We start from the raw sequence: 52,784 nt of genomic DNA on the forward strand, positions 1-52,784 counted from the left end.
TCTCAGGAGTTCTTGATAAGAGAACAATCCAACTGAACAGATGCTTATGGCAGGCTTTTGGGAAGCACAAGCAATGAATGCTTTGTTGAGTAAGGCAGACAAAGCCGGGAATTCTGGGAGAAGAGTGAGAGACAAGCCAATCAATAAACATGAGATAAACAAACAGTGTCTTGCAATGGATGCTGTGAAAACAATAGCCAGGCAGGGCGTAGAGGACAAGGTACTGCGGCTCTAAGATTAGCTGGGACAGGAGGGTTGGGAGTTGGAGGGCATCCTGGGCTACATGTTGACAGCCTGTCTCAAGAACTCAACCCCAAACGTTAGTAGAGCTGAGATCGGAGGAGAAGGGGGGCAGAACAGCTTGTGCGTGGCCTTGAGCTCAGTGGCACGATGCCGATGGGCTGGTGGAGGACTGGGCAGGGAAGAGGGCTGTTTGAACTGAACCTGAAGCCTGGGGCCCGGTTGTGTGGGGGCACTGATGGCCAAGAGAGGGAAGCTGGGTTCCAGTCTACTGACTAGAATCATCAGCCTGCCTCTTGGCTAAACCCTGGCCTGTTCTGGCAGCTTTCTATATACACACAGGCACACACACACACACACACACACACACACACACATACACACACGCGTGCGCGCGCACATGCTGAACTGCCTTAGACCCTCTGCCTCCCTGGTCTCAGGCATGGGAACACGGGTTCCAGAGGGAGATTAGAGGATCGGTTCCTCCTGTGCATGTCTCTGTCTGCCTGGTAGCTTCCTTCCTGCCTCCCACATGAACTGGCAGCATCTTCCAGTGCCAGGGCCAGATTTAGTGAGTGTCAGACGCTCAGATGTAACAGCCCTGTCCCTGCCCTCAAAGCCACCTTCCTCTACTGCAGGAGACTAAACAGGACAATTAGACAATGTCCCAGCTTGCTTCTCCTTTCTACCAGTGGCTACACAGACAAGACCAGCCTGGGCTACATGAGACCCTGCCCCTCCCCGCCAAAAAAATAAAAAAAAACCCAAACATTTTAAACTTCTACTTCATACACACACAGACAAGTTAATGAGTCTGGTTCAAAAGAGAACTCAAAGGGAGATTGTGTGCAGATCGTGAAGGAACAAGGGAAATGTTGTTATGTCGTATAAGATACTGGTTAATGTCCTGTAAGGAAACTACAATGTAATCCCTGGTGGTCCTTTGTGTCACTGGACAGAAATGGATGGGTTAACATGTAACTCCAGAAGCAGATCTCTAATCAATAGTAAACAGCTGAGCTCAGCATAGACAATCCCCTGGGAAAGATTGACCCAGGATGAGCTCGGGGACTGAGCTCCAGTCCAACGTTGAACGCACACTCCGTGGACCTTTGACTAGTGGGTCTTTGTGTTGCCAGTTCTCTCTCTCTCTCTCTCTCTCTCTCTCTCTCTCTCTCTCTCTCTCTCCCATGATGCATCTTTGTATCTGTCTCTTCTCTGTCAGATTCTGGGTCTCTCGTCTCCCCTAGCTCTGTCTCTTTCTCCGCCTTATCTAACACGTTTCTCTAGTTGCCTCTCCAAGGGTCTGCAACAGGAGCTCTGGGAAAGTAACAGCTGCAGCCCACTCATCCTGGCCTCTGTCCATGTTTCTTCACAGAGTCGGAAGGCATCCCAAGGAAATTCTTAGGGCCTGGAGGAGAGGAGCTGAGGGTGTGGAGATGTGGCAGGGCAGGGGAGGGCCAGAGCAGCTGCAGTGGGCTGGGGCAAGCTCCAGGCTTCAGCTGCTGGGGCGGAGGTGATTTCACACCGCAAAAATGTCTGAATCAGGAGAATAACTCAACTTGGGATGGGTCTGGGGAGGTGGCAGTTCAGTCGGCGAGGGGAACAATTGGAGCCCGCGGCCCTGGACCAGATGAGTGTCTGGCTGGGACCTGGCCTGGCCTTTGGGTCTCATTGCTCTGGTATCTCAGCCCATGCTGCAATGGACGGCAGAGTCTGGCTCCTTGGGAGATCATGGGGAGCTGATGAGAGGCCTGGGGTGGCGGAGTGGAGAATCCCACAGGCTCTGCCAGCACAACTGAGCATCCAGCACTGAGTGAGGAATTCAGGAGACAGAAGAGGAGGAAGGTTGAAAGGAGCTGAGAGTACAGCTCGGTTGTGGATCACTTGCCTAGCACAAGGCTCTGGATTCCCTAGTCCTTTTTTTCTTTTTTTAAAAAGGAATTTCTGGGCTGAGTGTGGTGGTACATGTGTTTAATCCCAGCACTGGAGAGGCAGAGGCGGGAGGATCTCTGTGAGTTTGAGACCAACCTGGTGTATATAGCAAATTCAAGGCCAGCCAGGGCTGCATAGTGAGACCCAGTTTCAAAAACAAAACTACAGCAAAAAACTCTCCCAAAACAAAACAAAAACCAAAAAAGAAAGAAAAAGAAAGGAATTTCTACAGGTCTGATCATTTTCAAACATCTGATTAGCTGTAGGACTCTTCTTTCCGATTAAAATAGCAAAGCGACAGCTACCAATGGGGAGCACAGAGGAAAGAGGGCCATTGCCTGGGCCCTCGGCTGCTGTTGTTGTGAAGTCTGAGCAAACGGGCACCTCATCTCACACACAAGCGAGCTAAAGCCCAGTGGCAGCAGTGCCCCCGTTGAGGAGCCAGGGTCTTTCAGCTTTTCTTGTAGAACTCTTTTCAAAAAGGTGGGCAGCAAGATGGCTCACCCTTTCAAGTACGGGCACCCAAAGGTGACCCCAGGCGGGGCTTTCTCCTTCAGGTGGGTTTCAGCTGAAGAGAAACCTTTCAGGAGGGGAGAAAGCACCAGACCGTATCTGAGTCAGGGTACTTGGTCTCCGGGTTGCAAAGTGAACTTCAGGTGTACTGCGGCAGAAGGGCTGCTCACCTGTCACCTGGTGCTGAAGGTGTTGAGTCTGCCTGCTGGGTCCCTGATCTCCTCCAACCCCCTTCTCCTGCTCCAGGGGTGAGAGGAGGAGGCTGTGGGGAGGAGAGGGACTATGGGTTCTGAATCTGGACATGCTGAACTGCAGGCTTCCCCGGATGGAGAGTCAGTGGACCCAGCATAAATTAGTACATCAGAAGTTTTTAAATTTTTGTTGTTTGTCGAGATGGAGTCTTACTCTGAAACCCAGACTGACTTGAAATTCACTATATAGACCAGGTTGGCCATAAACATGCAATCTTCCTGCCTCGGCCTCCCAAATGCTGGGGCTACAGGCCTATGACGCCATGATCAACCTCAATTTTTTAAACAATACTATTTATTTTTATTTGTGTGTGTGTGTCTATGTGCACACACATGTGCCACATACGTGCAGTGCCCAAGGAGGCCAGAAGAGGACATTGGATCCACAGGAGTTGGAGTCACAGGGGATTGTGAGCCTCCTGATGTGGGTGCTGGAAACTGAACTTGGGTCCTTTGGAAGAGCAGCAAGCACTCTTAACTGCCAAGCCATCTCTGGACCCCCAAATTTTGCTTTCAATACAAGATCTTAGGTTGAAGCAGAGCTGGGCTAGAGACCTGCAGAACAGCCTCCTTTCCCCTTTGTCCCCCTGAAACTTAGGCATGCAACTGTGAGGACTCCAGGATGTGAGCAAGCCACTTGAGAACCCATGAGGGGGTCCAGCAGCCAGGAGGGGGAGTATACCACAATGGCAGTGTCAGGAGAAAGCAGCTACCGGTGGGGTTGGCTTTCTCTCGGGATCCATGGCAGAGATGGGTAACGCCTGGGATGCTTAATCTAGACCCTTCTTCGCCGGCCTGTGAGATCCCTAGGAGGTTCTTGGAGCTCCAGGCTGCTCTGGGACCGGGTGGCTGAGTCACGGGCTGGGCTGCCACGTCCATGCCTGGCTGGTCTTCATTATTTCTGGCTTCCCACACATCTGCTGAAAGTAACAGAGGTTTGGTTTGGCTTGGCTTGCAGGCCACGTCAGGGGACATGCAGTCTGCCACGCTGTCAGGGCTGGGCTGCTCTGCTTTCCTCCTTTAGAAAAGAGTTCCAGGCTTGTGGGGTTTCGGAGGAAAATTGGTGCCTGCCTATGAATGTTCCTGGCCAGGGACCAGCAGCTACGATATTACAGACCAGGGACTGGGAAAGGCAGAGCCAATCTACTGCAAAGCTTCTCTACCCTTGCTGAAGGCAGCAGGAGAGAGCACAGGCCAGAAGGGACCTTGTACCCCAAAGGCAGGGGTGCAGGTGCTGGAGGAGTGTCCTAGTTTGTTTCTTCATTGCTGTGACAAAACACTCTGACCAATACCAACTTAGGGAGGAAAGGGTTTGTCTTCCATCTCCCAGGTCGCAGTTCATCAGGGAGCCCAAGGTAGGAACTCAGGGCAGGAACCTGGAGGCAGAAGCTGGAGCACAGGTCATGGAGGATCACTGCTTACTGGCTTGCTCCCCTGGCCCCTGCTCAGCCTGCAGCCTTATGCAACACAGGCCCACCTGCCCAGGGGTGGCACCACCCACAGTGGGCTGGGCCCTCCCACATCACTCATCAAGAAGATGCCCCATGGACATGGCTACAGGCCAGTCCAATGAAGGCAATTCCACAATTGAGGCTCCCTCAACCCAGGTGTGTCAAGTTGACACTAAAGCTATCCAGCACAAGGAGCCTGAAGTCACAGAACCCTAACACGAATCTCCAACGTTTATACCTCTGCCTTCACTCTCAGGTGATGGGATAACAGGTTTGGACCATGCCTAGTTTATGTGGTGCTGGAGACTGAACCAGGGCCTTGTGATGTCTGACTCTCTAGTGACTCTCGAGTGCTTAAGAGTGCTTGCCCATGGCAACGGTAGGAGGCATTTTCTTAGTGTGGCTTTGTAGAGGCAGCGATGGTCAAGGAATTCCTTAGCCTGAGTCAAGTCTCAGCCCTGCTGTTCACTGACTGGGTAACACAGCATGTCACGTCACCTGCCTGAGCCTCACTAAGGCAGAGGATCAAATGAACATGGCTCAAAGAGTTTGTCCTGGAACACACTTCTGGACATGTTCAGAAGTTCATGAACCAGGAGCTCTGTGACAGGTTAAACAGAGCTGGAAAGAGTTCCTTCCCTGCCGACCTTCTCAGAGCCTTTGGTGGTTTGCTGAGTCTCAGGAACAGCTGTGGGAATACCTCACTTCCCCAACTCCTTTGAGCCGAGGTTCCCCTTTTCTTCTGAACTAACGTTTTATAGAACACATTTTGGGAAATGTTGAATTAGATGTTCTAATCATAAGACTGTTAACACCGGGCTGGCCAGGATGGCTTAGAGGGTTAAGGCACTGGCCGCCAAAACTGATGACCTGAGTTCAATCCCCTGGACTCACAAGGTGGAAGGAGAGAACTGACTCCTACAGGTTGTCCCCTGACCTCCACATGTGCACTGTGACACATGAAAACACACTAAACATTAAGAAAAAGATTGTTGAGGGACTGGAAAGATGGCTCAGTGGTTAGGAGCATGCATTGCTCCTACAGAGAACCTGAATTGTTTTCCCAGCAGCTTCATCCGGTGGCTCAGAATTGCCTGTGACTCCAGCTCCTGGGTATTAAACACCGTCTTCCGGCCACCTCAGGCACCCGCACTACATGCCCACACACAAACACATAATTAAAAAATAAAATAGATATTTAAAAAAGTTTATTATTTATGGAGTGCTTGGGACATTCAACATTGACCCAAAAGCATTTCATATGTTACCAGATTTAATATGCACAATTTAAAAATAAATATTGAAAAAGATTGTTACCATTTACGAAGTGCTTGGGGCATTCAATATTAATTCAAAAACATTTCATATTTTACCAGATTTCATATGCACAGGAACCTCCTAACATGAGCGCTTTACATTTGAGGAAACTGAGGCTGCAGAATTAAATAACCCACTCCAGGCCCAAGCCCAGAGCTCTGACTGCAAAGCCAAGTCCTCACATCATTCTCCTGTATTGCCCTCTGTCTGCCTCAGCCAAGACGCGCTCAGAAAATCCCGACTTCTCTACTGTGCAGACTAAATAAATGCACCACTCAACAAGATCAGCAGATAAAATCCTCTGTGAACTGCACAGCACCAAGGGAGAATTTCCAGCTGCTTGGGGCAACGTTTCCAGAAGAGAGAAGAGCTGAAGTGAAATTTCATTCTCCTCTGTGTTTGGCCTTTGTGCCCAGGGGACCAAGGACCCAACGACAATGGGATCTTTGTGCCCTCAGCCAATAGGAGGGTCTGCCTGGGGAAAAATATAGTCAGGAGGGAGCAGGCAGAGTCTGTCTCTGGTGTGCCTGGCTTCTGAGCTGAGCAGCCATGACTCTGAGCCAGGCACGCAAAGCACACAGCTGTGACGGCTGAGATACGTGATCCTTCACCCTGAGTCCAGAGGAGTTGGCACCAGGCAAGCTGGGCTAGGATACCAGGGCCCCAGGCCTAGCCACCCACACTGTCCCCCATGAGCCTCCATTCCCTCGCCATCCAGGGAGAGTGGGGCTGGGTGGAATTTTGAAGATTAAGGAATTTTGAGGTGGGAGTAATATCGTCATGGGGCCTTATAAGATGGGGGCAAGAAGATCAAAATCAGATAAAGAAGTGAAGATGGGATGGAGAGATGGCTCAGCGGTTAAGATCACTGGCTGTTCTTGTAGGAGACCCAGGTTCAATTCCCAGCACCCACATGGCAGCTAACAACTGTCCATAACTCCAGTTCCAGGGGAATCCGACACTCGCTTCTGACCTCCATGAGCACTGCACAACATAGGTGCACTTACATATATGCAGGCAATACACTAATGCACATAAAATGCAAATAATAAATAAAAGGAGCAAAGACAGAAGCAAAGGCCAGAATGAAGCACTTAAAGGTAGAGGAAGGCTGGAGACGTGGCTCAGTGGATGCTTGCCTAGCATGCACGAAGTCCCAGGTTCACTTCCCAACACTGCATAAAACAGGCATGGTGGCACAAGCCTGTAATCTCAGCACACAAGATGTAGAGGCAGGAAGATCAGAAGTTCGGGGTCATTTGTGGCTCATGAGTTCAAGGGTAGCCTGGCCTACATGAAACTGTCTCAAAATAACAACAATCAAAAAACAAAAACAGCCGGGCGTGGTGGCACACGCCTTTAATCCCAGCACTTGGGAGGCAGAGGCAGGAGGATCTCTGTGAGTTCAAGGCCAGCCTGGTCTACATAGTGAGTTCCAGGACAGCTGGGGCTACAGGGAGACCCTGTCTCAAAAAGACAATTAAAAAAAAGGGACACACAACCCCTTCTGGTGTCTGCTCAGTAATACTGAGTATTATCTCCTCAGTTCAGCCATTGTTGCCTCAGAGGGACCCGGTCCCCTGCAAGGCCTCAAATTTTCACGAGTAAAACTGGCTGCATTTGGCTTGTGTTTGAGATAGGGTCTCATGTAGCCAAGAATGACCTTGAATTTCTGAGCCTCCTGCCTCCACCTCCTAAGTACTAAGATCACAGACGTGCATCACCAGTCTGATCTGATTTATGCAGTTCTGGGGATGGAGCCTAGGGCTTCACACTGCTAGGCAAGCACTCTACCCACTGAGCCACACCCCCAGCCCCGACTGTGTTTTTACCTAAAAGGCTCCAGAGAGTCAAACCACCGCCATTTTGATGTACAGATCTGGGGGGCACTCAGTGGCCTGGCTTATGTTTCATTCCTGCCTGTTTGTTTACCCCCTGGGCTTATTTCCAGAGTTCAAGTCTCCCTCCAGGTACCCTGTCCTGATAAGGGACACTCAGCTGCCCACCTGGCCCCAGTCCAGCTCCCAGAGATGGCTCCTCAGGTGGTAGAGGTTCAGGGGTCACCATAAGAAAGCAAGTGGGTCCTTGGTGGATTTGAGAATCTGGTTCTGAGATGGGGCAGGAGACTTGGTTTTGAGGCCCAGGCCTACTGGCTGATGGAGGTCTGTACTGTAGGTTCTAATCCTATCCTGACCCTCCACAAGACTGCTCCGTCGATCACTGAAATAATAGAGGAGGAAGAATCTGGAAGGCCTAAAAGGGAAGCAGAACAGGGAGTCTCTCCAATGGATGATTCTAGTTATACTCAGACACGCATGGTCTCATGTAGCCCAGGCTGGTCTCAAAGTTGATATGTAGTCAAGAATTATCTTGAATTTCTGATTCTCCTGTTTCTACCTCCTGAATGCTGGGATTGCAGGCATGTGCTTCCATGCCTGGCTCTTACCATCTTGGGGTCTTAGTTTTTTTTTTTTTTTTTTGGTCTTTTTGAGACAGGGTCTCCCTGTAGCCCCAGCTGTCCTGGAATTCACTATGTAGACCAGGCTGGCCTTGAACGCACATTGATCGGCCTGCCTCTGCCTCCTGAGTGCTGGGATTAAAGGCGTGCACCACCACGCCCGGCCTAGGGTCTTAGCACTTTTAAAAAATATTTTATTGGGACTGGAGAGATGGCTCAGTGGTTAAAAGCACTGGCTGCTCTTGCAGAGGATCTGGGTTTGATTCCCAGCACCCACATGGCAGCTCACAACTGTTTGTAACTTCAGTTCCAGGGGAATCTGACGTCCTCTTCTCACCTCCATGGGCACTGCACCACACGGCGTACTTGTATACATGCAAGCAATACACTCATACACATAAAATTAAGAAAAAGATTTTATTTTATGTATTTGTGCGTATGTGGGCGTGTATGTGCACTTGTATGTGGGTGCTTGTAGAGGCCAGAAGAGGGGTTAGACCCCTGAAGCTGGAGCAGCAGCAGTTGTGAGCTGCCCAACACCGGTGCTGAGAACTCACATCCCCTCCAAGAACAGCAAGGTGCCCCTAACTGCTGAGCCATCTCTCCAGGCCCAGTGCCACTGGGACCTGTGATTGATACTCCCGCCTACCCCTGCTGGGCTCTCAGTCCCAGAGCCTCACCCTAGCTCCAAGCAGGCTTCCACTCCTGAACCCAGGGCCGCCTGGGACCCCAGTCAGCACTGGGCAGTTCCTTCTGCTTAGGCCCATCAGACTCATCAAAGCTTAACAAACGGAAAGACAAACTGTTGTTAATTTTAGTTCCCACGAAGCCTGGGAACTATAGCAACCAATCCCACAAAAATAGACATCTGTCCTAATAGCAAATCTGCTGTCTGGGTAGTCCACCAGCACCCTCAACTCAGCGGTCCAAAGCTCTTAGCAGTGGGGTCAGGGAGAGGCCTCAGGGGCCTCATGGAGCAAAAGGTCCTTCTAGAATTCCTCACTGGTCCTTCAGAGAACCTCAAGGAAGCCATGACTATTCTCTGCAGAAAAGTACTTGTTTATAGGAGGTCTGAGGGTCTCTGTCTCGGGCTAGAGCCCCTTCAACCGAGAGATGTATGATGTCTCTGTTTTCCTGGGCTTGTCAAGGGAGTGAGGGCCTCTCTGAGGAGGTGACATTAGATAGAACAGATACCTGAAGGATAAGCAAGGTCCAGGCCCAGGAAAATCAGGTGGAAAACGTCTTGGGCAGAGGTAAGAACAGGTGCAAAGAGCCTGGAGTGAGGATGGCTTCGGAGTAGCTGATGAGCTGAGAGAGGAAGTTGGTCTGACTGGGGCAGAGTGGGTGAGGAAGAAGGCGTGTAAAGACAGTAAAGGGCATGGTAAGAGAGGCAAGGGCCCTGGTGCATAGTTTATCTGGAGATTTTTCTCTGCCTTCTCCCTCATGTTATCCAAACCCAACTGGAGCTTCACCACGCACTCCTTCCAGGAAGCCTCCGCCAGCCTGTCCCCCTGGGAAAAGCCCAGGGTCTGCATCTCTGAGGATGCGGGTGTGTGTGTGAGGAATAGCCTCCTGTCAGCAAGACCCAGAGTTTATGCTGTATTGATTCTTCCACCGGCCCCCAAAGCAGGCAGGTACACATTTTCAGTCTAGCCCCGCTGCACAGAGCAGTCCACGTACTCTAAGGAAGAACCAAGCGACACGGAGACTTGACGTCCTTGGCTCACTTTCAGCTAAGTGATGTTAGGCAAACTATTTATCCTTCAGAACCCATGTCCTTATTATCCAAATGGGCTCCTAACAGAAACCGAGTCAGGCTGGGGACGTAGCTCAGTTGGTGGAGTTTTCCTTAGCTTGCATAAAGCCTTGGATTCCCAAGCACTGCATAAACCAGGTGTGGTGGCTTACCCCTGCAATCCCAGTCCCTGAGGAGGCAAAGGCAGGAGGTACACAGGTTCAAGGTCATCCTCAACTACATAGCAAGTTCAAGGCTACTCCAGACCCTGTCCCAAAGCTAATAAAAGAAAACAATACCTAAGTCAAAGGCCTGTTGTGTGGATGATAGCGCCCAGTGGCTACTGTCAGTACTCTGGTTATCAGTATAATCACTCTGAATTTGTTCAGTACTGATGACATGGTCTCCCAGCTGGAGGTCTAATTCCTCCTGTATCTGGGTGGCGCCACTAGAGAAGAAGGGTCTTTTTAGACTTCACTTCAAGGTCAAGGACACTGTCTCTAATACCACCAGTGCTGCAAGTGGCCGCTTGTTTTGGCTGGACAGAGAAAGCTCTGGTCCTTTCTTTGTTCACTCTGAATTTGTTCAGTACTGATGACATGGTCTCCCAGCTGGAGGTCTAATTCCTCCTGTATCTGGGTGGCGCCACTAGAGAAGAAGGGTCTTTTTAGACTTCACTTCAAGGTCAAGGACACTGTCTCTAATACCACCAGTGCTGCAAGTGGCCGCTTGTTTTGGCTGGACAGAGAAAGCTCTGGTCCTTTCTTTGTTCACCCCACTTGGTCAAGCTCCACTGACTGGCTGTAAAGTCAGGACTCCAGGCCTAGCTGTGTCCCCGGGGCCCTCGGTAAGCCCTTGAACTCTCCAGGCTGCAGCCCCTATCTCTGAACAAGACCAGGGCTGTTCTAGGTGATTCCTGCGGCTATTCTAGCCCTGGCACTCCTGTCTGTTTAAAGTATCAGCCCCAGGCCAACTGAGGCAGGTTGGGCGGGGTGGGGGGTGTCTGGACAGCACAGCCCATCGAAAGGGATGGAAAGAAGAAAGAAAAGAGGGTTAGCTTTGGCTCAGGGGAGAAGGGGGCGGTAGGCCGGGAAGGAGGAGACAGGAGAGGAGGAGGGCCTTGGGGTGGAGGCGGAGGGGAGGCAGACCCAGCCCAGAGCTCCGAGTGCCTTCCGCTGGCTGTCTCTAAACCCCTCCACACTCCTGCAGCCCTTCAGACCTCCTCCGCCTGCTGCCCGCCCGCCTGCGCCCGCCGAGGTATGCACCTCCCTGCCTAACCCCCTGCCCTTCTGTGGGGCGTCTCAACCCAACTGGGCCAGCCCCATCTTCTGCCTGTGGGGAGGCGAGCTGGGGCTGTTTCTTCATCTGCTGCCCTTAACCGGCGCCGACCAGCCGCCTGTTGCTCTTCTCCAGGCACTCAGTGCAACCTGGTGTCCCCGGAGCAGGAATAATCTGCCCGTTTTGTAGGGTGGGCTTGCTCTCTGTTTCTCTCTGGAGGCAGACTCTGGCTGTCCCCCCACCCCCACCCCATCCCACCCCCGGTGGCAGCTGCCTCCTTTCCTGGGAATCTGATCCCCCATTTGCCCACCACAGCCAGCCTAAGAGGCTCTGACTGGCAGCTGGCTAGGCAGAGCTGGCTGGGTCAGCTGGCTGGGTCAGGCTCCCTATTCCAGGAGAACAAACTAGGTTCTGGGTCAGGCAGGGTGCTGTTTTCCAAATGGGGCTTTGCAGGAAGGATAAACTGATCTCTGAGCCATGAAGGAGAGACAGTCCCTTTAATCAGCCCCTCTGAGAAGGTCTGGATCCCTTGAGTCCTGGTGGCGCCAGTCAGCCTGAAATGCCAGTGTCCCTCTCAAACTGGGACTGCCATTGTTCCCATCCTAGTTCCGCAGGATGGTCCGTCACCACAGTAACTCACCAGCAGTTGTCTGTACCATATCTAGAGATCTGAGAAACCCTACAGCCAGAACAATCCAGATGGGGCTTAGAGTGCAGTGGGAGCAGGGTGCAGTGGGTGGGTGGGGGGAAAGAAGGCAGGTCTGCCCAGCTCCTGGGCACACTATGCATCTCACTGCTGAGCCACACCCAGGGTCCAGCCTGTCGGATACTAGATCTGCTCAGAGTTCTGTGTTCCAGTGAACTTGGTGTGCAATCAGGGAGGGGTACACTGGGATGAGTCTCCCCAAAAGGGAACAGGTAGGTAGTATGCATTTTCCTCAGGGAGAGCTAGCGTTCCCACAGAGAAGTGTCTCCACTGGGGATTCCCTAGGTGAAGCATCTTGTGCCACCCCAGTCCAGGTGGTATGGTGGGGGGCAGACGCTTCGTGAGACAGTAAGCCTCAAGGCACACTTATGGGCTATCTCTCAGGAGCTTCTCCCTGTCCTAAGTAAAAGGATTAGACCTTAGGGTGCCTGGATCTCCTGAAATTTTCCAAAGAAGGCCATTTGAGTCTACAGACTGACCTTTAAATGGGTGTCAAGGTGACTACAAGTCCCTTAAAATTGTGTGCATAGTGTAGTGGTGTGTGTGTGTGTGTGTGTGTGTGTGTGTGTGTTTAAGAGAAGATGGATGTCCATAGCTTTCAGGCTTAAGCTCTTCCCAAATAGGTACCAGATCCTCAGTATGCCACAAGGGCTTGATGCAGAGAATAGAAACAAATGCACATTTGCGGAGGATGCACCAGGGAAAGGGAGCGGATGGGCACAGAGAGAGTTAATTCAAACATCAGCTGCCACATCGACAGGGTCTGGCTCACAGGGAGAGGGAGGGGAAAGGGTAGTCAGAAAAGGAATCAACTTTTGAAACTTTCTCCAAGCCCCACCCACCAAGAGGCTCTTCTCCCGGTGACTCACTCTGGGAGGAATGCGAGTTGCCAGGGTAACCTCTTTTCCTTCCCAGGGTCTCTGCCGGCTCTCTGGGAGGGGACTCAGGAATGCTCAGAGAACGTCAGGCACCAGGCGAGGTCTGAAAGGCCCCTCCACCCCCCAATACAGGGATGACAGCAAACACTGGGCTCCGTCCCTATTTCCCACATCCCAGAGCAGCCAGGGCAGTGGACAAGCACCAGAACAAACCCAGGAAGGCCTCAGAATGCAGTTTGACCTTGAGCTAATCTATCTTCTTGAGCTCAGGGTTCTTCCTCCTTTAGAGCAATAACATCAGCCCCGGGAGGAGCTGGAGGAGGGGGATAAAGCCCTGGGAAGCACCTCACACACATGCTCCCTTCTTAATAGTGGGTTTTTAGCTCCGATGGACTTTTTCAAACACCATTGCTTTTTTCTCCAGCAGCTGTAGAGACTGTCTACTTAGTAAAAGTGCTGACAGGTCTATTTAAAAGATCATCTTGTTTAAATTCATTTGATTCTGGGCCTTCTTGTCTCTTTCCCAAGAGCACTGTGCCTTGCCCTGTAGAAGGACCAGTGGTCTGGGACAATGACTCAGTCAGCGAAGGAAGGCTGTACAAACATGAAGACCTGAGCGTGGACCCTCAGCACCCAAAGAGAAAGGCAGGGTGGTGACACGCGTCTACAGTCCCAGGGCTGGGGAGGTGGGACAGGCAAATCCCTGACCTCGCGGCCAGCCAGCTCGGCCCAGTCGGTGAGATCCAGATCCTGGGTCAAAAAAGGGGGACAGCTGGGGAAACACCAGCATTGCATTCTTGCCTAAATACACACACACACACACACACACACACACACACACACACACGGAGGCACACAATACATTTATACACACACGCACACTGTACACGTACCCATGCACACAGTACATGCGTACATGTGTGTGCACACATTGCATGCATGTACATCACACACACATATACTATATACACATACCACACACATACACCACATACACACATCACACACATACATACCACACACATGGAAAGAAGCAAGGAAGGAAGAAAGGAGGGGCATTGGTCAAAGGCATGGGCTATAACTCACTGGGTAACCTTTGGAAAGACACTAATCTTAGCCTCAGGTTCAGATGGGGGTCTGGGCTGAATGGCCTGCACACTTCTAGCCCCCAAATCCTGTGAACCTGATCCCAGGCACTGATGTCCTGTGTTTTTATTTTTTAAAATATTTTATTATTTTTAATTTTATGTATATGACTGCTTTGCCTGCATGTATGTAAGTGTACCCATGTTGTGCAATGCCTGTGGAGGTCAGAAGAGGGCGTCAGATCCCCTGGAACTGGAGTTACAGAGGATTGTTAGCTGCCATATGGTGCTGGGCAAACATGGGTCCTCTGCAAGAGCAGACAGTGCTCTTAACTGCTGAGCCATCCTCCAGCCCCTGTCCTGCATTTTCAATAGCTGCCTCCTTTCTTCCCTTAGGAAAGGAAGCAGGAAAGAAGGCTTAGGCGGCACCAGGGCTCTGAGCAGGTCTTACCCAGCTGGGGACTCCTCAGCTGCACAGCTGGGTTCACTATTTCCAGCTGCAGCTTTCCTTGATGAAAAGAGGTTTTAAGTAGCAAAGGATATGAAGTAAACAGTTGACTATTTGTCTGCAGAGCTGTTTTAGGCAGATAAATGAGGGGAGAGATGCGGGGCAAGCACAAATCCATGTGTGTGGAGTGTAGACCTGTGGATGTGGATTTTACCAACAGGAACCCACCGGCACAGCTAAAATAAGTGCAGGACTCAGTCACATCGTCACATCTTCCCAGGTGAGTTCTACACACACACACACACACACACACACACACACACACACTGTCACATCTTCCCAGGTGAGTTCTACACACACACACACACACACACACACATACACACACACAGACATACACAGACACACACCCTCACTTGCGTGCATACATCCATGCACAAATTCTCCAAGTACATCTTTTTTAAAAAATTTATTTTTATTATGTGTAGGTGTGTGTATGCATGTGTGTGTGCACATGGGTGTATTGCACATGGATGTGTGCTCATGGGTGTGCATGTGCCTGAGGAGGCCAGAAGGCATCTGATCCCCTGGAGCGTGTGAGCCACCTGACGTGGGTGCTGGGAACCGAACTTGGGTTGTCTGAGAGCAGTAGGTGCTCTTCACCACTGAGCCATTATCTCCAGCCCTCTCCCAAGTTCATCCTGATGGGTATGAATGCCCTGATTCTCACCTATTACAGACCAACAGACACGTTCCAAGTCAAGCCATATGTTCCCTATACAGGCACACCCATCAAATATGCAAACACATAGTCTAATAGAATACCAGTCCTGAAATGTGAGGATGCCCCTCTCTCTCTCTCTTACACACATACATGTACACACACATCACATGTCCACACAGGTGTACACACATGCACACACAAACTTACAAGTGTGCACACACGCACATGCACACACACACACATGTGCGCACGCTTACCTGACTGCCCCTATATTTTCAAGACACAAAAGTTGAATGTCAAGGGGAATGTCCCTCAGCTGAGGTCACGCAGCAGGTTGGTGTCCGAGTCCAGCTTCCAAGTCTTTGGAACCTTCTTCTGGTCAGTTTGGAGTTGACCTTGCTCTGTAGGGCCCAAGCCCTATGCTTAGTAAGGAATCAGCAGCACTTCCTCCCTCCCTCTGCTGGCCTGTGGTGGCCCAGTCCAGCCAGACTGACTTTGTCATTAGGCCCAAGGCCCAACAAAGGTGGCTGGTAAGTCTTTGCTTACTTGCTCCTGGCTGGCTCCCTCTGTCTTAACTGGGGAGAAGGGAAGGCTGGCGCTGAGCTTCCAGCAGCCCGTATTGAAGCTGCCTTTCCTCCACTGCTCCCTCCCAGCCTCCAGGGACAGCTGGGCTGTGCTGGGCCAGTGATGACTTGACAGCTGCCTTTAGGGAAACAGCCTCCTCCTTAGCCAGGGGTTATCTCGGGCAGCAGATCAGCTCTGCCCTCACCAGCCCAACCAAAGATATCTGTAGGGAACCGATGGGCAGAGAGAGCAACTCAGTCCTTCCAGAGACTTGGTATGCATCACCCTGTGCTAGTCCTGGTATTTGAATCTCGGGGGGAGGGAGAAACAAGTAAGGTAAACATCTAGACATTTCTGAATATCTGAAAACTTGGCTCAGATACCACCTTGCCTAGGACCTTGAGTGAGTTATTTTCTCTAAGCCCCAAATCGCTGTCTAAAATAAGAGCTGGTAAAGAACCTCCAGGCGTGCCACAATGGCAAACCACTAGGAATGGCTGTTAGAAGAATTCAAAATCCCGAGGCCACTCCAGACTTTGGAGGGAAAGATCATATGATTGATTAGAAACGTCTGCCACATTCACAGGAGGGGAGAGGGAACTGAATGTACTATGTATCTGCTCGTTGGAATCTCTTAGTCGTTTCCAGATGTTACATCCTGGATGTTTTGATGCTTTTTAACCACTCAATTTGTGGATATACAAATACACAGTCTAATAGAATACCAGTCATGAAATGTGAGAATGCTGGTCATCTCTGATGCAGCACTGGCCCCCTAGAGGGTGCAGAGGAAGCAGGAACTCCCCCCCCACCCCGCCTGGTCTAGCCACAGTAAAACGTGGCACTTTAGGGCATGTTATGGAAGCTCAGCAGGGCTGCATCTGGCTCAGACTCTGGAGCTGCCTGCGCTGCCCCAGAACCTTGCCAAGCCTCGCTTTTAGCATCTGTAACACCCTAATGACTCCCATGGCTTCTGCCCTTTCAGTAAAACAATGTAAGACATTTGAACAAGGAAATGGGTGGGAGGGGAGAGGTGGCCCTCAGAAACCTGCCCGATCTGACTTAGGAGCTCAGGGTGGACAGGGACCTAGGGACTTCCTTGCCCAAGGGTTTCTAAGGGACCTAGAGCTATTTCAAGGTGGCTCAGTCGGGGGTATTGGAGTACGCAGGGCCCCCAGGTCCCAACTTCACTCTTATTTGCACTGCTGTGTATGTGCATGCATGTGCTTGGATGTGTGCATGAGTGTGTGTGGGGTGCACATATGTGCATGTGCATGTGCTGTTCCTGTTGTTCTTAGGCACTATTCACTTTTTTTTTCACTTGGCCTATATCTCAAGGTTGGCTGGTTGGCAAACTCCAGGGAACCTCGTCTCCACCTTCCCACAGTGCTGGAGTTACAGGCATATGCACAGTGCCCGGGTTCTACAGGGTGCTAGGGATCCGAACTCAAGTCTTCATGCTTGCAAAGCAAGACCTTTGTGGAGTGTCCCACTTCCACCCCTGTTTTTTTTTTTTAATTTATTTTGAGTGTATTGAATAGCACATTCACATGTTCCAACACGTGCAAAAGCCACAGGCTTTGGAGACTCTGCCGTTCTGCAGTGGGCTTTACTGCCAAGGCACTTTCGCTGGCAGAATTTCCAGGGTTAGTAACCCCCTGGGGTGGGGGCCTGGTGGCACATGGCTGTAATCCTATCCCTCAGGAGGCAGAGGTAGGAAGATCACAAATTTGAGGCCAGCTTGGGCTACATAATGAGACCCTGTCTCAAAAAAAACCAAAACAACAAAAAAAGAGCTGGGTATGGTGACTCAGGCTTGGAATCCCAACATTTGGGAGGTGGAGGCAGGAGGGTCAGGAGTACAAGGGTACCTCTGGCTATAGCTCAAAGCCAGTCTGGGCTCCCTCCACAAGACCCTTACAAGTTCTCCTAGGTTGCGTAACTCGCACACTTTCACCCAAGCTAGATCGGATGATTGAAACTCAGAGTGGGCTTCCTGTCTAAGAGTTCTGTGCTTCTGAGCTATACTGTCTTCAAGCCCATGATGCGGATGTTCTCCTCGCCCCCCTCCCTGCCCCCGTTGTGATACTCACTGATTTCTCTGTGCCCAGACGGAGCTCTGGGGAGCCCCTCTAGGTCTGGAGGGAGATGTGGGGGCTGGCTGTACTTTTCCATCCCAAGTCTTGCCAAAGAGTTAGACAAATGACCTCCTCTTTGGGTCCTGCTGGCAGCCCGGGCTGTGCTTTCTGTCGACTCCAGAGCAAATAAATGCTGAAGGAAGGGACTCAAGTTCGAAGCTGGTTGGAGGTGGAGTCAGGGTGAGGACGACAGTGTCTGCATTTGGTAACTACTAAGCCAAGGGCAATATACCTCCACTTCCTCTCCTGCCCAGGGCATTTTTCCTGTCTGCATCTTGGGCCAATTTGGCCCAAATGGGCCCTATCCTGTTGACCATCCAGGAGCAGGTGACCGCCAAGGGAATCAGCACACAGGGGTGGGAGACCATGTGGACACCTGTCAATCATGCCCTGGGCTGCTGGCTAGGGACAGGGATCTTCCTCTCCAGGCCTCAGTCTTTTCATCTGTACTAAGAACAGAAAGACCTATCTCAGGCCCTCCTTGGAAACCTGGCTTGTGATAACTACGGAGGGAGCTGGTATGTCCCTGGGCATCCTGGACCTAGGTTTGAGTGCAGGGGATCATAGCTCACTGATCCTGCTTGCTGAGGCTTCACCCTGTGCTCTGACCTGGCGGGTGACTGTTGTACTTGAACAAGTTTTAAAGGGCAGTGGACTTCAGCCTCTTTGGCCAGGGGTGTTAGAGAACCTCAGAGAAGTGTCTCACAGGCAAGCAGGGAGCACAGCTGTACACCCAGAACAGTTTAGGGGTCCCACACCTACATATTCCATCATCTGGAGGAAGGGATTCTGGGATTGGTGGGACAGCACTAGAAAGCACTAAGATGTGGGAGCGACTCCCCACCACCCCCAGTCACACACGCCATCCTCTTTCCACCCTCACTCCAGCCTCAGGCCCTGCACCCTTTTGGGCTCCAGCCTATAAAGCCCTTTGGGACTTAGGTCCTGAAACAGGGTAGCAGGGCCAGGGCTGTGCAGGTGGGAAGGGCACAGGACAATGGAGACGGGACAGCCACAGAGCAGCCATCATGGCCCTTTCCGGCTCCCTCTGCCCAGATGAGGTCCCCAGACTTGGGCATTGGTCTCTTTGGCTCTCAGACATGAGGCTTATGACAGGCCCAGCCTCGCTACTTCTCCGTGACTTGACTTCTCTGTACCGGGTGACATCTGGCTATAGCTGACAGCCTCAGACCCTTTCATTTCACAGTCTCAGACAAGTCCTCCTTGATTCTCTTGTTCCATCTGCCCAAAGCTACACGCAGGGGATGCCGAACCTGTGTTTTCCAAAAGGGAAACAAGTGAACAACTGTGAGGGGGGAAGAACATTCCAGAAATTGCCTGGAAAGGAAAGACTGGACTCCTTCTTGAGGTGGAGCTGTCATGAAGCAACGCCAGGCTCCTATGCCAACTCCTTAAACTGCCTTAGAGTTTGACTTCACGCCCACACCATGAAACAGGGGGTGAGGTTCTTTCCTGTTTAGGCGAGTACAGGACTGTTAGGAGGGCTCCTCCTCTGCCTGTTCCAGCTGCTCAGACAGTCTGGATGATTTTGTGTGGCTGGGGATGGAATGCAGGGATTTGTATACTAGCAAGGCTCTCCACTCTGCTACACACTCAAAGGTCTTTGGGGGTTCTGGATACTTTTCTTCCAAATACTGTTATCCAAGGGCGGTAGATGGAAACCGTGGGAGGGGTCGCCAGCTTGTGCTTGTTTGCTTGTTTGGGTGCCAGGAATTGAACTCAGGACCCCGGGCATGCTAAACGTGTGCCCTACTCCTCAGCTAAACTTCCAGCCTTCCCATGTTGTAAGCATTTTACATTTATTTACTTATTTATTTATTTATTTATCTTTTTGAGACAGGGTCTCCCTGTAGCCAGCTGTCCTGGAACTCACTATGTAGACCAGGCTGGCCTTGAACTCACAAAGATCCGCCTGCCTCTGCCTCCCAAGTGCTGGGATTAAAGGTGTGCGCCACCACACTCGCCAGTTGTTGTAAGCACTTTAAAGATGGCTCCCACCATCTCAAAGTTTTCCTGAGTCTAACGCTCTCAGTTGACCGATGAGGGAGCCAGACTTTAGAGAGGATGAAGAATTTAACTCATACATAAAGACAAAATTAAAGTAAGAACAAAGGTCATTGAATCCCAGCCCAGTGCCTTTGCTCACAAGGCCAGGGTACCCTCTAGCGTGGTGCTTGGTCGGTCAAGAAGTCTTGGAAGAAGCTAGGGATTGTGAGCCTGCCGGGGAAGTCTTGAGGGAACAAACAGGGAAGACATTGCTGCTGCTTTGACTGAAAGCTGTTGAGGGCAGAGAGAGTAGGCTTGTGCCATGTGGCTGCAGAGAGACAGACTGGACCAGAAGCTTGAGGGAGGCAGATTTGGATGAGATTCAGGAAGATCTTTCTAAAGCCATTTGGAAACAGAAGCCTATTTGGTCAGCATGAAGAGTCAGATGTCCCCATCGCACATCACGGATAGGGGTGGCACTGAATCACCAGATATCTGCTCCAAGGTCCCTTCCACTCACAAGTGTGACTGTTCTGTTCAGAGCTTTGTGCCTGTAGAGCCATGTCTGACGGTGCCTAGGGGGACTTTCTAGATCTTCTAACAACCCCTTTGTTTTCGGGATGCGTTTGGATGGCTTCCTTGGAGGATCCAAAGAAGTGCAGTCTTCCAAGTAGACTGGAGAAAAATGTGTCCATCAACTTTCCCAGGGCATTCTAGACTATTCTTTGTTTTAAATGTGCATCTCATTGTCTGGGATTGGCGAGAGGTGGAGTGGAGGGGGAGGAGAGGGAAGTGGAGGAGGGAGGAGGGGAAGGGGGATGAGGATGGAAAGGAGCTGGGAGGGGGATCAGGGAAGAGGAGGGAGAAGGTGAACTTGAGGAATAGGAAACAGATCTTAGAACAAAAGCAATGAAGGATGTTTGCTAGCCCTAGACCCAAGCTTGACTTATTAGTCTACTGTCTCCTTTGAATCCCTTTCCAAAAACTGAAATAAATGTATGGAGAATGGAGACTTCATGGCATGACCGTAAATGGAAAACGTTGTGTACTTCTGTCCTCAGTGGAAGGAAACTACAAAAAAATGAACATAAAACAAACAAAGCAACTTCGTTCTCTCATGGCTGCTCAGTTTCCCTTGAGGGCTCCCAGCCAAGCCAGCTCCTTTGATAGAGAATTCGGGGTGGGGCCGGGCTGCAAAGCTCGTTCAGCAGTTAAGAGTACTGGCTGCTCTTGCAGAGGACTTGGGTTTTCGGTTCCCAGCACCCACATGGCGGCTAACAACTGTGCATAACTCCAGTTCCAGGGTATCTGATGCCTCTGGCCTCTGAAGGCATTGCGTGCAGGTGGTGCACTTGCATACATGTAGGCAAAACACTCATACACATAAACTACAATAAGCAAATCAAAAATACATATTTTTAAAAAGAAGTAGGATGATGGTGTTAGAGTAGGACGGATGGGTGTTAGGGGTGTTAAAGGCATCTTAGCCCTGGACTGAGGCTTTCTCCTCACAGCCAGGACTGATGGAGTGTGGAAGGGAACCACCCTCCTGCCCCATCTGCCCCCCACTCCTTAACTTGCTGGCTAACAGGTCACCTTGCACATCTCAGGAATTCAGAGGACGCCTCTCCTGATGACTTTTTTTCTTCTCTCTGCAGGGTTCCCAGCACCATGAGGACTTGGGTCTTCTTTCTCCTGTGCCTGGCCGGGAGGGCCTTGGCAGCCCCTGTAAGTACCCAAAGATGCCACCTGAGTCTGACTGGGTCTGCTTGCTTCAGCTTCTGAACCTGTCCTGGATATTCAAGAAAACACCAGGGCTGGGGATGTGTCTCAGTTGGTAGAGTGTTTGCCTAGCATGTAATAAGTCCCAAGTTTGATCCCCAGCACTCCCTAAACCAGGCATGGTGGTATTCTAGCATCCAGGAGGAAGAGGCAAGAGAGGAGTTCAAGGTCATCTTCAGCTACATACTGGGTTTGAAGCCAGCCTGGAATATATGAGATCCTGTCTTTAAAAAGTAAAAATAAGGAAATGTATTTTTCATGAACTTAGGAGAAATATTGGGATGAGGACACTGGGTGAAGGTTCCAGAGAAGAGAGCTCTCTGTAATCCGGAGATGAGCTTTTGGCCGTCAGCTTCCCCAGGGACCTCGGCCACACCAGGCCGCGAACAGTTTCTTTCAACCCAGCATCTCTCTTCATTTGGAAGTAGATGGCAGCTTCTGGCCAGACTCAGCAGGCTGTTGGGTTTTGACCAAAGATTTGGCAAGGCTGGCTTTAATTTTGGAAGCAGCTGCAACCAACCTCAAAGTTGCACATCAATGGACCTGCTCCTATGTGTGCTGAAGTGACAGGGAGGCATTTCAGATGGCAGTATTGATCAGGCCACATGTGAGGGGGAAGGTTCAATGGCTCAGAAGTCACAGAGGGTACTTGACCTTCTGAATCTCAGTTTCTTCATCTGTGAATTGAAAGGAGTTGATCTGGCTCAGGGGTTTTCAGGCTGTGTCAAACTCAAGCAGGAATAAATGCTCTTGTAAGCAAAAGTCATAGATGCCTTAGAATAGAGTATATAAAAGTTGGGTGTGGTGGTTCAAGCCTATAATTCCAGTACTTGGGATAGGATGATTAGTGCATTCTGGGCTAGCCTGGGTTACATAGCAAGATCCTGTTGAAATGAAATAATGAAATGAGTACCTGTCACATACTGAAACTGGAACAATTCAGAGATGATTAGCACAGCCTCATAGGAGGATGGCATGTAAACTCATGAGGCATCCTGTATTTTAAAAGGAGAAAGAGAGGGTGGTGAGGTGGCTCAGCAGGTAAAGGCACTTGCTGCCAAGCTTGACAGTTAGATCCCTAGGACCCATGTGGTGGAAGGACAGAACCGACTCCTGCAAGCTGTCCTCTGACCTCCACACATGCATTGTGGCATGAGTGCATGGGACACACACACACACACACACACACACACACACACACGTAATGTTCCCTGAGCCCTCAAGCCCTCAAGCCCTCAAGCCCTGCTGCCGCTTGTGTTCCAGGCATGAGACACTTCGGAGGGAAAGCCGGCTTTTGCCCTGGGCAACTCTAAACCTTCTTTCTTCTCTAGCAGCAAACAGAAATCACCGAGGAGACAGTGGTGGAGGAAACCATGGTCGAGGAGGCTGAGGTATATGGCATAGGGATGGGGACCCCAGACCTGGCCCCCTCTTTGCCTGGTCCCTTCCCTGAGCTGTTCAGATGGGGCAGTGGGCTTCACATTGGAATGGGATGTGCATTGTCAGTTCTGGCTGTCCACCAGACACTGCTGACTGCACCTTAAACCTTCAGTGGAGCCTGGGCCCCGACCAGGATCTCAGAACGCTTTACTTCCCACTTCTTTCCCTGGTCATCAGTCTGCCCCGGTGTGAACAGACAAAAGGGACCCATTCGGTTGGGCCTGGCAGTTGTCGAGGGCTTGATATAGCTTCTTGCCCTAACACTTTGGTGGCCTCTAGGCATCTTAAAGGAATTTCAGGGCTTTGGACACATTTAATATATAATTAATCAGTAGTCAGGTGTGGTGGTCACACCTTTAATCCCAGTGCTCTGGAGGCAGAGGCAGGCTGATCTCTGAGAGTTCCAAGTCAGCTCAGGTTACAGCTGTCTCAAAAAGACCTATATATATAATTAATCATAAATTTAATAAACTAACAGTAAGTACGAGAGTCTCTCTATGTTCTCCACCATTTGTGCTGTGACCCACTTGTCCTTCACGTTGTCCCTTTGGGGCTTTCTGAAGCTTCACACAGGTCCCCTCTTTCTATACCCCACTCTTCCAGGTCTGGGGACCCTTGGACTCATGATTCCCTTCCATCCCCATTCCAGGTACCCGTGGGCGCCAACCCTGTCCAGGTAGAAGTGGGAGAGTTTGAGGACGGTGCGGAAGAAGCTGTCGAGGAGGTGGTGGCTGACAGTAGGTCCCTCTCTATGACTTGGCACATCTGGCCTGCCCTTGGCAGCCTGGGTCTAGGCCCAAGTACAGCCCACAGGAGGTTTCTAACCAAGGAGATGCAGTGTGGGGCCTCAGGGGCTACAAGGGATGGCTGGGAATCCTCAGTCCTGGGGAGGCTGGGAAAGATCTATTTATAGACAGACCATCCAGGTTGTAAGGGACAGGAAGGGAAGCTCCTTAGCCAGAAGTGAACCTCATACCTCTTTGCCCTGACCCTACAGGTCAGTGCCACATTTCCACCCACATCACAGTCACATCTGGTCACTGAGATCCCCAGGGGCCTCAGCCTCAGTTCAAGTTCAACCCAGGAGCCGATCTGAGTTAGCTAACTGGCTTACTTGATTTCTACTCAGCCCAAGGCCAGGAGGAAATGCAGTCTGACATGACCCTTAATGCCACCTATAGAGAGAGAGAAAGGGCAGGGACCACAGGTTTCCATCCTTAGACCAAGGCGTCTGTGTCCCAGGGTTCAAGGGCAGGGACTTTGGAAGCAGAGATTCAAACAAGATTTGAATTGTTTGAACCAGGGTTTCCCTATATTAGCCAAGCAGTGGTGAAGATGGCAGCCCTGGAGAGACGGCTCAGTGGATAAGAGAGCTTGCTGCATAGGCCCAAGGACCTGAGTTCGAATCCCTAGGACCCAGTAGGCCACGAGCACCTGTAACTCCAGCACTGTGGGGGGTGGAGACAGGAGGATCACTGGGGCTTGCTGCCTGCCAGCCTAGCTCTAAGTTTAGTGAGGGACCCTGTGTCAAGGGACTGAGGTGGAAAGCGATACAGCAGGACACCTGGTGTCCTCCTCTAGTCTCCACACACGCACATGGGTACACACACACACACACACACACACACACACGCACACACACACACAATGGCAGCCCTTCACCCAGGGTGCTGGAAGGTTGTGGCAGAGTAGGTGAGGACTTGGCACGGTGCCTTCAGAATAAGATTCAAAAGGATGATGGAAACATGAGGATATCCCAAAGCAAGCCTCGGGAGGAAACGGCCAGATCCACACCCCTCCCCAGGGGTAACTAAGGGGGTCTGGTGACGGGCTGTGTTTGCTGGAGCAAGGGGGGGATGTGGGGGTCTCCTGAGTCATGTCCCTTTCCTCCTCCAGTTCATCCGCTGTTTTCCCCACAGGCTGCATCCCATTGTCTGCTGTGGGCCTCAAGGTTCTTCCTCTTCCTTTATAGACTCTTCTGGTTACCCTCCATTGCTGCGATAAAACACTGACCAAACCCAGCTTGGGGAGGGACGGGTTTATTTGGCTTACAGCACAGTCCATCATCAAGTGAAGCCAAGGCAGGAACTCAGGGCAGGAACGTATAGCACAGACCACTGTGGAGGAACCCTGCTTACTGGCCTTGCCCCCCTGGCCTGTGCTCAGCCGGCTTTCTTTCACAGTATAGGACAACCTGCCCAGAGGTGGCACTGCCTACCTCCCACATCACACAACAAACAAAAAAATACCCCACAGACAAGGGCACAGGCCAATCCAATGGAAGCAATTAATCGAGGCTCCCTCTAACCAGGTGTGTCAAGTTGATAACTGAAGCTCTCCTGCACAGACTCTTAAGTCTGTTTTGTTGGGGGTCACAGCTTCTTGGCTCCATGACAATGGCTTGCTCTTCCGAACCATTCTAGAAAGTGCTTTGAATCCAGAAATGCCTCACTGGTTTCTCAGGAGAAGCTGAGAACTTAGCCACTGCTTTAGTCCCTGGGGAAGCCATATGCACCCCATGTTGCTGAGTCCAAGACTAAGGCTCCAGTCCCCTGAAAAGGGCTGGGGTCTGACTTTTAGCTGAACCTCTAATCCCCAGCCTAGACCAGCTGCTGCCTTGTGCATTTCCAAGTTCAGTGGATGAGTGTGCAGGGTTGGGAGACGCCCAGAGCTCCAGGGCTGGGGGAGGGGTACAGCCAAGCACTGTCAGCCCCAAGCTCCAGGCTGGTGAGCTGACACTGTTCTCTGTGCCGCCAGACCCCTGCCAGAATCACCACTGCAAACACGGCAAAGTGTGCGAACTGGATGAAAGCAACACCCCCATGTGCGTGTGCCAGGACCCCACCAGCTGCTCCGCCCCCATTGGCGAGTTTGAGAAGGTAAGGTGGGGGACCAGCTCTGCAGAAAACTGTGGGTGTAGGGGTCCTATGGGGGGGGGAGCTCCAGGCTCAAAAGTCTCCTTGCTAGGACCAGTCACAACAGGAAAGTGGAGCTGAGTCAGAGGCAAGGGTCTGCCTGACCTAGATACCTCTAGTCACTGATGAGAATTTAGTCAGCACAGCCAGGTTCCAGGCTCTATGCTGAACATAATTTAAGTTTTATATAATCTTGCCCAGTGTGGTGACGTATGCCTTTAGTCCCAGCACTTGGGAGGCAGAGGCAGGTGGGTCTCTGAGTCTGAGGCTAGCCTGATCTACATAGCGAGTTCCAGGCCAGCTGGGGCTATAGGGAGACCTGTCTCAAAAAGACAAAAAAAAAAAAAAAATTACATAATCTTAGATGGAACGTGTTCTCTTTCATAATTTTATAATTTATTTATTTTACATTTTATTATTGTGTGCATACGTGTCTGTGTGCACACATGTGTGTGCACATGTGTGAAGATCAAAGGACACCTTGCTAGAATCAGCTCTTTTCTTTCACCATGTGGGGTCTGGAATTCAAACTCAGGTTCTCAGGCTTGGTGGCAAGTGCCTTTACCCACTGAGCCCTCTCAATGGTCCTGGAATGCATTCTCTGTGGCTTAACAGAGCATGGTGTCCACAAATGGAGGGCTGGGGTCAGCTTGAAGGTTGACTGCAAATCTCATCTCCAGCATTTGTTGGCTGTAAGATCTTAGTTAAGGTACTGAGCCTTTCCAAGGCTGAGTTCCCTCATGTCTGAAGATGGATAAAAATTTCTGAACTCTGCTAGGCGTGCAGAGGCAGGTGGATCCCTGTGAGTTCAAGGCCAGCTTGGTCTATACAGTGATGAGTTCTAGGCCAGCTGGGGCTATAGGGAGACCCTGTCTCAAAACAAAACAAACTAGGAGTTGTGGGAATTGTAGAAGCATCCAGGTACATAACAAGGACTCAATATTGTTATTTCTCAAAGCCATCCATTCTATCTCCAATGTGTATCCACCCAACCATGCATACCCACCCATACATCCATATACCCATCCATCTACACAGCCACCCATCCATCCATCCACCCATCTCTTCACCCATCCATCCAACCATGTATCTGTTGACCCACCTATCAATTCATCTATCTGGCAACACACACACACACACACACACACACACACACACACACACAGAGGTCTATCCACCTATGCATCTCACCTTCCCGCTCACCCATCTATCGACCTATTCATCCACCTACCTACTCACTCACCCATTCATCCCATTCCTTCATCTATCCATTCGCTCACCTGTCCACCCACCCATCAATTCATCTACACATTTACTCATTCTACTCATCCATCGTCTGTCCACCCACCCATCCATCCACCTACATATCCATTCACCCATCCTAGTAATATTTTTTGAACACTCACTTATGCCAACCATCGTGCCGGTGACCATCTAGCTCAGGGCAGCAAACCTGGCACCAGTGCTCTTTCCACAACCTCCAATCCAGCTTCTCATTCTTTACTATCTCCCCGAGACAAAGCTTGCCTCTCTGGGCTTCAAATATTAGCCCAGATTATCATTTTAAATCTTCACTCACCCTCCCCCTCGCACTGCTCTGCAGTGTGGGCAGCCCCTCTGCAGTGATGTGCATTACCGACTCCACACAGTAGGACGTTCCGTTAATGGAGGGTACTTCTGCCTGTGCCCCTGCTCAGTCCTCGGCATCTCTGCTTGGCTCCTCTGTGACCAGGGGTTCACTAACAGGACTCAAATGAGTGAGCTGGCCCAGCTAAGGTGGGCGATGTGTTCTGGATAGTCAACTGGATCACATGGAAGAGGAGGTGGAGGCCAAAGCATTCATGGAGAGCCTCCTTCCATGAGGGTCACACAGAGCTCCCTCTTACCCCAGTGATGCCCCTGCCCAGAAAAGCCCACTGGAAACCCAGAACTCTGTTTTTGTTGTTGTTTTAACATTTTAAAGTTCCATGTTTCTATCTATTTATTGTATATGTATGTGTGCATACATGCCACCACATGCATGGAGGTCGGAGGACAACCTGCAGGAGTCAGTTCTCTCCTTCCACCATGTGAAGCCCAGGGATCAAACTGAGGTCATCAGGCTTTGCAGCAGGTGCCTGTACACACTGAGCCATCTTGCCGGCCCTCCTGTGTCCCTTCTAAGGATAAGGACTGCCCCCTTTGTGTACTCTTTTCCAAAGCCCCATGTTCCATTGTCCTTGAGGTATCTTCCTGTGTCTTGGTCCTACTCAGGTGTTGCCTCTGTTCAGAAATCACCCATGGCCCTCATATGGGTAGGACAGTGGAGTCCACAGAGTGGACTCCTATACCCCGGTTATTAACCCATCGTGTGTGTTATTTGCTGGGCTCTTCCCACTCCTTGTTTGGCCCTCTGAGGTGGGCAGGGTCATGGGTACCAGGACGGACTTTGGAAATGAAGGAGGGGTACCCTGTGCTTGTCCCCTCTCTGAGGTGGGCAGGGACAGGGGTACCAGGACGGACTTTGGAAATGAAGGAGGGGTACCCTGTGCTTGTCCCCATCTCTGAGGTGGGCAGGGTCGCGGGTACCAGGATGGACTTTGGAAATGAAGGAGGGGTACCCTGTGCTTGTCCCCATCTCTGAGGTGGGCAGGGACAGGGGTACCAGGACGGACTTCGGGAATGACGGGGTACTCTGTGCTCGGCCGGCAGGTGTGCAGCAACGACAACAAGACCTTCGACTCCTCCTGCCACTTCTTTGCTACCAAGTGCACCCTGGAGGGCACCAAGAAGGGCCACAAGCTCCACCTGGACTACATCGGGCCATGCAAATGTGAGTGTCATGGCACCTCCCAGCTTCCCTCTCAGGGAGAGAGCTCAAGACCCATACGGATGCTGGTTCAGCCACCCTGGGGCTGTGTGATCTTGAGCAAGTGTCTTCCCCTCTGTGAGCCTCAGGGTTCCCATTTATAAGATGAATTCAGGACATCTCATCTCCTGGAAAGGGACTTAGCTGTGGTGAAGCACATTTTGGGGAGGATTGCCAGAACCTTCTTCTAGCACCAAGACAGCCTAACGATGAGGGTGTCTTCTATAACCCTAACGATGAGGGTGTCTTCTATAACACAAGTCTTTCCTGTTTCAGCACTGTAAACCAAATGGTGTTTGACCTGGGCCTGCACAGTATTTTAAATACCTTTGAATTTGAATGCTTTAAAATATTTTATTATTGGCCGGGTGTGGTGGCACACACCTTTAATCCCAGCAATCTGGAGGCAGAGGCAAGTGGATCTCTGTGAGTTCAAGGCCAGCCTGGTCTACATAGTGAGTTCCAGGACAGCTGGGTCCTCTGCAAGAGCAGCCAGTGCTCTAACCACTGAGCCATCTCTCCAGCTCCTTGAATGCTTTTAAAATAGGAGCATGGCTGGGGCTGGAGTGATGGGTCAGTTGGTGAAGTGCTTGCTGTGCAAGGTTAGGACCTGAGTTCCATCCCCAGAAAGCATATAAAAAGGCCAAGCGTGGTGGCATGTACTTGTAACCCCAGTACTGGGAAGGCGGAGACAGGAGGATGCCTGGGGCTCTCTGGCCAGCCAGCCAAGTCCAGTCGGTGAGCTTTGGGCCAATGGAAGACTTTATTTTGAAAAATAAGGTGAATGACTCCCGAGGAGCACTATGTGAGATTGACCTCTGACCTCCACGTGTGTGCATATGCACACACTTGAACATGACCACACATATACACCAAAAATAAATGAATATAAACAGGACGTGCCTGACGTTTTCTTGCAGGCGCTGTCCCTCTATGCTGCCATATCCATAGTCCTTTTATTCCATTATGTTCCTCTTCTGTCTTTTGGGGATCAGTATCTGGGGAGGTGATTCGGGCCTTCAGCTGGCCGTTTGTTAGTGACTGGAGCTGCAGATCTACTGGTCTTTGGGCCCTCGGCATCCCCCCATCACCCAGGACCCCTAAGCTCACCCTTGCTCCCTCTACGAGACAGCATGAAGCTTGCCCTGTTCTACACAGGTGGTTAAAAGGAGAGCAGCCCCTCCCCATGGGCTGGGGCTGTTAGCTCGGTGGTAGAGTACTTGCTTGCCTGGGGGACACAAAGTCCTGAGTTCGAACTTATCCCCAGCACTGCACAACAAAACAAACTAAAACAAAGGCGAGTCTCTTCCCCTGCTGAGTTGTGCAGCTGTAGGAAGTGGGGTGGGAAATAAGTGAGTCCTGTGTGATGGGGCCATGTGTGCAACGTGAAGGGGTGGATCAGAGGGGGGTTGGTTAGAGGAAGAAGGTGGGGCAGGGGAAGTTGGTGGAGGTCTTGGGCAGTGCGATGTGGAGTGTTCCAAGGACTCTAGCAAGTGGCTATCACTGCCTGGAAGGGCTGCCTCCCCGACTCGAGCTCTCCTGCACTCCCACCTCATAGTAGTTCTAACCACAGGAGGCATGTCTTGGGTTCAAAGACAAAGATGAGCAGGCTCTAGGACCACCTCCTCCCCCAATGTGGCCACTCTGCCCTGGATGCAGACTGAGGCTCTGATAATCTGGGCTTGAGAAGACCCTTCTCTCCACCTGACCCTGACTAAGTCCAATCACAGGCAAATGTGGATGAAGTCCCCAGGTCTGACATTCTGGGGTGCTACGTTCTCAGACAAGGCTGTTATTCTCAGAAGGTTCTGGGGGTCAAGCATTCCTGAGCCTGACCCCCGACTCCCACCAAGTGTGTGGGTAGAGGCTATTTCAAACACCTCTTAGAGTTTGGCCTCCAGGTCTGCTGGGATCACACCCTACCCATCACCCAGGAAGGGGCAGGAGCCTCTGGGGTGGTTGTGCCCCTCAGCAGGTTGGATAGCGGCTGTGAGAGCACACTCTGTTCATTAACCTGGGGAGAGACTAGCTCAGAGAGGCACCATGACCAAGGGCGCCCAGTGGAGCGGCTGTGAGAGTGGGGTCGGGGAAGGGACACTGGGCCGGGCAGCCCTCGAGCTGGCCCAGACTGACCACTCTTGTCCTGTGGGCCCTAGACATCCCTCCCTGCCTGGACTCCGAGCTGACCGAGTTCCCTCTGCGCATGCGCGACTGGCTCAAGAATGTCCTGGTCACCTTGTACGAGAGGGATGAGGGTAACAACCTCCTCACCGAGAAACAGAAGCTGCGTGTAAGTGTATCTTCCCAGCCTGGTCCTGTGCGCCACTGACCTCTCTGCACCCTGATGACTGAGATCTGAGCCAGTCCCTAGAACCAGGCCCCAAGGTGGCCAGGCCCCACCCTGGAGGGTGCCTTCCGGACACCAGAACACACAATTCCTGCTGCCTTTGGGGGCTCCTGGTACACTTCAACACTGCAGAGGCTCTGAGACCGCCCAAGCAGAGACACCCAAGTGACCCCCTGCCCCTTTCTCCTTTTGAGTTCACACATCTTCCTCTTTGGTGGCATATCCTAGATATGCCCTCATGCTGATGGGTGCTGATTCCTCAGTCCCTCCTGAAGCCTGCTGAGTCATTGCTGTTTGGGACAAAGTCTAGGAAGCTGCATTTCCTATATCACCCTCCACGGGTGGCTTGAGGCCTTGAGTGCATCCTCGCCTCCCCATCTGTGGGTGAGCTGTTAGCTCCCGTCAGCACCCCTCTCTTCCCCAACTCTGGGCTCTGGTCTTGGATAACCTCCTGTCACAGGTGCTAGGAGTCCTGGCCTCTTGGTGACCTGGTCACTCTGCCCTGACAGGTGAAGAAGATCCACGAGAATGAGAAACGGCTGGAGGCTGGAGACCACCCCGTGGAGCTGCTGGCCCGAGACTTCGAGAAGAACTACAACATGTACATCTTTCCTGTCCACTGGCAGTTTGGACAGCTCGACCAGCACCCCATCGATGGGTAAGAGCCAGGGCCCTCAGGACCACAGGTTCCGCTCTTGCCTGAGCCAAGGCAGGTAGTGGGAGGGGATGAGGCCAGAAGTCCTCTGTGTGGCCTCTGCTGCTCCCTGGTCCCCTCGGTCCACCTGGAATTGGGACATCCTGAGAAAGGATGAAGACTTTGGAGGAAGAAGCTCTAAGACCCTCGTGTCAGAGGAGGGGCGTCAGAGGGAACAGACACCGCCTCTGAGATCTGCAAGGGTTGGGGTGTGAGACCCACCATGGCAGGGAGTGGGAGTCCGGGGACAGACTGATGAAGGCCCAGGAGGGAGGGAGAGCAGCCTGCAAGCATGTCTGTCTGCGGTCCTTCAGCAGTGCAGGGCAGTCACGCTGATGGCTGTGTCCCAGCTCCAAGGGCCCACCTGACCTTGGCAGTTCCCAAAACTTCAGTCAATGACAACTGCAAGCAGGTTCCTGGCTTGGGACATTATGGAGTACTGTGCATTATGGAGTACTGTGCATCCACACTGCAGGGAGTCACTTGGGCAGTCTCTGAATTGACACCAAGTATCCACCTTGCTGGGTTATGGGTGTCAGAGTTTCTCTGCTCAACTCTAGATGAGGCAACCCACCCCCTCCTTCCCTGAGCCTCTTCTACTGTGCTTTGTCGGAAGCAGGTAGCCACTTGGGGGACAGGCGGGGCCACCCTGCTCACAGGCCTCGGGAGTGATGCTAGGTTAGGGAGGCTCCTGTATGGGGATGCTCAGAGCTCACTGTGTCCAGCTGTGTGCTAGGACACCCTGCAGGCCAACCCCCCAGTGCCTGGCCCTCCCGGGCTCTGGGAAGTTCTCAGTTACTTCTCTCCCAAGCTCTCGCTGTGGCCAGAATCCAACTGAGTGACACTGGAGCATGGAGGGGAGAGTCCTGGGGGACATCCAGATCCCATGTGCCAAGTGGTCCAGAGAAAGTTCCAGATGAATTGCCTGGGCTGGAAAAATGCTTCAGCCTCCTCTTGGTCAGAGCTGTAGGTTACCAGACCTGTGTCCCTGCCCATGCCTGTGTTCTCAGGGTACAGTGAAGGAGGATGGGCCCAGCCAATTCAGACAATGTGTGATGCTTCTTGTGAGCAGGATGCTGTAAAGAAAACCAGAGTCACCGTGTTCCCTGCAGTCCCTTGGGGAAGGGGGTAGTGTCCTGGGGACAGCTAATTGAGGGAGGGTTCTGGGAAAAAAAAAAAAAAGCGAAAGTCAACCCTGTGCTCTGGAGTCCAAGGCCAGCAGGGAGAACGGGGTGGAGGGCAGTGGGACAGACACCAGGGGGCCAAAGTCGTTTCATGATACACAAAAGGTCTGTGAAGAAGGCTAGGACAACCATCCCCTCTCACTGCCCCGCCCAGCCCTGCCCTAGTCCTTCCTGAAGGACACCATCACCAGTTTTTGTTGTTTACTTGGTTTTTATTTCTGGTGTTGGTGAAGAAGCCCAGGGCCTTGACTATGATAAGCATCTCACTAGTGGACTCTAGGCAGGGGCTCTACCACTGAGCCACACCCGCGGCCCCTCACTGGGGATTCTAGGCAGGGTCTCTACCGCTGAGCCACACCCGCGGCCCCTCACTGGGGACTCTAGTCAGGGGCCCTACCACTGAGCCACACCCGAGGCCCCTCACTGGGGATTCTAGGCAGGGGCTCTACCACTGCGCCATGCCCCCAGCCCCTTACTGGGGGATTGTAGGCACCTCCTCTACTGCTGAACCAAACCCCAGCCCCATTACCAGTCTGATGGGTCTCTTTTTAGACCCTTGTAGGAACCCATTAAATGTTGCCAAGAGACCCTTGCTGTGGAGACCACGAGGCTCAGAGCTGGAGCTGCAGACTCCACCTCCTGTCAGACAGCAGGGGAAACTCGGGCTCAGTAGGGCAGCGTGCTGCCCTGGATCCCACAGCAGGTCCACAGCAGACCCATGTTTGTGTCCTGCCCTACTCCTTCCTGCTAGGTACCTGTCCCACACCGAGCTGGCCCCACTGCGTGCCCCCCTCATCCCCATGGAGCACTGCACCACCCGCTTCTTCGAGACTTGTGACCTGGACAACGACAAGTACATTGCCCTGGACGAGTGGGCTGGCTGCTTCGGCATCAAGGAGCGTGAGTTGATGGGCTCAGGGGTCGAGAGGATGCTTCCCCAGGCTTGGCTGTCATCCCTTCCCCTCTGGTGCTCTGTCTGTCCTCTATTTGACTTGGCTCTGTTCTCCCTGTCTGGCTGAGAACCCATCCCTCCGGCCCTTGTGCCCCTGAAGGTCTCTTTCCCGACCTTAGCCATTAGCTCTCTCCATGCCAAGTGCTAATTTTGGGAACTGGGAGAGGAAGCAGGAAGTGTAACTTGGCTGCATGTATAAGAGACAGAGACAGGCCAGGGCCAGGGAGATCACGGTCCCTCTCATCTACTTCCTGTTGACCTTAGGCTGGTCACAGGCCCCCCGTTCTTGGGATAGGAGGGGGTCCACCAAGAACTGGAATGGATGCTTAACTTCTTTGAGCGTTCCTGGGATAGGAGGGGATAGGAGGGGGTCCACCAAGAACTGGAATGGATGCTTAACTTCTTTGAGATCAGTATATACTAATTAATGCACAGTAACGGATTTCATTATGACAATTTTCATACACGTGTACAGGAGATATACATATATATTTAAATATTTTAAATATTTTTACTTTATGTGTATGAGTGTATTGTCTGTATGTATGCAAGTGCACCCATGTCTTGCAATGCCCACGGAGGTCAGAAGATCAGACTCCCTGGAACTGGGGCTATGGATGGTTGTTAGCTGTCATGGATGCTGGGAATCGAACCCAGGTCCTCTGCAAGAGCGATCGGGGCTCTTAACCACTGAGCCATCTCTCCAGCTCCAGTGTACAGGACATTTTTATCCTCTTCACCCGCAGTCCCCTTTCTTGCCCCCTCCCACCTCTGCTGATCCCCACCTCTTCCTGGCCAGCCCCTCCTACTTTCTCCGGCTTGGCTCGTTTTGACTCTGCCCCTTTTGCTTTACAGAGGACATCGACAAGGACCTCGTGATCTAAGTCCACGCCTCCTGCCGCAGCTCCGGATTCTCTCTGACCTCCCCCCTTCCCATTCCCCCAAAGTTTAAAATGTTTGGATGGTTGGCTGTTCCGCCTGGGGATAAGGTGCTAATATAGGTTTAACTGAACACATTAACGGTGCTAAAATATGGAAACTGTAACCCAAATCACGGCATTCTTCCATGTAACTCGCGCACCCAGTCAACCCCTCGTCCCCTGCATCATCCATGTATCTCACTGGCTGTGGTGGCAATGGAGCCGCCCAGGCCTGCCTTACACATGCATGAGATATCTTCAACTTACCTCTCTACTTTTCCACTTGAATCTAACACTCATCCTGGCAGACATTGTGTTCATTTCATTTCAGGATGTGGGCTGCCTGGGGTCTTCCCCAGGGGGCCTGGAGGTAGGCAGAGGGAACAGACACAGATACAAAATTGTGCAAGGATGCTCTGGGGCCAGAGGCCCCACCAGCCAGAACCCAGATAGCAAGTCTTGATTGCCTAGAGAAGATTCTAGAACTGTAACGGCAGTGTGCAGACTCCCAGCAGCCGCGTCCCTCCTCAACTCCTCCACCCTTTGAGCAGTTTCTTTCCACATTTGGCTGTTGATTCAAATTTCTGGGAGCCACGGAGCTGAGGGGATGGACCAGAACACCCCATGGGGAGTCTCCTGTTCAGCTTCTTGAAGAATTTCAGGTTTCTTCTCAGGGACTCTGGGGACTGGGAGGCTGTTTCAGGAAGGCCACAATGAAAAGACACGGAAAGTTGTAAAGAAGGAAAGACGGAGCTGGTGCACCGGTTGGTTTTTCACACGAGTTTCTAGCATCTTCTTCCCTTTCTCCTTTTCTCATCTGCTAATCAAGAGAAACTTCCAAGTTCACGGGATGGTGGGTCTCACAGGCTGAGAACTCGTGCACCTCCAAGCATTTCATGAAAAAGCTGCTTTTCCTTCACTGTACAAACTCTCATGGTGACTCAAGGAGTTTGACAAATCTCTCAAAATAAAAAGTAACATGAAACGGCCTTCCCGGGTGATGGTGCATGTGTCTTAGTCTTAGGTGACCCACGGACACTCGGGCACATACACTGCACAGATGCAAACACACTCTTAGACATTCGTGTGTATACATGCATGCACACACTCATACACAGGGAAGTATGGCTCCTGTGAGCACTGATTCAACAAACAAGTTTATTATTTTATAAAAAGCCATTATATTTATTTAATATTTATTTTATGTGTATGAGTATATTGCCTGCATATGTGTAAGTGCATCCATGCCGTGTAATACCTGAAGAGGTCAGAAGAAGGTGTCAGATTCCCCTGGAACTGGAGTTACAGATGGTTGTTAGCTGCCATGTGGGTGCTGGGAATCAAACCCGGGTTAAATAAAATATTTAAGTGATTACACAAATATAATCTACAAGCTGCCTCGAGTGTGGTGAGCTGAAGAGATCACATGCCCAACAGGGGCACACACATTCTAGAATATTCTAGCAGTATATTAGTTGCTCATGGGTCTTGGTTATATTAGTTATATTGGAGGTATTATACCTAGTTATGTCTAGTGCTTTCATCTGGGTGCCCTTCACCCACTGTCCACATATAACTATTTAGATTTAAATTCAAAATTCAGTTCTTGGGCAGGGGACACAGCTCAGCTGATAGAGTGCTTGCCTAGTGCACAGGAAGCCCTGGGTTTGATCCACAGAGTGACACAAACCAAGTGTGGTGGCACACTGCTGAAATGCCAGTTCTGGGGAGGTGGAGGCAGGATGGCCAGAAGTTCAAGGTCATCCTAGGATACATAATGAGTTTAAGGCCAGCCTGGGCTACAGGAGACTCCCCCAAAAGAAAAAAAAAATCAGCTTCTTAATCACATGATGCATTTTAGGCACTGGAGAGCCATGAGTAGCAGCTGTGGCCACCCTTTTTGATAGTAAACAGAACACATTTTCATCACAGAACGTTCTAGCTAGCTGGGCGTGGTGATGCACACCTTTAATCCCAGCACTCAGGAGACAGAGGCAGGTGGATCTCTGTGAGTTTGAGGTCAGCCTGGTTTACATAGCCAAGTTCTAGTTCAACCAGAGCTACATAGTAAGACCCTGTCCAAAAAAGGTGATAGAAAAAGTTCTAGGCCTCCATGAGTCCACGGAGTACTTTGCAAAGCCTATGCTGGTCAGTCATGCTAGTGTGGTATTTTAGGGGTATGTTCCTAAACTTCCTGTAGAGTCAGAGGAACTGGCCCAAGAAATGTGCGCCGCTGCAATGGACCACAGGCTGGTTCTTCTAATGTCAAGCTTAGAAGTTGTCCCTTTTCACATCTTTTAAAAATGATTTCACAATTGATAAAATAATGTGAGCTCTGAAAACACAGACTGGATTTTGATGTTCTCTTCTGTGTAATGGGAGGAAGGGGAAAGGGAGGGATTGTTCAGTTTGGTCCTGACTGAGGCATGCAAGACAAGCATCACTCACAGTCTCGGGGAATCTTGGTACAGAGATGGCTTAAAGGAAATTTCCACAGTGGAGCATTCACTGGCTGGATGCTTATCAGGAGTCTCCAAAGAACAAGACACTACCAAGCCACGGTCCCACCAGTAAGGCAGACACGTAAGTGAGCAGTGTCATCCAGGCAGAAGTGCGTGAGACACGGAGCTACAGTGGAAGCCTGACGATGTTCCCTTGGTCCTGTGGGTGAGGGGTACAGTCTTGTGCTTTGGTCAACCCTGGCCGGTCATCTGTGGGAATGCTCCACATCAACCCCACAGCTCTGCCCTCAGCTTGACCAGGGTTCTGTGAGGTTGGGAAAGTTGGTCAGCAGGCAGTGTACCACAGGGAGGACAGCAGGGAAGGCTGGAAACCGGCACTTCCTCCTGGATCTGAGTATCTTCTATGGGGAAGTCTTCAGAATTTCCAAGAAAAGCCAGCATTGAAAAGACGAATCATGCGTCAATTCAGGGCCTTGGGAGGGCAGAGTGGCCTGCCACAGACCCTGCCACCAGTGGAGGTGACAGGGGGCTCAGAGTCTTTAACAGCTGTGTTTCCCGCCCCTCTCCCCGACCCCGTGTTGTCCCTTCCCTTTAAAGCAAGTCACTTAAGACACCCTGGTAATCCCAGAACTCAGGAGGTAGAAGCAGGAAGTTCTCAAATTCAAGGCCAGCCAGGATTATATAGCAAGACCCAAAAGACCCAAACCCAAACAAGCAAACAACACACACACACACACACACACACACACACACACACACACACCTCTTAGTATCCAAAACGAGTTGTATCATTACCCCAGATAGAAGACCAACCTTACGTACCCTGGAGAGTTGCTGCGGATGTGGCTCAGTTGATAGAGGGCTTGTCTAGAATCTAGAATGCAGGACCCCTGAGTTCCATCCCCAGCACTGCATAAACCAGGCAGGGCAGTTGATGCCTGTAATCCCAGCACTTGGGAGGCAGAGGCAGGAAGATCAGTTCAAGGTCATCCTTAGTGAGTTGGAAGTCAGCCTGGGCTATCTCAAAAATAAAACACACTCGTGGGGGCTGGAGAAATGCCTCTGCCGTTAAGAGCACTGGCTGCTCTTGCAGAGGACCTGGGTTTGTTTCCCAGCACCCACATGGCAGCTCACAATCATCTGTAATTCCAGTTCCAGGGATCCGATGCCCCCTTCCCACTTCCGTGGGCACTGCATGACCCGGGTGCATTTACACACATGCAGGCAATACACTCATACATATAAAATAAAAATAAAACCAGAAAATTTCCCCAAGAGATGGACCTTAAAGATAAATTCAATTAAAAATAAGCAAAGAGAAACAATGTATTAGAAGAGGATACAAAGAAATCTCAGAGGAGTCCTTGACAATCTGTCCAGAGGAGAATCAAATTACAATTAGATGTTAGGCCAAATGCAGAGCTCTTATTTATGTGTGTGTGTTTGATATAGAGTCTCCCTGCAGCCCCAGCTGGCCTGGAACTTGCTATGTAGACCAGGCTGGCCTTGAACTCACAGAGATTCTATCTCTGCCTCCCAAGTGCTGGGATTAAAGGTGTGTGCCACCAGCCCAGCCTCACAGAACTCTTAAAATCACCTCCTGGATGAAAATGGCCGCTGTCCCTTCCTTATGGGCGGTGTGGGTCTTTGGGGAGGCCCATCTAAGACCCAGGATCATTTTCTGGAGAGGAGGTAACCAGGCCCCTGAGATGGGAGGCAGCCAGGCTGAAGGAACCAGAACAGGAAGACTGTCTTCCTCACAGACGCTATGCAACGGAGCCTCCGCCAGCATTCTAGGCTTGTTGCCCATCTGTGAAAATCCTGAAAATAACTGTCCAGCCTCTGTGATGCCAGGCACAGAGTAAGCCAAGAAATTATATCACCATCATCCCCACCACTTAAATGTGTGCCCCCTGCGCTTTACCCAACGGTCTAGACTGGTCTCTATTGCTGTTCCTCTGCCAGGCACATTTCTGCCTTCAAGGATACATGTGCTTTGGCACGGAACTCAGGGGCACCTCAGTTGTGTTAGGTTGTACCAGACTTCGTTAGTGTGTGCCTTGGTTTTTACTTTGGGTCTGGAAGGGTTAAACATGTCCAAATTGGGACAGAAACATTAAGGGTACTCTAAGGAGAAACAGCGGCCCTGGACAGGATTAGGAATGCAGCGCCAGCAAGCTGTGTAAACTGCTCCTTCTGAAGTATCCTTCTTCATAATGATGGATGACAGCTGGACAAGATGGTCCTGTCTGCCATTTACATGTCTCCTCCTCTGAACGGGCTGTCCTAGGACACATGTGGGCCCACCTGCTCTTTACAACCTGTTTTCCAGCTGTGCCCCTGGAGCCTTTGGGACCCAAAATTTAGCTGGTCACCCAGCCTGGATGCAACAAAGAGGGTCAGGGTGCCCCCTGGTGGTGCTGGAGAGGACTCCCAGGGATGTAGGCTGTATGTCAGGCCATAACATGGTCCAATTCAGCCCTGTGTGTTCTAGATGAAGAAACTGAGCCTCAAAGAAACAGAGCCCCTCAAGATAAAACACGAGACTCCTAGTTAAATGGGAATTTTGGATAAATAACACATTTCTTAGTGTAAATATATCCCATGTGATGTTTGGATATCTACTAATATGATTCTTTGGGTATTTGAAATTCACAATTAGCTGGATGAATTGTCTGTTAATGCGGTACAACTGTCAATGGTCCAACTCCAGCCACTGAACTGATGTCTGAGGGTGGACTGCAACCCAGGCATGGCCAGGATTTCCTACCCATCACCCCTCCTCAGTTGCCCAGTGTCTAAGACAGGGTCTCATGTAAATCAGGCTGACTTTGAACTCCCTGCGCAGCCAAGGAAGCCCTTGATCTCCTGCGTCTCCATCCTCCACCTCCTGAGTGCTGGGATCACAGTCATTCCCCAAGACTCTGTCGGTCTACTCTCTTGCTTGCCATTCTGTCCAGTTTTTGGCAGGGGAACAGGAAGTGCTGATAACATCATTCTAGGGGAGGATGCGTTTAGAAAGTGAATTCCTACTGTGCCCGTCACCAGAAGTGGTTCAGGTGGGAGGAGGTGAGTTGTCCCCTCAAGTTATGCTACCGTCGAGAACCCCTACAAGATCCCACAGGACAGCAATGCCCAACATCCCTGCTCCAGCTTGGCTGGCTGGGGGTGGAAGGAGCTGGGCACCTGCATTTCTGAAAATTTCCCAGGTGATTCTGATGCAAAGCGACAACTCAGACCCCCTGCATTACCACAGGGGAGAACAGGGGACTTAGGACAGTTCAACCAGCATGTATCAGTAACTGTCAGTCTTGGATGGGTGTGGTGATGCACATCTGTAATACAGCACTTGAGAAGCTGAGACAGGAGAATTAAAAACAATGTTATATATTTGATTTTTGCTTTTTGAGACGGGGGTCTCCCTGTAGCCCCAGCTGGCCTAGAACTTGCTAAGTAGACTAGGGTGGCCTCGATCTCACAGAGATCCACCTGCCTCTGTCTTCGGAGTGCTGGGATTAAAGGAGTGCACTATGCACTGCAATGTTACATATTTTAAACTACTGTTTATTTTGTATGTGCATATTCATGTGTGCAGGTGTATGTATGTGGGGTGCACATATGCACACGTTGAAGAATCGCGCTCAACACACAGGGACAAAACCAAGTTTCGGGATGCAAAAGCAAGAGGAATTTATTCATACACAGGCGCCTGCGGACGCAGAGTCCCGCTCGAGTCTCTGTAATACAGCACTTGAGAAGCTGAGACAGGAGAATTAAAAACAATGTTATATATTTGATTTTTGCTTTTTGAGACGGGGGTCTCCCTGTAGCCCCAGCTGGCCTAGAACTTGCTAAGTAGACTAGGGTGGCCTCGATCTCACAGAGATCCACCTGCCTCTGTCTTCGGAGTGCTGGGATTAAAGGAGTGCACTATGCACTGCAATGTTACATATTTTAAACTACTGTTTATTTTGTATGTGCATATTCATGTGTGCAGGTGTATGTATGTGGGGTGCACATATGCACACGTGTGCTGCCATGTTGGAGAACAACTCTTGGTAAAGCTGAACAGGGTGAAGCTAAACCCCCCTTTGACTTCGCTGCAATTTAGAACATCTGTAAAAAGGGTAAAGCCAAAATCTACAACAAACTAAAGCCTGAGGGACTTGGTTAATCGTTGTAAGAGAGTTGGGTGCAAAGTTCAGTTCATTTGTTTGTTCAAAAGCCACTGGGGAAGGGTTCAGCTCAATGGTAGAACTCCAGCCTAGATGCAAAAGGCCCTGCGGAGTGATATCTAGTACTATCAAAACCAACATTAAACCAAACAAAAGCTACCTTGGTACATTACTCTTTTAAAAAATAAATTCTTTATTGATTTGAGAATATTAAACAATGTATTTTGATCATATTCAGACCCCCTTCCACCCCACCTTACCCCCCAACTCCATGTCCTCTCTTATAGCTTTTTAAAATTCAAGTCAGGGTCTCCCTGTAGCCCCAGCTGGAACTCACTCTGTAGACCAGGCTAGCCTCAATCTCACAGAGCTCTACCTGCCTCTAGAGTACTGGAATTAAAGGTGCATGCCACCACCAGTCTTGCCTGGTTTCTTCTTTAAGGTCTATCGAGTCTAATCTGTGTTTCCTAAATGCTCCAGGGGTCAGCCTACTAGGCCTCAATCACACCAGTAAGGAAAACGGACTCTCCCTCTCCCAGCATCTATTAATTGCCAGTAGATCCTCTTGCTGGAGAGCTTTAGTTTAGCTTTAGTCTATATCTGGGTAGAGAGAGCCTCGATTGGGGAATTGCCTCCGCTGGACAGGCTCACTAAGCTACACCAGGGAGGAATCATTTCTCTGATCTGTGGTTGGTGCCCTATCTAGGGTGAATTGACATTCTTTTCCACACCCTCTCATACAGTGGCTGGGGATGGAGCTCTAAGTGATTTCTTCACGAGCACAAGGACCTGGGTTCCATCTCCAGCACAGCGTAGAGGGAAAGGAAAACAAGTCACGCAGGACACGGCCACGGGCTGGCTGTGTTGTTTGTATGTCCTCTAGGTTCTCCAGCCTCTGCCACTGACCGCCCTGAGCACTCCACAGCTCCCAGGGGCGGAGCAGCTACCAAGTCAGCCTCTTTTCCAAGAGTTTACAAAGTACTACCAGCATAGAGCAGCAGAGGGCGGCCTGACCCTAGGAATGGCCTCTCCCAGTCACTCTGCCCCGGCTATGAGGGCAGCCTGGACCTTGGGGGTCATCTGCCCCACCACATCACTCTGCACACTGTGGTTACACAGATGGAGAAACGGAATCTCATTAAGGAGATGTGCTCAGTATCTGCCCTTCGGGTATAGTCAGAAAACAAACCCTGGGGTCAGAACCCAAGAGATCAGGAAGGTCTCCACCCCTGCACCCCCAGCTCTCAGCCATAGGACAGATACAGGATGCAGAGGTCCCCGAGCCCCAGCCTGGCTGCTGGCCTTGGAAAGAGAGCGCAGCTGAGGCCCAAGGGGAGAAGAGGCCTCATTCTGGCCACAGTCCAGCCGAGAACTGGAATCGCACAATGCCAGCCAAACCGCCTCCAGCTACGAACTCTGGGTAAATTTGGTAATGAAAATACTGGGCAAAGGTAAAGTGAAAACTACCAGAGAGAAAACTCCACACTGCAGAAGGAAAACCGTGAAGTGAAACACGCTAACGGTTAGTATCCCTTGTACATGTTTCTCGAAGTATGTTATTTGAATACATGTACTCTGATAATAAAATAACACATACACATCATATATAAGCTATATATTTATTCTTATTTATATTTATTGTTACACAAATATCTTTTATGTTTTTGGTATTTTTGACAGAGTCTCATGAAGCCCAGCCTAGCCTTGAACTCTCTGAGGATGACCTTGAGCTTCTGATCCTCCTGCCTCTACCTCCCAAGCGCTGTGATTAATGGCAAGCACTAGCATGCCTAATTTAAGTGGTACTGAGGATAGAACTCAGGGCTTTGTACATTTGAGGTAAGATTCTACCACCTCAGCCATACCCGCAGCCCTGTTTTTTTGTTGTTTGTTTGTTTGTTTTTGAGGAAGGTCCCACTCAGTGGCTAGTGGCCGAGAACTCCACGTCCAGCTCAGACAGGCCTCAAACTTGCAATGCCTTAGTTTCAGCCTTTGGAGCGCTGAGATTATATCTGTGAACCAACACATCTGGCGTGGTGTTCATTTTAAAATTTGAAACATCGCTCATAACCTCTCCCAAATGGTCGTTTCTGTCACCTTCCCTGTAAGGACTCTAGCCTACCATGTAACACAAATACACCGGTTTAAAGCTGCCCCTACTGGTCGCCAGGCATGCCCTGTGCTGTGGAGCAGACTGCAGAGAGCACATGTGGATGTATCTCCACATGCACAGTGCAAGCTTCCTGCAGGACAAACTCCTAAAGATGGAGCTGCTGGGCCAGACAGCATGCATGTGCCCCAACCTTGCTAACTTGTCTTCCAGATTCATCCCTCTACTCCCTCTTCTGCATCCTGGAAGTTACCCTCTCTCCTGACCAGCATCAGGAAATATTCCTGTATTCACCTTTTCCCTTCCTCCTGCTCCTCCTCCTCCTCCTCTTCCTCTTTCTCCTCTCCCTCCTCCTCTTCTTCCTCCTCCTCCGCTTTTCATGTGTATTTGTGTGTAGTATGGATGCATGCTTGCATGTGTGTGGGCACACATGTGTAGGTATATGTGCATGTTGACGTCAGGAATTGTACTTGTTACTTTCTGTTGCTGAGATAAAACACCACGACCAAGGCAACTTACAGAAGGAAGAGTTTATTTGCTTATGGCTCCAGAGGGATGAGAGTCCACCACGGCGGGGAGGCGTGGTGGTACAGAAAGTGGGGCACTCACATCTTCAAAGACTAACAGCAAGCAGACTCAAGCTGGGCGTGGACTGAGGCTATGAACTTTCAGAGCCTGTCCCCAGTGACAAGCTTCCTCCAGCAAGACAACACCTCCTAAGTTTCACAACCCCCCAACTGTGCCACTAACTGAGGACCACGTACCAGGTGTTCAAATACTTGAGCCTATGGGAGACATTTCTCCTTCAAACCACCGCAAGAATCTTTTTTGATCGCTCTTCTACCTTATTCTTTGTGATAGAGTCTTCCAGTCAAACCCAGAGCCTGCCGCTATGGCTAGTCAATCTGGGGATCCCCTCTCGTTGTCTTCTGAGGCTGGAATTACGGGCAGACCACCACTTCCACTGGCACTTACCTAGGTTCTGGGTGTCTGAACTCTGATCTTCTTGCCCAGGGGCTTGTTTTACCCGCTGAGCCATCTTCCCAGCCCTACCTTGTTCTTTTCGTTCATGAAGAATTTGGACTGGCTGGTACCCAGGTGTCTTTGCAGCCCTAGCTTCCCAGATTTGTACCCACCTTGGGAAGCAGGACGAGACCTCATGCAGACACACAGGGTCAGGAGACCCTGCAGAGCGGCCTACACTTGAACCCGCCCCAGTCCCTCCTTGCAGGCCCCCAGCCATCTTCCCACCTGTTGATCCGGTGCTGCCCTCCTTCCTCAGGTGCGCATGCAGTGTCTGAGATAACATCTTACCAAGTTCTTTGCCAAAAAGCCTGCCTTTTTCTGCCCCTGGAAGGAATTAGTTTCACTTGTTCTAAAGAGTCCCTGCATGCACTGGTTCCTCCTGCCAAGAAACCCAAGAGGCCTGGAACCCCTCTGCTCTCAGATCCCAGGCTCTCAGCTTAATTTGCTCAGCTCCTTCCAAAGGGCCTAGATGACTGAGTTACAGCTGCTTAAAGGCTTAGAAGCATCAGCCGGAGGGAGGAGAGTGAGGGGGCGTCTGCATACACTTGGCAAGGCCTTTTGGATGAAAGAGCTGGGGAGAAGGGAGTGTTTGCAGGGTCAGCATTTGCTAGAGGGACCAGAGTTCCCCCTGTGGTTTCTCAGAGATGAACCGGGAGCCAGATTACCACAGCCTCAGAGTGAGACTCTCTACCCCAACATTCTCAGAGCTAGAAGGCACGTGGGGTTTAAAGAGGACAATCAGAGCTGCTCTACTCCAGAGAACTCTGTTCACCTGGTGGTGATCCCAGAGAACTCCGTTCACCTGAGTGGTGATCCCAGCTGCTCAGAATGGTGCTCTCCACGACAGCAGCAGCTAGCAGGATTTTAAATATTTTTTAAAACTTATTTTTATTTGAAAGGTATGTGTGTGTATGTGTGTGTCTGTGTGTGGGTATGTGCACATGTGTGTCTACAGAGGCCAGAAGAGGGCATCAGCTCCCCTGAAGCTGGAGTTACAGGTAGTTGTGAGCTACCTGACCTGGATGCTAGGCTGACCTGGGTGCTAGGAACCCAACTTGGTTCTTTGCAAGAGCAGTTCACACTCTTAACTTGTGAGACATTGCAACCTGTCTAGTCACCTTCCCCCAATTTCTTAAAAAGAAAGACACCACCTTTATCTAGACTTGAAGTCTCTGTTCCTTTAGGACCTCCATCATGCTATACATGGCAGCTGTCTCTCCTAAGGAGCTCCTTTTGGGAAATGGAGGCCCTCTACTCAGCCTCCTGCCGCCTCATGGCTGCCAGTGGTGGTGAGGCTGTCTCTCCTAATAAGGCTCATCTGAATGGTAATTTCGCATTAGCTTTCTTCTTTAATGTCTAACACCTACCTCTCTCCTTTCACCTCCCCCAACATCCGACATGGTGCCAAGGGTGAGGTGTGAACCTAATTGAGAAACCGGGCCCAGGTTTGGCAAGCCCTCCCCTGATTGGTCCTTACCTTTCTCCTAGTGTGCATACACATACCCACCAATCAGAGGCTAGCTAAGCCTATAAGAACCCATCGGGCACAGCCTCATTAGCAGCAACCTGCTTTTGGGTCTCTTCTGGGCCCCTCTCTCTCCATTTTTTTCCGTAATAAACCCTGCCTGCTGCTTTACTCTTCACTATCACTGGACCTCATTCTTTGTGCTTGTGAGAGAGACAAGTCTCTGGGAGAAGGAACTCTGCAATAGATTCCAGTGAGAACAGAGGGGAACATACCTGGACTTGCCCTCCCAAACCTGCTTCAGTACCGAATCATTCTCTCTCAGAGTGAAATACCAGGTCTCCAAAGGATTTCCCTTAAGAGCTTGAGCCAGATGTGGTAGCTCAGGCTGTAGTCCCAGCATCTAGGAGGTGGAAGCAGGCAGATCTGGAGTTCAAGCTCCAGGCTGGGGATGTAGCTCAGTTGACAGAGTACCTGCTTAGTCTGCAGAAAGCCTGGGTTCAATCCCCAGCATCTCATAGACCAGGTGTGATGGCACACACCTGTGATCCCAGCACTTGGGTGATATAGGCAGGAGGATCAGAAGTTCAAGGTCATCCTCAGCTATCTAGTAAGTTTAAGGCCAGCCTGGGATCCCTGAGACCCTGGTCACAGACAAACAAACACCAAAGAATCAAACTCCTCTGCAAGAGCAGTGCTCTCTTAACTGCGGAACCATCCAGCCCCCAATCACCAAAGAATTTTATCCAAATCTCACCCCTGAGGAGAGGCTAGTTTCTCACAGAGGTAGGTGAAGGGGTGGGAAGTTCCAGGAGGGGAAGGCTGGTGTTGTAATTGGGGATGGGTGTGGGGGGGTGCTGGAGGGTTGGGGGGGTGGTCTCAGCCTGGGCAGCAGAGCAGGTGGGAGGTGAGGCTTTGTTACCCTCCTCTGTCAACCTCTGCCCATCTCATTTTGCCTCGGGCCAGTCTCCAACTTGAACCACAGGACCTGTTTGAACAACAACAAACAAACAGGGGTAGCAAACAAAGAACACTGTGTGCTATGTAACCAGTCTTGCAGGTGGTTTGGGTATATTGGAAAGCAGCACTGGGCTTTGGCACAAATGGCATTTGGGAAGCAGAGGGGCAAGAGCCACCCCACTGCCTGCCAGGGCCACCCTGCCCTCTACCCCTGCGCGGTCACCGTGTGCATCAGAGGCAGGCCGAGCACCTACCCACTCCTCTTACCCTCCTGAAGGTTGATAGGTAGGGACCCAGGGCTGCCTAGACTGTGTGGCCAGCAGGAATGGGTTGGAGATGGGTGAGTTCAGATTCAAGCTGTAAGCGCAGAGCTGGCCACACCTTGCTCTCTGGAGTCAGGGCTGGAAATACCTGCAAGGGACTCAGTAGAATAGATAAGGTCACAGGCAGCACAGGAGCAGACACTAGGCTTATTCCATTTACCGCCAGCTGCACAGGGAAGGGAGAGAGGCCAGGAGTTGCCTGTGGAGCCTGGCAGGGGGCCTGCTGTGGGCACCTGCACAGTGCTTAGAAGTTTCCTGTCTTATCTCCCCGTTCAGAGCCTAGGAGCTCCTGAAGGCCCAGCACAGGTCCTTTGTCACCTGCAGCAGTCCTCCTCCTGAGCCCTGCTGGCCATTCTCTTTCTCTGGCCCTTAGAGAGCCTGGCGTCTCTCCCCACTCCATCCCCAGTGTCCACGAAGGAAGCACAGTGCCTGCTGAGGAGCACATGGTCAGAGAAGTTGTCCATGTGAGCCTGGTGCTGCATGGAAACTGAGACATGTCATGACCTTCTCCTCATGTAATAGATGGAGATACCAAGGAGGCCCAGAGAGGACAGGGGGCCCATTCCTGGGATTGCTGGGCAGGTCTGGGGTATGAGTTGGACTAAGAACAATATTCCCTGCAGGATGCTCACTCGTGGCAGATGGGGAAAGTGGGATTTCAGTCTCTGAATCTGTGATGTTCTGAGACATCTGGATCAGTTGCGGTTGCAGAAATCAAACAAAGCCTACCCACCCAGCACATCTTTCTTTAAAGTCAATGATCTGGGGGCTAGGATGCAGTTCAGTTGGTTGAAAGCTTACCAAGGCCCTGGGTTGGCCTCCAGCATCCCATCCCCTCAACCCTCTTTTTGAGCCAGGGTTTATCTTACCTTCTACTTCAGGCTGCCCTTGAACTTGAGATGGTCCTGCCTCAGTCTCCAAAGTACTGACATTATAAACATTCCTGGCTCCTTACGTTCGGTGCACAACTTAAATCTCAAAACATGCTTAATCTCTCTGTCAGTCATGACTGTACCAAGTGATATCCCAGATTAGGGTCAAATACAGCAATGTCTGTGTCCAAGAGGTGTGATTCTTTTTGAAATTACATTAACTTTGTGTGTGTGCGCACACGCACGCATGCATGCATGTAGGTCAGACACCAACTTTCAGAAGTGGGCTCTCTCCCAGCATGAGGTCCGAGGGATTGAACTCGGGTCATAAAGTTTAGCAGCAAGCACCTTTACCCTCCGAGCCATCTAGATGGCCCCCAGGTCCGTGTCTTCTCATTTTATTAAGGCATGGGCTAGAGGAAATTTCTTTCCCCCAAAGCCCCCACAGGACTTTCAGAAGACTCAGGGATTCTTGCTTGTGGTATGAACCAGTGGAGTCAAAGAGCCATTCGTATCTGCATTACAGCCCAAATGGCAGTTGTCGGGGGGCACTAGGTTGATGGCCCCCAGAATCACATGAGGCAGGAGAGGAAGGCCTGCTGGGCAGATGAATTATCCACTGCCCTGAGATAGGAGTGTTTGGAGAGCAAAGTAAGATGCTGAGAGCAAGGCTTTGTTGATGCTGATGGTGGGAGAGAGGCGGGCCCAGTGGAGGAGGGGGCAGAATTGTCCGGAAGACCCTGGGCACCTCCACAATCATGTGAATATTTCCACTCCTCCATTACAGTTTCTAGTGTGGAGATTGCTAAAGACTTGGTGAGGTATGTGTGAATGTGCACGTGTCTAGGAACATGTATGTGTGTTTGTATAGGTGTGTTTAGTGCTTGTATGTGTACCTGTGTGTACATTCATGTTTATGTATGCATGCAGTTCTGCATAGGCACACATACATGTGTGTGTACACATGTGTATGTATGTGTGGTGTATGGGCACACATATGTACCTGCATGTGCATGTGTTTGTGTGTGCAGAGAAGATAGCAGAGTGCAGTCCGTGATAAGCCTCCAGGGTTTTAGGATGGGAGTGTGCTGGACCCTGAACCTCAGTTCTGACACTGCTAGCTGAGTGATCTTGGGCTAGGTCTTCCTCGCTCCTGACACTGACAGTCTTCATCCACAATGACAGCAGCTGCCAAAGTCATGGGACTGATGTGAAGGTGAAATGAAGCAGCCAGATACCTCTTCTCTGGCAGCTATCGTCATGATTGATGTAATGAAGGAGAGACACCGGCTGATGAAAGATTTCGAGGGGGTGTGTTCATCAGCTTTTTGTCACTGTGACAAAATACCTGAGCTAAAGCAGAAAAGGGTTATTTTGGCTGAAGACTTCAGAGGTTTCAGGTTTTAGCCCAAGATTTCTTGGGTCCATTGCTTCTAGGAGTGAAACCAGGGGTGAGGCAGGACATCAGGAGGGAGCACGTGGTGGGACAAAACAGCCAGTCTGACAGTGGTCAGGAGGGCGTGGGAGGTAGACAGATGATGGAAGATAGATGATAGATAGATGATAGATGATGATAGATAGATGATAGATAGATGATAGAAGATAGATAGATAGATGATAGATGATAGAAGATAGAAGATAGATAGATAGATGATAGATAGATGATAGAAGATAGATAGATAGATAGATAGATAGATAGATGATAGTAGATAGAGATAGAGACAGATATAGAGACAGAGACATAGAGAGCCATAGGAGCTGGGGACAAGATACAGCCCTCATGGGCATGAGCCTAAGGACCCACCTGTTCAACTAGGTCCTGCCCTCTAAGCTTCCAGCACTTTCCAATAGCCCATGAGTAATGATGTGGCCCATCAGTGGTTGGGTCCATAGAGGACCTTGCATGGCCAACACACTCCTGAGCCGGTTCCCGGCCTCATTTAGCACATGGCCTTTTGAGGGGCTGAGTGCTCATTCTAAGCCAAAGCAGGTGACTTTCTTCTGTTTTGTTTACAAGATCTCATGTAGCCCGTGCCGACTTCAAACTTGAAGGTAGCTGAACTTCTGATCTTCCCAATTCTACCTCCCAGAGGCTGGGATTACAACCATGCACCACCATGCCTGGTCCAAGGGGTGAATTTCTTTGTGTGGTCCTAGCAGATGGATCAGGGTTCATGATTGGAAGCCATGGTTGGACGTAAGGAAGAGTTTCTCTGGAGCCCTTGGAAGAGGAGTGGGCCGTTTGGAGGAAGAGTGGAACTCCCTCACCAATAGGCTTGGGGAGCAGAGCTCAGAGGGATGTCCGAGAGGGAACCGTATGTTCAGATGAAGATGTGGCAGGGCTCTGAGGCCTGGGTTCCACTGCTCACAGGAGCCTTCCCCGGCCAGGACAGCAGCTGCGGTTCTAGCAGCTCACATGGTACCATCAAGCCTTCGTGCATCTCAGTTCTGACATGCCCTGGGATCTCTTCCAGGCCCCGGGGCCTCCAGCCCCAGAGCCCAGCTGGCTGCCAGGCAATCCGAAGGAGTTGAGAGAGCAGAGGAACTACGGTGTGTCCAGCCTTGAATCCTATGTGGGAGCCCCAAGGAAATGGCCTCTCTGGCCTTGAGATCCCCTCATCCCCTGGAGAGCAGAAAATATCAGCAGTTAACAGCCTTTGTGTTAGCCACATCAGGACAGAGACATGCAAGTCACCAGCCCCAGCCTGGGGAGCTCCCTTTGTCTTTTAGAAACCTTGACTCAGGTAAACCAGATCCTTGGGAAGAATTTCAGAATGAGTCAGTATGAGACAGAGTCGGAGTTTCTGTTTTGGTCTTTTTGAGACAGAGTCTCCCTGTAGCCCAGCTGGCCTAGAACTTGCTATGTAGAGCAGGCTGACCTCTATCTTACAGAGATCCTCCTGCTACTGCCTTCTGAGTACTGGGATTAAGGCGTGTGCCACTGCACCTAGCTTCTGGAGTTTCTTAAAGACACACACACACACACATATATTAATCACCCCTAATTTATGAGCTCCAGCTAACCAGCATCTCTTGTCTCAGTAAAGCACAGGTTTCACTTCAGTGGTGATGGTTTCTTGTTAATTAAATCTGACTTCTTTTTTTTTTCCCTCTGATCTTTTTGAGACAGGGTCTCCCTGTAGCCCCAGCTGACCGGGAACTCGCTTTGTAGACCAGGCTGACCTTGAACTCACAGAGATTTGCCTCCCTCTGCCTCCCAAGTGCTGGGAATAAAGGCATGTACCACCATCCCCGGATTAATATACGTTAAAAAAATATTTATTTTTATTTTATGTGTATGCGTGTATTGCCTACATGTAGGTAAGTACACCCATGTCGTGCCATGCCCAAGGAGGACAGAAGAGACTGTAGACCAGGCTGACCTTGAACTCACAGAGATTTGCCTCCCTCTGCCTCCCAAGTGCTGGGAATAAAGGCATGTACCACCATCCCCGGATTAATATACGTTAAAAAAATATTTATTTTTATTTTATGTGTATGCGTGTATTGCCTACATGTAGGTAAGTACACCCATGTCGTGCCATGCCCAAGGAGGACAGAAGAGACTGTTGGATCCTCTGGAACTGGAGTAACAGACAGTTGTTAGCTGCCATGTGGGTGCTGGGATTCGAACCTGGGTCTTCTACAAGAACAACCAGTGTTCTTAACTGCTGAGCCATCTCTCCAGCCCCCTTAATATACATTTTTAAACGCAAGAGTTAAGAGAAAGAGAGGGGCTCTGGGAAGGAATGGGATATATCCAAGTGTGGGTATGGGCTCCTCAAGGGAGACTCCCAGTGAGATGTCATAGTAGCATCAGCTGTGAGTCCCATGTGGTGACTCTCAAGTCACATCTCAAAGCATTGCTATAAACCCCACCCCACCCCCACTCTCCCTCCCTTTTTGATAAATGAGATTGCAGAGTAGTTCTGGAGGTGATTTAGATGGGATTATTGTCTAATCAGGTAAAACCAGGAGCCACTTGGGGTGCAAAGAGGGTCAGGTCATGCCCTACCACTGTAAAGGGGGTTTCTGTGAGATTCCTAGAAAATCCCAGGCTTATAGCTGGGAAGGGAGGAAGGCCTTAAGCAGTTGTTAATTGTGTTGGGATTCTTGATTTTAAGTGAGTGCGATGCTCCAACCGGCATCCTGGATGAAGCTTCCTTTCCTGGCTCGCGTCCCCACAACTCCGATGAGCTGGAGACACAGCACACAGAGTTATTTTCTTTGGAGAGTCACAGACCAGCCCTGGAGTGCTGGGGACCAAAGCATTTTTCTTCTGTTTTATTTATTTACTTGGTGTGTATGTCTTACTTGGTAAACCAGATTGTCTTGGAACTCACAGAGATCCACCAGCCTCTGCCTCCTGGGAGCTGGGATCAAAGGCGTGTGCTACCATGCCCAGAAAAAAACGTTTCTAAAGTACAGACACAGCATAAAAATGAATAAACAATGCATTGTATTTATCCTTCACAGCCAAGAGAACATATTTGAAGAGAACATGTGGATATGTTCTTCTAAACTAGATATATAAAAACTGAACTTAAGTATGTATAAAATGGGAATTTTTCTTAGAACTAT

The 52,784-nt window shown here is 50.7% G+C and overlaps 1 protein-coding gene and 1 non-coding gene across 5 annotated transcripts; both read left to right on the forward strand.

The window, feature by feature from the left end:
• The first annotated feature begins 11,016 nt into the window (after nucleotides 1–11,016).
• On the forward strand, nucleotides 11,017–35,799 carry Sparc (secreted protein acidic and cysteine rich). 4 transcript variants are annotated; one of them, XM_029555411.1, is made up of 11 exons: nucleotides 11,088–11,157; nucleotides 14,516–14,575; nucleotides 21,387–21,456; nucleotides 22,842–22,901; nucleotides 23,600–23,687; nucleotides 25,708–25,829; nucleotides 28,557–28,677; nucleotides 30,870–31,003; nucleotides 31,570–31,718; nucleotides 33,690–33,838; nucleotides 34,746–35,799. In XM_029555411.1, exons 3-11 carry the CDS (start codon nucleotides 21,400–21,402, stop codon nucleotides 34,772–34,774), a joined length of 909 nt encoding a protein of 302 aa, XP_029411271.1. In that variant the 5' UTR covers nucleotides 11,088–11,157; nucleotides 14,516–14,575; nucleotides 21,387–21,399; the 3' UTR covers nucleotides 34,775–35,799. The 4 variants fall into 4 exon arrangements, with proteins under 4 accessions (XP_008850086.1, XP_008850087.1, XP_029411271.1 ...); XM_029555412.1 differs by having other exon boundaries at nucleotides 22,845–22,901; XM_008851864.3 differs by lacking the exon at nucleotides 14,516–14,575 and having other exon boundaries at nucleotides 11,017–11,157.
• On the forward strand, nucleotides 22,413–22,515 carry LOC115067492. Its single transcript, XR_003846904.1, has one exon. It is a non-coding gene; the product is annotated as a U6 spliceosomal RNA (small nuclear RNA).
• Nucleotides 35,800–52,784: the final 16,985 nt, after the last annotated feature.

This window comes from Nannospalax galili, unplaced genomic scaffold (genome assembly GCF_000622305.1).
Source record: "Nannospalax galili isolate Female #2095 unplaced genomic scaffold, S.galili_v1.0 scaffold706, whole genome shotgun sequence".
Lineage (NCBI taxonomy): Eukaryota > Metazoa > Chordata > Mammalia > Rodentia > Spalacidae > Nannospalax > Nannospalax galili.

What these genes read in the sequence shown, in the direction of transcription:
- Sparc (XM_008851864.3), top strand. Translation starts at nt 21,400, where the DNA reads ATGAGGACTTGGGTCTTCTTTCTCCTGTGCCTGGCCGGGAGGGCCTTG. An exon ending in CCATGGTCGAGGAGGCTGAG is followed by an intron (nt 22,902 to 23,599) that starts GTATATGGCATA and finishes TCCCCATTCCAG; the next exon opens with GTACCCGTGGGCGCCAACCC. An exon ending in CTGCTTCGGCATCAAGGAGC is followed by an intron (nt 33,839 to 34,745) that starts GTGAGTTGATGG and finishes TTTGCTTTACAG; the next exon opens with AGGACATCGACAAGGACCTC.